At 48.0% G+C, this 70,818-nt stretch overlaps 3 protein-coding genes across 3 annotated transcripts in view; 2 read left to right on the top strand and 1 right to left on the bottom strand.

Moving 5' to 3' along the window:
* LOC104021768 (uncharacterized) overlaps positions 1-6,358 on the top strand; it is a 6,886-nt gene extending 528 nt beyond the window's left edge. The window contains exon 2 of the mRNA XM_087731312.1: positions 1,752-6,358. Coding sequence (XP_087587438.1) covers positions 2,088-3,965 — 1,878 coding nt within the window. The 5' untranslated portion in view covers positions 1,752-2,087 and the 3' untranslated portion in view covers positions 3,966-6,358. The remainder of the gene's footprint in view (positions 1-1,751) is intronic.
* A 9,300-nt stretch (positions 6,359-15,658) lies between these two features.
* Positions 15,659-21,040, top strand: LOC104021769 (uncharacterized). The gene is given in 3 exon segments (XM_087751697.1): positions 15,659-15,795; positions 18,033-19,116; positions 19,182-21,040. Coding segments are annotated over 2 exon segments (2,412 nt in total). The 5' UTR covers positions 15,659-15,795; positions 18,033-18,229; the 3' UTR covers positions 20,707-21,040.
* An 11,576-nt stretch (positions 21,041-32,616) lies between these two features.
* Positions 32,617-61,666, bottom strand: GARS1 (glycyl-tRNA synthetase 1). Its single transcript, XM_087731299.1, has 17 exons — positions 61,427-61,666; positions 57,725-57,826; positions 54,701-54,803; positions 53,437-53,578; positions 52,340-52,428; positions 50,837-50,913; positions 48,936-49,081; positions 47,723-47,872; positions 45,996-46,158; positions 44,899-45,063; positions 41,874-41,981; positions 41,192-41,337; positions 39,262-39,347; positions 36,954-37,063; positions 35,460-35,553; positions 34,357-34,547; positions 32,617-32,968 (listed from the first exon to the last, which is right to left on the bottom strand). Exons 1-17 carry the CDS (start codon positions 61,595-61,597, stop codon positions 32,843-32,845), a joined length of 2,169 nt encoding a protein of 722 aa, XP_087587425.1. The 5' UTR covers positions 61,598-61,666; the 3' UTR covers positions 32,617-32,842.
* Positions 61,667-70,818: the final 9,152 nt, after the last annotated feature.

Genomic DNA, 70,818 nt, shown 5'->3' with positions numbered 1-70,818 from the left:
GAATTCAGTGATTTGTTGTTTTTTGCCAAAACCCAGAGGCAATTGAAACGCTGCTGCCGGTGAGTTGTTTCCTCTAAGGGACTGGCACTAGCATCCATGGTGAGCAGAGAGACCGTGGACACCGCAGCGAGCCCGGCGCCCGCTCCACCTGCGGCTGCGGCTGAGCGCGTCCCCTCAGCATCAGCCAAACCTGACTGGAGGGTCCTTGGTGGTGGGAGGCTAAATCCACTATCGCTCAGGGGGTTGATGACCTTCCTCGGTAAAAATACACTTTTCTGAGTCCTCTTTCCAGCCTGGCTGCTGCTGAGGCTTTGTCTGCTGAATTAAACCCTGTTGTAGGTGTCACATAGCTGCTCCCACACCTAGGGAGGGGGCCTGGCCCCCCTTGGAGTCTCCACTCCACTAGCAAACACTAAACCCAGTTCTTGCTCCAAGTGGGTGTGTTTTGTCTCTCCCAGCTCAGTATAATTTTGCAGGTAGTTTTTTTTATTTTATTTTATTTTTGTTTTTGTTTTCCCCTGGTTCCTCTCTATCAGCATGGAGAATTCAGCTTGGACAGGAGCACCGTCTTGCTTCAGTAGTGGCTCTTACCAGCATCAGTGGGGATCCAGATGGGTTAGCTGAAGGGGAAACACAAGCGGCACGACTAAATCCGAAGTAACTTTCCCTGTTACAACTGCCGTCTGAAATCTGACATAGCTGCCCACTTCATTTGCCACTCTGACCTCGCTCCTCTGAGGAGCGCGTAGCTGCAAACTGTGCACCGCAGTTGTGCTTGGGTGTTTATACTCCACATCTCCCATCACTTGTCCCCTGATCCATGGCATCCCTCCTCCCCAGCCCCTACACCTTGGTGACAGACTCCCCAGGGACTCATCTTCTCAGCCACAGCCTTCCCAGCAACCCAGACCTCCAGGGACAGATTTCACTGACAACCCATGTCTTTGCTGGCAGCCTGCCCCATAACTAGTGATTTTGGCAGCAGCACCTTCAGCCATCAGTACCATCATAAAAGCCTGCCCAGCCACTTATACTCTTGTTGACAGTCATCTCCAGCACCGCTGTCTTCCTCCCCTCAGTCGTTTTGGCTCTTTTCCCTGCTGCAATTCAGAGTCTTGATAGGAGATGTTGCTCACATCTCTGCTGGCCCTGTTGTTTTTTTTTTTTCCTAATGGAAATACATAAGACCCAGACCCTGCTGTCAGTTGAACCCTCTTGAAGTTAAGGTTTCCATGTCTCACTTCTCCAGCTGCCCACTGAGGACACCGCTGACCTGTCTTCTCCTGTGCATGGAGGTCTGCCAGTACAAAGCAGCACATCCCAGTTTGCAAATGGTGCCTGGTTTGGTTTTCTTCTAGGTTTCGGGGATTTTGGTTGCTGCACAGTCACTCCTCAAAAATGGGACTAATTACAACAATTACCTCAAAGTGCATTAATTAATTAACTTATTTACTTATGAATCTTCTTGGTCAAAGTACAGAGGACTATTCTGAGAGTAAATCACTACTGCAGCAATAGTAGAGCCAAAACCTCGGTGTCATTGCAGCAGCGAGTGCATCACAGATCCCCCATCGCGAGGGGAAATTGGCCTGTTCCTGCTCTCTCTGCTGGAGTCCAGCTGAGCCTGTGGCTTCAAAGGTCTCAGGTTCAGTCTCCCATGGAGCAGCCAAGGTGCCACCCATTGTGTTTACACAGCGAACACGAGGTGGAGAAGAAATAATGCCTTAACGATTTTCCCTTTATTTTTTCAGTCCGGCAATCCGAGTCTCCAGGAATGCCAGGGAAACCTCTCCAGGAGATCAGAGGAGGCAGGAGATGGAGTTACAAACATTGCATCTGCAAGCTGAAGTGGAAGGAGGCTGAGAAATGACGAAGACCACACACTCCTTGTTGGCCTGGCATCCAGCAGCAGCACCCTTTCCCCTACGGGGAATAAAGTGCATCCATTAAAGCACACTTTGATGTGTGTGTCCTGATGGTTTTTGTATCCTCCCAGACAGTCCATCCCCATAACATTCTGGCTTTTTCGTACCTGCTGCCTGCTTGGCAGCCCCATCACACACCACTGGGTGCAGGGCGCTGCTGCCATGAAGGACTTGGTTAAGCGCATGGTGCTGAAGACACACCCGTGTCAGGAGTGCGGCAAATCCTTCAGCAAGAAGGGAAACCTGAAGAGACACCAGCGGATCCACACAGCAGAGGAGCTCTTCACTTGCGGGGAGTGTGGGAGGCGTTTCACCACCCGGGGCCACCTCACAACCCACCAGAGCATCCATACAGGGGAGAGACCCTTCTGCTGTGGGGAGTGCGGACGCTGCTTCCGCCTGGAGATATGTCTGGCTGCCCACCAGAAGACACATGCCAAGGGTGGTCCCTACCTCTGCGCCCGCTGCGGCAAGAGCCTGAGCACAAAGATCTACTTCAATATCCACATGCGAACACACACGGAGAAGAGGCCGTTCGCCTGCACTGAGTGTGGGAAGAGCTTTGTGAAGAAGGGGACCCTCACTGCCCACAAGGAGACCCACAAGAGGGAGAAGCCCTTCAAATGCCCTGACTGCAGTAGGTGCTTTGGGCAAAGTGCCACACTGCTGGCCCACCAGAAGATACACCTCCGTGGGGGGCCTTTCATTTGTACGGAGTGTGGGAAGAGCTTGAGCACCAAACGGTATTTTAATGTCCACCAGCGGAACCATGCAAAGCAAAAGCCACTGGAGGGACACATCAATAGTGTGTCTTTCCAGGTCACCCAGATTAAAGAGGAGCCTGATTTTGCCTTCAGGACAGAGGAGAATATGTTGGAGACTATGTCCCATGAAGGAGATGTAGCCCAGGGGTGTAGCATACCTAGAAACCCATCTAATCCAAAAAGCCCTCCTTGGAAAATCCAGATGAAGCAAGAACCAGACCCACTCACTGATGACACAGCAAACATTGCTGCAATAGCCTGTCAGAAACTTTACATCAAGGAAGAGCCACCAGAAAACCCAGACTATGGAAAGCTCTTTGATCCAAAGATCCCACTGCTGGCTTTACAGGGGAGACAGATTAAAAAGGACAAAGATGCTGATGGGCATCATGAATGGGAAGTCAGTAACCAGGTGCTCCATGTGAAGGAAGAACCACAGGAAAGCATTGAGTTTGGGATGTATTGTGGGCAGAAACCAAACCTCAGTGCTATCCAGAGAATCCAAATTAAAGAGGAACCTGGTGTGGAGGCCAACTGCCAGGAGAGCCAGAGCCCACAGAGGAAGCAGAAGAAATGCTATCAGTCCACCAAAGAGGAGATGCTGGAGAACCAGGAGAAATCCATGTCCAAGAAAGATCCCTCAGGAAAAGGAGCTCCCAAGGGTGAACGGATATTCCCTTGTCCTGAGTGCGGGAAGAGTTTCAATCAGAAATCAAACCTGACCAGACACAGGAAGATTCACACGAGCGAGGGGCCATACAAGTGCAGTGAGTGCGGGGAGAGCTTCCGCATGAACCGCAAGCTGATCCGCCACCTGCGAGTCCACATGAGCGAGCCCTTCAAATGCACCGAGTGCGGGAAGAGCTTCACCCAGCGGTCGAATCTGGTTCGACATCAGAGGATTCACACCAAGGAGGAGCCCTACCAGTGCCCTGAGTGTGAGAAGACCTTCAACCAGAAGGCCAACCTCTTCCGTCACCAAACAATCCATGTCCGCATGGGGCCTTGCAAGTGCACCAAGTGTGGGAAATGCTTCCCCCAGAAGCGCCACCTGATTAAACACCAGCTACTACACTCCCGAGGTGGGGCCTACAAGTGTGGGGTGTGTGGGAAGCGCTACCGGTTGAAGAAGTATCTGAGGAGGCACCAGAAAATCCACGCACGGGAAGGAACTGCTCCCTGTGCAAAACAGGGGGAGGCCAGAAGGACCGGCAGTGGACCCCAGCACACTGAACAGAGAGCACTGACCCCCGTGAAGAGCGAAGAGGAGAGCTGAGTGGGTCTGGTGTCCGCTCCTGGGACAAAGTTCTTTGGAAAAGGAGAGGGATGGAGACAAACTCTGCTCGCCTTATATGTGCAGTATCTGGGGATGGGGAGGTCATCCTGAGGGGACAGTGAGGTTGAGGGAGCAGAGCACTGTTGGAAATCAGTCCTCTGCAGCTTTTCTGAGGACAACCCTCAGGGTATCACAGGCTCACAGCTGTGGGATGGGGCTGGAGAGCCAAGCCTCCTCAGAGCACTTGGAGATGGAGAGATAAGAGCTTGGCATCCTTCTTAATGGTACGCTTGTGCCTCTAAAGGCTGCCAAAGTTGTGGATGCCAAAATTGTCTTGTGTGGGCAATACATAGCCAGGAGGACCAAGTAGGATTTATTTTTATTACATTACTGTGTTTCTGAGAAAACTGAAGGGAACCTCTCCCATCTAGGCAAGGATTTAAAGCAAAAGCCAACTGTATTCTTCCCTTTCATGTAGCTCTGATCCGCACCTTGATCCTCCTGGGCTGATGGACCCTAGTCAACTGGGTAGTACAGACTTGGGAGAAACTACTGCTAGCCAGACCAAGGTTTTAAGCCTTGAATCCTCCAAACCAGGCTCCTAGATTGGCTTAAGCCAGGTTCCTAAACGTAACTTATGCAAAATCAGTGACTGTTTTTCCAAAGCTAGCCCAGAGGTCAGCAGATTGTATTCTGGTTTGTGCCCCCACAACCCCACTGCGTGGACATAAATGACAATGGCTTTTCTTAGCATTGAGTTTTACATCTGATGAGCAGGTGGCTTTGCCACCACAAGTTCCAGAGGCATTGGTGACTTCATCAGCTTGAGCCAACACTGGTGCTGGTTCTCAGCCACCTGCTTCCCTACCTGTTACTGTGAAGCCCGTGGAAGCATATTGACTTTATTGGGCATGATTTAGGGAATTCAAACCAAACAGCAGGAATAGATGAAAAAGCCTTCAGACTTTGTGGACTACAGAACTGGAAATTATTTACCTGTTGGGATGTTTTCCCTTCCTCTCCCTGGTGTAAAGGGGACTGTGCAGCTACTCAAAAGCATGGACAGTTCAGCAGTCTTTATTGCTCACTGCTGATGTTTTTGTTTGAGTGTTCCCTGGTCAGATGGATCTTTGTGTCTTGAAAGTCCCTGGTGAAGCAGAGATATGGAGGGAATCCACAGTCCCGTGAGTCACTCCCCAGGTTTCTCTGCAGCACTGCTACATCGCCACCTGGGAACTACAAAGACACATATTAGGGTTCGTTGTGTTGCTGTAATACGTAGAGTTCAAGAGGCAAGTGGAAAAATGTTCCATGGTGAAATAGTAGCTCTACCTCTCTGGTTTTCTGCAGGAAAAGAAGCCCCCTCCCCGTCCCCAAGGCACACACCACTTCCTTCTCCCAGGACATGTTGCAGATGGCATAGTCTTGGAGCCATCTGAAAGTCATGCAGTGTGACTTTGGGCAACTACCTGTTGTGATGCTTCAGACCCAAGCTGCTGATTGTCTGCACTGCCTACTCTGGAGCAGATGTGCGTCCAGGCAGGGAAACCAAGGCATGGAGGGAAGGAAGGGAACAGAACAAATTGCATTTGAGCTTTGCCTTTACCAGCTACTTGGACACCATTGGGTTGAGGTGTTTTGATGTGGTGGCTCAAGCCCAACACTGAGTACAGCTGTCAAACCCCAAAAGCACAGAGTAGTTTTGGTGTTTAGACTCCCTCAGCCTATGATATAGTCAGGCCCAGGATGTGATTTCAAACAGCAAAGCAAGCTCTGACAGCCTCTGAAGGAGCCTGCCTCTGCCCTCTCACCTATAAACTGTAGCGAAATTGACTGATATGAAGCTTCCCCTCAAATCCCTCTAATCTAGTGAAGATTCATTTCTGGGGAAGACAAGGCAGACATATGGGGGAAAACAACAAGTTTAGGATGTTCTAGGGGAGTCTAAAGGACACTCTTAGAAAAATGGGTCGGGCCATATGGTAGGTAGATACCTCGCTGCAGGGCTAGGAAAATATGTTCCATGGGAAGAATATGGCTGAGCCAAACTAGCAAAGCAAAACAGCCTCTGTTAGGCTTGCTGAGGGGCAGAGGTACAGCAGAGTTCTTCAGGGGGGAGAAAGTAATCACCAGATGGCTGGCATTTATTTCCTTTTCATTAGCCTAGCATAGGGCCATAGAGATTTTTACCAGGAAGAGGAACTGATAAGAGAGGTTTACCAGTTGTATTACTGCGTCCCTGCACAGAGGAGGGCAGTGAGTCAATGTCAGCAGGTTTCCTGTACATCACTGGATCTTCCACCATTGACCATGGCCAGTGTGGGTGTCCCAGCTTCTGGGGAAAATCAGGGCGGATAGTTTGTAATATCTCCTCAATAAAGTAAGTGTTTAAAGGAAAAAGGAAACAAAGTGAGCCTCTTTTCTGTTTTATATTTTCATAAGCTATCAATCACTGAGAGAACAACGCTACGTTCTACCCACAATGCAGCAAGTGAGCAATGCCAGAGCAAGATGCATACCAGTGGTAACTCAATGGGTGTTGTTGGCGAAGAGCCCTCCAGGCTCTTCTGATTGCGTTAACCAGCTCTTCACCAACTATGCTGAGAGCTCAGACCTCCACATACTGACCCCAGGGCTCCAGTCAGTGACCCACACATAGGTACCGTGTGAAGTACCCTAAGGTGTCTGCATAGGGTTAGAAGGATGCAGGCCTTCATCCTTTTCTCCCTAAACCCATTAAAAGGGCTCCCAGATAATAATAAGATGCTTAAAATCTAAATTATTGCCCCATTCTCCACTGCATGGATTTTATGCAGAAAACCACATCTGTAAGCATTCACTGAGCAGTTTCAGTCACCAAGTGACAAGGATGCCCACAAGGTCTGATTTTTCCTTCAGATCTATGGAGTAAATTCAGCATGGTCAAGCCAATGGAGTTAAATCAAAGTAAAAGTTATGTTAACGAAGAGAGATCCAAGCTCTGATGACTTTTAAAAAGAAATCTTCAGGTCTTGCACAGTGGGTCAGGTAGGTCTTGTCTTGAGACACTTGCTGTGCTATTTCTAGCCATGCACATTATTTCTGTGGATTTCAGGAGGAATTTGGCTGTGATACTATTTTTATCACCTTGTTGACTCATTGACTATCTATCTGTATCATCTCAGCATCAGTTCTGTCTCCAGCATTCAGCATGGCCTGACTGGAAGAGATATGGAGACAGGCTGTGTTGGGGAGCACTTGCGCAAGAGTGCATATTTCGTGCTTTGATGGGATGTGTGGAGCTGATTGGTGCTCAGCATGCTCTGGTGTTGTGGGAATGAGAGGGTCTTTGGGGCCAGAGCAAACATCTTCTGTGACATAAGTGCCCTGGGATGTTTACTTGCCCTTTGAGAACATGATAGTTCCCATGAGAACTTCTTTGAGAATCCCAGGCTGCAGGGACCCTGGTGTCCCCACAGATGGGGAGGAGGAGAGGAAAAAGACCAGGGTGAAAACTGGGTGAGCAACAGGACACTCAGTATCACATACTTCTACACATGCTTTATCTGTTCACTTTCGACTAGCAGCCTCCATGGGGAATGAGTATTTATTTACCACCACCACCTTAGCTACCTCTCATCCCATCCAGAGCCAAAGTGATGCAACCAGGTAGCACCACACGGGACCAGGTTATCAAACTGAACTGCCTGTAGTCAAGGCCCACTTGGAGTCATTGCTTCCATCTCCTGACCCAAAGCACAGTCCCTCCCTTGAAAGTGATTTCTTGTGCTGGAACAAAGCAAAGGTGAGAGATCTCCATCAAAGGACCAAAGCTTCTGACTGGTCCCCACCTGCAGATTTTCTGAACAAGGTCATAGAAAAATCTGTGATCTCTTTTTCTAAGGTCAGTGTTAGCTCGAAAACAAGAGCAGACCCTGCGATGGGGTAGGTGAGGTAAGCAGTGCTGGCCTGTGGCTCTCTGCTAATTGCACAGGAGGTGATTACAGCCCACTGCTATCCTTTGTAAAAGGACTGCTGCCCCATGGGGGACATTGCAGAGCCCCACTGATCACTCTTTTTTTCCACCCCAAGCTGATTTCTGTGTCTTCTGCCTCTGTCTGGCCTCTTCCCTGGGGAGGTGCTGTTTCAAGGACACCAACCTCCTCCAAGTCTCTGCAAACTGAAGGCAGAAGTAGGAAGCAGAGATCTGGAGATCCTTCCCTACCAAGTCACAAGATATTCTCCTTTTTCATCATCTGAAAAACAGGATAAGATGCTTTGCAAGTAAAATACAGACTGTTCTCATTTCTACATGTGTGTTGGCCTCTGAGGAACAAAATGGACTGAACAGTGAGGGTCTGAACGTAAAGGACAACTTCTGCTAGGAAAGTAACAGGGTTTTGGAGTCATGCAAGAGTAAGCCATCATTATTCCTGTGCTGAAGTTCACTCGCCCTTAGACATGTCAGCAGAGCAGAAAAGCAGTCCCTGCAGGAGAGCTGGGAACAGCACTGACGTGAGCTCACTTTGAGGAGAAAAAATCTAGGAAACTAAATGTTGGTCTTGTGAACTACAAGATAAGCAGCCCTGAAAACTAGTTATTCCTAGTCCATACTGAAAGTGCTGGCCTAGGGCTGCAGGCAGAGATTACTAAGAGCCTTTTGCTGCACAGATGAGCTGCGGTGCATTGTGCATAGTCAAGGGCAGACGCTTATTCAGCCAGTATTCCAGGGCCCAAAACTTCCCCATCAGAGGGAACAGGCAAAGAAGCAGAAAAAACCCCTTGTGACAAAGAATGTGTTACTTGGATCAAGTGAATTTATAACAACTTTAACTAGCTTGGGGTAGGTTGAAGAGCAGAGAGGAGGGGGAGAATGTGAAGTATGGAAGAGGTGACTGTAAAGCCTCTGAGCAGATGGCAAAAATGAGCTGTGCATCAGATCTAACAACATGAAGGAGAGACACAGAGCCTGGGCAACACCATGAAAACCTGGGCTTCCCTGCAGGAAGGAGTTAGATCCGGATCAGATCTTACTTACAGCTTTGTCTGTTTGTATGAAGTTAATTTATTGTCAGCAGCTTCAGGCTACATTAAAGCCCCGTGTTGGGTGACGCAGCTGATGACTCCACTTGCTGCTCATGGAGGGGTGAAGGAGGAATGAGCTTGTGGGTGTTCCTGCACCTTCTTGGGTTCTTGCTCCTCTCTCCCAAGCATCACTTGCTGTTTTTTTCCTAGGCTGAGCATCAGGGTCCTGAGGGCACCAGTAAGCCTTAATGGCCCTGACCAACCCTAAATGGAGCTTCTGCAGCCCCTAAGAGACTGCACCCCATGGGCACTGCCTGCACAAGGTTCCCCATGGCTCCCCACCCCTCAGGGAGCAGCTAGCCCACATAGTCATTGTCACAAGCTGATCTTTAATTGCAAAACCCTCTAACCAGCCCCTTGCATGCCTGCCTCTGTCCCCAGCCAAGGGTCCAGGTGTGACCAGAAGCTGAGGAGCTTGTGATGAATTTCCTTGGACAGACCACCCAAAATCAGGTAGCTCACACACACACACACAGAAACCAGCCCTATGGATGTAACGGGAAAGATGGGAAAACAAGTCACAGATCAGCATCCCTTTGCTCACTCCGCAGGCATCAGCATCTTAAAGGCACAAGTGGGGCACGGCTGATGTCTCCGAGACCTTCCTCCTGTCCGTAAAGTGCTGTACGGTACAAATCACTCCAGACCCTATAGATGTTCCTTATTGCTTGTCTCTATTAAAGCCCAGGGAGACAGAGCATGGGGAGCTCCTGTCCCAAGCACGACCTGTAGAGGTTCATCCTTTGCTTTTCCAGCCCTCTGGCATGTCCCCATCTTACAGTCCCAGGGAAGAGGGATGCTCTCAGGGACCACAGATGCACCTAGCCCAGGTGGTCTGGGAGCCCTATTCCTGCAGCACTGCCTCCCTTTCAGCCCCTTTCTCTCCTTTTTTTCCTGGATAGTTTTTGCAAACCTTTGACACAAGTTTCCTGTGGCTCAGCACATCAGCCCCTGTGATTAGTTGTCTGTCAGAATGGGACTTCTTTTAACTCCGAAAGGCTTTCTTGTTAAATATAGGACAAAGTCTGTAGCAAAGAAAATAGCCGTCTACTTTCCATTTTAACATCTCCATGCAAGTAATAAGCCTGATCCATCTTTAGCTCAACATAAGGGGGCCCTTTTCTGCTCACCAAATTGCTTGCAGATGCTGGGGGCTCACAGCAGCTCAGCTGCTAATGCACAGCCTAACATTGCTTAAATCCACTCTGCTTGCTTTTCACAAATTAATTGCTAAGCACCCAGCGTGGAAAGTGGCACGGGGCTGTGAAAGTCTGTGCTAGTATTGCATGGCAGCATGGTCAGCCAGATGCTGAGTTAGAGGAGAAAAGGCATTCTGCTGCCCTCAGCAAGATAATTCCCAGGGTTTAGCCCCAGTCTGCAGGGGAATTTTGGACAGCGGGCATGTAATAGTATACAGTATACATCTGTGCAGTCTGAATATGCCCTCTATTCCCACACGTTTCAGTGTGTAGCTCTGCCAATGCGAATCCCTCATCCAGCAGTATAAAAGTGTTCAATTCTGGTAAACAAGCATTGCCACAAAGAGTGGGTCAGGCTTCACCGGAGATGCTGCGCAAGGTGGTACAGCCAAGGACTGCTGTCAAACTCAGGCTGGGCAGCCCAGCTCTGCGTGCCTTCCTGGAAACGGCTCCAGCTCCTCAGTTTAGACCATTAGGCCATTAGGTTAAGGCTTAGGCCACGGTGGGTTAAACTGGGGTTAAAGCACTTGTTCCCCTGTTATGGTCTCCTCTTTCCATGGGTATAATTTGGAGACACTTGAATTTAGGTGCTTAATTTAAGCATCCTAACTCTGAGCTGAATCCCAGCCAAGGAGTCAAAGGCCTGAACTCACCCTGGCTGACTCTTTGATGATAAGCTGAAAAGGGGCCAAGAAGCATTTTAATGCAAAGGAGGAAAGGACGTTTCTTCAGTTCTTCAAGCTGACAAAAAAGGGGAAAATTAGGACAACTAATTGTAAAGCCAGAAAAAAAATCTGAAATTTTTTCAATCATCTTCTCACTTCAAAAATAAATGCATGCTTTACATTTTGGTAGGTTGGAGATGCCCTTCTCTCTGTTAGAAGGAGTCAACCCTATCCTAAAAAAAAAGTTTCATTATGGGGTGAACATAAAAGATATTCAAAGGTTTGTTTGGATTTGTGTTTGTTTTCCAGGAAAAAAGTTTGAAAAAAATTTTTTTAAGTTTACCTGGAACAAATTCTTGGCTTGACAGCAGATCAGATATTACCACATATTCATCCAGGTCTACTTTAAATAAAGGACTCTTCAGATTTTCTAAGTGCTTAAATTAAAATGAGTGAATGAATAAGGGATATAAGTGCTTTTGATGGAAATAACAGCATGCATGTTTTTAAGAGTGCAACAGCGAGAAAGGGTAGTGGATGTGACCAAGCCTGCTGTATTCCCATGGTTGACTGCAACAAGAGTAGTGGTCAGGAATGAAGGAGGGAGGAAAACAAGCACTTTCCCTTCCAAATAAAGTAAATATCTAGGCAAAACTTGGAAATGAACTGAACCAGAGGCAGAGACAGACGGGATAAATCAATGCCGGTGCTCAGAGCTGAACACGGGAGTCCCAATATCAACCTCTGGTGCTTTCTACATCAAGCCCCAGTTCCTGCTCTTTACTTTAGCTAGGGCAATTCAAGCACTTACTCCATAAATGGCAGCTCTGGATGTGCTTTTTCTCCAGCTTTGGCACTGAGATGCAGTTTTATTTCATGTCTTGCCCAGCAGGTTTACAGCATGGTGGTTTGAGGAAAGTAGAAGCATCATGAAAGGGATGCCAAAAATAGGAACCAGACCAGGAATTGAAATAAGGAAGGAGAAGTGAGAGCTTCCCCCCCAAAAAATCTCAACAAAGCTGAATAAAGACAAGAATAAACATATGCTGTCTGGAAACACAGTAGCTGGAAACATTCATTCCTTGGCAGCAAAGCACCTGGCTCTGCACATCAGCCCACTCTTCTGGGGAAAGCTGGGAACCAAGACCATGTCCATGTGGCCTCCAGACCCTCCAGAAACCTACCCAGGTCTGTACATCCCCACATGGGAAAACCGGCAACGATGTATGAAGGACAATCCACCAGCAAAAACAGTGAGGGGAAAGCAAGAAGGAGAAGAAAAAAACCTGAGCATTGTGAGGAGGTACACTCTACCAAGCCCTGAAGACATACAAGTGTATCAGTGTCATACGTGTGAGAAGAGCTTCTTGAAGAAGAGAAATCCACCAGAGGAAGGTCCAAAGTTGTCCACAGGGTTGGAAGGAGATACACCGGGACCAAGCAGCATCTTTGCAAGGAGCAAGACAAGCAAGGCCAAGGAGGCACCATCCCCAGGGCAGGGAGATCCATGCCAAGGATAAGCCTTATGAGACCTTTGCTGTGGTGTACCAGGTGGTGCAGGTCCCCAGATAAGAGTGGGGATATAGTGGGCTAAAATACCCACCATAAAAGGTGGCCCAGGCTGCTCATCTCTGTAAGAGGCTGTGCTTTCTCCTCTCCATGGTCACGGTGTCTGGATGATAAGAGAGGGTTGGGGATGGCCAGGGTGAACGCAAATGTAAAGGTCACACAGGATCCCTGCTGGCAGCCACTGTCCTGGGGTGGTGAAAATTAGTGACACTGAAGGGACTTTGCTCCCCTTCAGACCTTGAACCATGCATCCAGATTTCTTCATGTCTCCCACCACCAACACCTGTCAAAACAGAGAGAAAAGATCTTTGAGAGGTGATTCAGGATACCTAATTTTTTTCCCCTGAATCACCTTCTGGAGAAACTTGTCCCTCTCCATGAACCAGAAGGGACCCAAGCTCTCAGCCTGTGCTCTGCAGCTTGAGCTGTCATCACCTCTCCTACTTCAGGGATGAGAGTAACAAAAAAATCCCACCCTTGTCCAGGACCCAGCAGAATCAGAATCAGGCCCATCTGTATTCTTACATTATATTTTGTTTTTTCTTGTGCTTGTAATAAAAACTAAGAGGACCTTGATCCATACCTTACCTTCAGTGATCCTGGCTGCAGTCTGGAATGAACCTCTTCCCAGATCAATGGCAGCTGCAGTGTCCCCAGCCCTTGCCCCTTGTATCTGTCTCCCCAGCTAGTTAGCTGTGTCCTTGCTGCCCAGTTTTGTGGAAGGTAGACTTTAACTCACCCTTTTCTCTTCCATCTCATTCCATGAGGTCTTTATATACCTCCATAACATTTGCAAAAGAAATGAGAGTAGACCTTAAGAGTCTGAGGTGGGAGAGATGGAAAAGAGGACTCAGCTGCCTGGAGCAGTGGAGAACTCTTAAAGGATTTTTCTTCTTTTTGTTTTTTTTCAGGGTGCTTTCCCAAGTCATCCAGCTAAATTGACTCACCCTGCACCCACAGTCCCATTCAAGGGAACGCACCACGGATGCTGGCAAGAAGCAGGACCCCCCTTTCAAAGGCTCTTGGCTGCTAAATGAGTGTAACAGAGACATGAAGTTGCTACTCCCCATCCACTTGCATTAGGGCAGATGATGCCTCCATACCTGGTCTTCACCATGACAATTTGTCAACTGAGTCACCACGTATCACGCCCTGCTGAGGACAAGAAAGGTATCTGGTGCAACAGCGTAAGGCCACAGATGTCAGAGGGCTTCTCCTTCAACTAGCCAAGTGTTTTAATCTGCCTGTGTCACCTCGCTTCCTTAACTAAAAAAAAAACACAACACCAAAAAACCAAAAAGAGAACATAAGAACATCCACTTTCTCCTGGTTTTTGTCCTTCTTTTCTATTTTGTAACTGTGAAAAGAGAACCAAAAAGAATGTCAGTGTCACTCCTTTTTGTGGTCACTTGGCAAGCTGCTTGTGGGCCAGGAGTGTGACATGGGGCAATCCAGAGGGTTCAGCTTCCTACCCAAAAGGTCCAGGAAAACTGGAGCTGTTTTTTCCAAGGTTTCAAAAATGGGATATAATAATATTTTTTTTCCTGAGGATACTAAATTCCTGTAAAAGACAGAAATAATAGTTAGAGTATTTCAGCTCAATTTTAGACATGGGGAAACTGAGGCAAAACTTTGGATCTACACAAAATCCCACAAGCAACCTGTGTCAGATGCACACCCTCATCCTTCTTTTCTGTTCCCCCATGTCACGCTTTGAAACAGTTCTGGACTCATTTCATCTGAATAATGATGTCAGGAGATATTGGGATGTTGGTTTGGATTCTAAGTGACACCAGCGAGCACATATCTGAAGTCGGAAAACACAAGGAGTACAAAACATGCAACCACCAACACAGGCTGAACTGCTTTTTCACAGTACAATTATTTTCATTTTTAAAAAACTACTATTTTTTTAAAAGGTCCTAATTCTGAGAGTGTGTCCCCCCAGCACTTTAACCTGTACTACCCAAGCTGCTGTCGGCAAGGTGCTAGTGCTAAACAGCCAGGCAAAGTGGCTGTGTCTGTATGGGCAATTCAGCTGAGCCGAGGACGCTTCTCCAGCCCTGACGGCACCAAGCTGGCTTGCATCCATGCAGCTAAACTCCATTCAGGATGGCATCATCCAGCTCTGCCCTGGGACTCATCCCTGGCTCCAGCTCTGACTCAGGCTAAAAGTTTCAGGTAAAGATGTGAGAGTTGAGAAAAATTGTGCTCTGGTGCCCAGGAACATCACCATTTGTTTCAGCGACATGACTTGGGTTTTCCATCACCCCAAATTAGCACATGTCAGCAGCCACCAAATGCTCCAGGACCTGCCGTGTGACCCAGACTGGCAGGACCACAGATTTACTGTGGATTTCTGTAGGCATCAGTGTTGCTGGTTATAACCACAGCCCAATCCAGGCAGCCTGCTGACTGCTTCAAAGCACCCAGGAACAGGCAGGCCAGCCTCCCCTGGGAGCTGGAGACTCACAAGGAGACTCACAGCCACATGGAGGGAACAATTTTCTTGGACTCATTAAGTGGAGACCCCCTCCACTGTCTCTAGCAGAGGATGCAGACCTGGGCTCTGCCACTGTCTTACCAAACATCCTCTTTCGAGTCACCTCACTGTGTTTTCCATTTGCAAAGTGTTTTGAGATCCACAGACAAAATGGTCATGGAAGAGGGGAAGAGGAGAAGAGGATGGTTTTTCTTGCTTGCACAACTTTAAGGGGGGTCAGCCACACAAACAGTGAGTGAAAGCATCCACAGTGAGGTCTCGGAGGTACGTAATGGGGAATTCTAATGCAAAGCAGTTCAGCCACCTAAAAACAGCAACTGAAAAAGAGAACTAATGTAAATCAAAAGCTATTTCCAGCCTGCTGCAGCGTGGGCACTGTGTTTCCCTAAAACAGCCCCCAGCCACCAAACATAGGCATCCTCCAAAGCGAAGGGGCGAGCAGCATCCCTGCCGAGAACTACAGCTCCCAGGAGCCTGCAGCCCAGGCAGCGCCTGTGCGGGGACCAGGCACTGGGCACAGGCAGGGGTACCAGCAGGGAGGCAGCGCTGGCTGGGGATCCCCCCACCCATGTCCAGGAGGTTTTAGGGCTGCTGTTTCCTACCCCCAAGCCCTTTCCCTCCCTGACCCAGCTCCTCTTTCTCTGTCTCTCCTCCCCCAGTAGTTTTTACATCACTGACACAGACTTCCTGTGAGTCAGCACCAGCAGACATGAACCAAGTAGCTAGAAGAAGAAGAAGAGGAGCTCAAAGTGGGTAGAAATAAGAAAATTTGGCCAATGGCACTTGGACACTTCCAGACCCGCCGTGCTGCCGAGGGAGATGGGAGACAGGTCAGTAAACGGCTGAGCTTGGATGTCTGTGGCCAGGATGGGATGCTCAGGGCTGAACCCCTCTGTGGTGTCTGCATGTGTCCCGCAGCATCCCAAGGCAGCAGCAGGACATCTCTGGAAGTTGGGGACGCCGCTGAGAAGCCGGAGTGTTTGTCAAGGTTGGCTGCGGTGGAGTGAACTGGGATAAATTGCCTTGCTTGTCTTTCTCAGGCTGAATCCTGCCTGAGAGATCCGGCTTGCTGCCCTGGCTGGAGGTAACTGGTGGAGTCAGAGGTACAGCTGGTCCTGCTCAGTGGGAGCAGGCAGCTTGGCTAAACTCAGGGAGCAGGAACAGTAGAACAATGCGGGAAGGGGCACCCGTCCTTTAAAATCTGCCTAAAAATGATGCTTTTGGGGCATCTGTGCGACAAGTGCTTGCAGGAGTGATGGAGGCACGGGTGGGAATGAGTTAATAGGTCCAGCCTCTGCCTTGCAAGGAGGAGCTGTGCCTGCTTGTGCCTATGCCTGTGTGTCTCTGTGTGTGTGCTGGTGGGGGGGTTATTCCCAGTGAAAGGAGCAGAGCAACAGCTGAGGAGCTGCTCACATTCATGTGTTTCACAAGCAAAATTCAGGCAGCTGTGCTGACATGCAGCCACCTCTGGGAAAAACAGCCCAGCGCATGGAACAGCCAGAGTGAAAAGTTTGCCTGGGGCAAACTCTGGGCTCTGAAAAGTTGGTCGCCACAGAGAGTAAAAGCAACATCCATTTCTCAGCCTGAAATATCCCCAGAGAACATCTCACCCAATGCCCATCCTTTCTCTTGGTAAGAAAGGAGCAGAGGTGCTGCAAATGCCCTGGGTGCCTGCTGGGATGGCTGGATCAGGGTTCCCTTTGCTCAGCTGAGAGGCTGGACAGGGGCTTCTCAGGACATCTCATCACTTTGACACACTTGGGAGTCAAGGAGCAGGGGAGAAGAGAGTTTTGGCTGGCTGGACCACCATCAGGGACACCTCCCCAGGAGCTGCCCCAGCTCTTGGGGCAGTTTGGTGCTGGTTCTCCCAAAAAGAAAGTTTATGGCAAATGGAGTTCTTCTTCAGGCTGGACTTTTCAAGCAGATGGGTCAATAATGCTGGTGGTGCTGTGGCGGTACCCTTCATGGATCAGGCATGACAACCTGCAGATTGAAGCTGGCACCAAGGCAAAACTGGACCTTCAGCAGTCCAACCACAGGGCAAGGGGACAGGGGAAGGAGTTGAGTCCCTGCTGTCCTCCTGGACACCAGAAGGACCTCTCTGCCCGTTCAGATGTCTTCCTGGCCGCCCACTCCAGCAGCCTTGCACAGGCTCTGGTGTCTGCCCTGGTGCTGCACAGGGAACTGAGGACATCGGTGCGAGTGTCACTTCTGCCTCCAGCCTGTCTGGCTGCAGCTGTGACCCAGATGTCCCTGTCCCCTCACCGAGTTGGACGTGACACAAAATTTCTAGAGAAATAAGTGGGCACCTGCCGAGGGACGGGAGCCCCATGGGGGTCGCGCAGCCAGGTGACCCTCAGGCAATGCTCGGGCAGTTCTGCTTCACAGATGTGAGATTTCAGTGCTGTCTGGAGGCCGGGGAGCACAATGTGATATGTCCCAGAGATGAGCAGCTGTTTGCTCATCCTCAACATTTCCCCTTGTGGTCCCAGAAGGTCCCTCTCTGCCAGTGCACTGAAGGAGGTACAGATGATCTCAGTGACCACTCTTCACATGGGACATGTCTGGCCCTGGCCCCAGCCCCTGGTCTGGTCATCCTGGCTCAGAGCAGGGATTGCACCACCCTAGGGATCCTCCAGAAATGGGTCTGCATGTACCCGTCACCAAGAACGATTTACTTCTAGAGGTGCTGATGACCGTCAGTTGGTCCCTGATGGTTATGACCAGCAGCCTTTACCACCCCTCTGAAGAAAAAGTGGTGTTGGTTCCTGCTCAGAGATCAGCACAGCAGGAGCCCCCCAAACCATCAGTTTCTTGTCATGAGTACGTGGAGATGTGGAGAAACTCCAGCTTGTGCCAGGCAGTTCCACCAACCCCCTTCAATCCCTTCCTAGATTTTACAGTCTCTTGGTCATCGGTTTTACTAGATTTAACTAAGCTTGGCTGGGCTTTCATTTATGATTTTCTTTTCCACTTGACAGCTTACCACACTTACTTAAAGTGGTTTGTTTGTTGTTGTTTTTTCCTGTTGGCCTTGACAATAACACCTACCTTGGTTTCTTCTCAGGTTGAGCCCTCATGAAGGAAAACATAGGCTTTCATCTAAAGAAGAGTAACTCAAACCAATGCTGGCATATCCCCATGGTCGCTATCTCCCAGCAGCCCTGGCAGGCAGGGAAAGCTGGTGGCAATGGCCAGGAGGACTCCCAGCAATGCCTCTCCTAGTGAACACCACCCAGACCCCCACCTCTGAAGAACTGGGTGATGGAGCAGCCTGCCATGATGACGCTGGAGCTCTTGGAGGTAGAGAATTTTCTCAGCCACACTCAGGAGAAGTCATACATTTGCATGATTTGTGGGGACAGTTTTAAGCACAAGGGCATCCTGGTGGCCCACCAGAAATCCCATAAGGAGGAGACAGAGGCTGAAGGCTGTGAGAAGGAGGGCAATGCTGACCAGGCTGGAGAGCTGCATGACCAAGAAGCCATCAGAGCTGGAGGGGAGGCCAGTGGGGAAAGCCATAGCAAGCACAGCACACAGAGTGATTCCGAGAGAAGGGAGAAGCCCCATGCCTGTACTGACTGTGGGAAGAGCTTCAGGATGAAGGTGGACCTCACCAAGCACCTCCAGACTCACACAGGTGAGAGACCATTCCCCTGCACCAACTGCGGCAAGAGGTTCATCACCAAATCACAACTCAAGGAACACCAGAGGATCCACACGGGTGAGTGGCCATACAAGTGCCTGGACTGTGGGAAGAACTTCACCCAGAAGTCACAGCTCATCATGCACCGATGGATCCACACCGGTGAGAAGCCCTACCAGTGCAGCAGCTGCCAGAAGAGCTTCGTGGACAAGTCACAGCTGGTGGCCCACCACCGGATCCACACAGATGACCGTCCCTTCAAGTGCGGGGTGTGCGGCCGTGGCTTCCGCCAGAAGATCACCCTTACCAAGCACCAGCGGGTCCACAGCACCCAGGGGGCCCAGCGGCATGCTGCTAGGGACATCGTGACCGAATCCACTCCAGCAGGGGAGAAGATCTTCTGCTGCGGCACCTGCGGGAAGGAGTTCAAGAAGAAGTCAGTGCTGGTAACCCACCAGAGGATTCACACCGGGTAGGAGCCCTACCCCTGCCCCATGTGCGGGCGGTGCTTCTGGCAGAAGATCCACCTTGCCCGGCATCAGCAGACCCATGAGAGGCCCAATGCCCACGTCTGCAGAGCCTGTGGGGACCACTTCAGCAGCAAGAGGGAGATGCTGTGGCACTACTGGGCCTGCCATTCCTGGCAGGCCCCCCACACCTGCATCACCCGTGGAAAGCGCTTCAGCCAGAAGGTTGGCCTCATGGCCCACTGCCGTGTCCATGCACGGGAGAAGGAGACTGCCAATGCCGCAGGGGTCAGCAGCTCCCCACCACCCTCAGTGGTACCCATGCCTGTGGGCAGTGTGGGAAGACATTCACCAAGAAGAGCAACCTGGTCAACCACCAGCAGGCTCATGCTGAGGGCCAGGGTCACCGCTGCAGGGCTTGTGGCAAGGGCTTCACCAAGCGGGGGGAGCTGACCAAGCATGAGCAGACCCACACCAGGGAGAAGCCCTGCGGGTGCAGGCAGTGTGACAAGCACTTCGCCCAGCGCACCCAGCTCGTCACCCACCAGCGCGTCCACACCGGTGAGCGGCCCTACCCCTGCAGTGACTGTGGCAAGCGTTTCGGTGACAAGTCACGACTCACCGTCCACCGGCGCATCCACACTGGTGACCGGCCCTTCCCCTGTACCACCTGTGGCAAGGGCTTCTGCCAGAAGATTGCCTTGGTTAAGCACCGCTGCATCCATGAGTGCAGCAGGGGCAAGGGAGGCGGCAAAGACAGTAGTACCAATGCCAATGCTGACGGCAATGCCAACGGCAATGCCAGTACCAACACCAATGCCAATGTCAAGACCAACGCCAGTGCCAATGCCGATGCCGATGCCAAGGCGGCTGGCAAAGATGAGGAAAGCCTGGCTGTTCCCTGTCGGCGGCTCCCCGTTGGTGAGCGGCCCTTCTCCTGCAGCGAGTGTGGGAAGGGCTTTGCCCAGAAGGCCCAGCTGGCAGTCCACCTCCTCATCCACACCGGGGAGCACCCCTTTCTCTGCACCGACTGCCCCAAAGCTTTCATTGACAAGTCCTGCCTCGCTGTCCACCGCCGCACCCATACTGGCGAGCGCCCCTTCCCCTGTGCTGCCTGTGGTCGAGCCTTCACCCAGAAGGTCGCCCTCGCCACCCACCAACGAGTCCACATGCGGGAACACCAGCCACTGCCAGCCCCAGTTCCCCTCGGACCCCAGGGTGAGGAGTGGCCCTTCACCTGTGCTGTCTGCGGGAGAGGTTTCCGCAAGGAGATTGCCCTCATCACCCACCAGAGGGTCCACACCAAGTATGACCCCAACCGCTGCAGCAAGTGTGGGCAGGTCTTCCCTGACAGGACCCAGCTCCGGCTCCACCAACCCTCCCATGCAGAGGACCGGCCATTCAAGCGTGCCACGTGTGGGAAGGACTTCAAGAGGAAGGAGATCTTGATTACCCACCAGAGGGTCCACACGGGAGAGGTGCCCTTCCAGTGCCTCCAGTGCAGCAAAAGCTTCTCACAGAAGGCCAACCTCATGAAGCACCAGCTCACTCACACCCGCCGGGGCCCATTTATCTGCTCTGACTGTGGGCAAAGCTACGCCACCATTGGACATTTCAAGAGGCACTAGAGGAACCACCTCAAGAAGCAAAGCCCTCCTAGTGAGGGAGAGGAGCCCCTTGAGCACTTGGCAACTGGCCATGTGCCACTGGAGCCAGTGGGTGGCCCCAGCAGCCCCATCATTGTGGTGAAGACAGAGGTTGATGCTGATGACTATGAGGTCCTACAGGTCCCATGATGGCAAGGATCACGCACTCAGGGAGGGAAGGGCTGATGCCTGCCCACTTGGGGATGGGGATGCTGCATCCACCACCAAGGTCCATGGTCCTGTGGGAGCTGCTCCCCTGGGAACATCTCACAGTATTTGGTGGAAGCCAGGAGTGGAAAACCTGGGATGATCTGGACTTCTGCACACAGCAATCCCTGAATCAAACTTCAGCCAAAACTGACTGACACAATGTGAAATCTGGGGGCAAGGGAGGGATATAAATACGTATTTTGGCTTGTTTTTTGTATCTTCTATAAGAGTCCTCATTTCAAGAGGGTGTTTTGATTTGTTTTGGGTTTTTTTTTGCTAACAGGAGGGCTGAGAAGCTCTTTTTTTTAAAGCAAGTAAATGAAATCTGTGATTTCGGATATATTCACATGACTCCAAGAGCTGGAGCTTTTTTAAAAAAAAGGACGAAAAATCTCACCGAACGTTATAAGGCTTGCCATCACCAACTTCCCGGCAGGAGTCAGAGCAGACCATCGTTGGTCCCTAGCCTTCCAGCTATTGACACCAGCACCAGCCATCCTGCAGACACATGGAGCAGCACAGAGTCTGCTACCATGGAAAAATTGCAGCCAGAAATAAGGAAGGATGTCACAGCCAAAGGACTCAGGGATGGGGACCCCGCGGGCTCCTGGGGAAGGGCCACTGAGATCAATAACTCTCCTCGTGGAGGGCAAACACCTACCCACACAGCCTAGTTTACAGAGCCAGAGTAAGAGCCCTGGCTGGGAACTAACGCAGGGTTTATATGAAGACATCATTTTTTCCTAGTTTAAAATAACCTCATGCATGGATTGATTGTGCAGGATAATCCCTGGGCGTATTTATTATGGAGTTGAGGGCATTCGTTGCACAGTCACAGTTTCAGAGCAGCATTTGGGAGCTTGCCAGACCTGTTTCTTGTACCACATGCTCAGTTGCAATGCCGAGATGTGGCTCCTAAACCTGAAGACCGGCTGTCTGTGCCGTGTACAGCTGCACTGCAGTAGGGAGAAACCCTCTGCAACTGTCCTCTGTGTCACACATTTGCAGTCGTGACCACAGTATGGCACCAGCAAAAGGTGTGTTTAATTGCTCTGCCAAGAAAAGGAGGCGTTAGGTTGCTCCCAGTGCCCCACCACTCTGGGTGGAATTGGGGGTTAGCAGAGGCTGTTCCCACCACGGCTGCGGATGAGCCTCCCCACAGCTGGCATGAAGACCCTGGCCCTACGGGCTATGCTGTCCCATAGGACCCCTCTGACCCAGCTTAGTGACACGGAGGCCACCTCCAAGGTGCACCTCCAAGGCCACCTGGCCAAGCAAACTTGCTGTTTTGAGTGGTTTTGAGGGAGAAGAAAGAAGGGCTTCGCTGGGCAATCAAAGCGCCACTTCAGACTTGCTGGGGGGGTTCAGTTGCTTTTGCATCCTGGACATTACTACCAGAGCTCGCTTCAGCGACAGCAAGAAGGGGGTTCACCACCCCCTCCCTGGAGCCGGGTGCTCCCCGTGCCCAGAGCAGCACGCTCCACCCTCCCACTCCCTCCTTAGCCGCCAGGTTTTGCCTTCGAGGTCGCACAAAGGCAGCGAGGCACACCACCATGTCCATGCAATGCTAACTTTCCATACCTGGGTGTGCCTTTGGAGCTCATGCAGTTCCCCCATTAAAATGACCCAGTGTGAAATGTCCCCCTTCCCTCCGTGTTTTTAGCAGCGCTCACCGTTGCCGGATTCGGCATGCGGCCTGCGCTCCATCCCCCAGTGCAGCCCCTGCTGCTCCACGTCCTGGCCATTAAGTTAATATTCTGCCATTAACTATGGCAAAGAGCTCCGATGCCATGAAGCGATGGCAGGAGCCAAAGGCAGGCTCAATACGCCACTATTAGCTTGCAAAAACTGGGCCAGCCTGTCTTCAAACTCTGCGTGGTCACTAGACGAGCCAAATGCATAGTTATACAAAATTAAGGACCGTTTTCATTTTGTTCTTTTTTCCCCCAGTAGATCTTTCCGATTTTAAAGATTTACTTCAGCATTTCTGTTGGTTTTATTGGCTGTTTTTTTCCCCGCATCTGTTTCACTGGCGGTAAATTCATCAGCCTTCAATAGGTACACTGATAACAGACCGTGATAATAGTACACTAAACTATTACATGGAAAGCAGGGAATTAAATTATTCACTGCAAAATAGGCCATGGTGGAAGAGTGCTGTTTCCTGAAAGCTTTGTGTCCTTTCAAGCTTGCTTTTTTTTTTGTGCAAGATGTTCTTGCTCCAGTAATCTTTGCACAGCTCTGCCCTATTTCTGCAAGCTAAAGGCAGCAAGCTGGTGTGTAGGCTCAGCCCTTGCTGACCAATGGCCCCCACCTTGTCCTTTGTTTGGGGATTTTCTCTCAGGAATTAAATGACAGCAAGGAATAAATTATCCAGCTCCTCTTTTCTAACTGATCCTGATTTCTTTAACTCATACTATGTCTTGCTAATAATCCCGCTGCACATAAACAAACGCTAGCTGGGGATGATCGGAAAGTGGCTACCTACATCGCGTAGCAAAGCTTCTGCCCCGATTAGGTGACCGCTTTTCCAACCAGGGGGATTACGAGTGATGAGCAACAGACCATGTTACTGGAGCATGAATAGAAGAAGAAAAGGCCTTGACTAAACATCTTTCAAATAAGACCCAGGAGGAAAAATAGTAGAGCGTGAGCATGGTTTGGTTGGACTCTCCTTTGGGGAACAGGACCAGCTCTGTGTTTATGAGCTGTGGCTGAGCAGTTTTCCATTGGCTTTCTAGAAAAGTTTGACCGCCGTGGGGTGAATGAAGATGAATTCTTAGTCTAACAAAGTCTCTCACCTGCAAATCATCCTAATGTCAAGTAAGAAAATAAAAGAGATTGGGAATATATCTATTTTTCCCTGTCTCAGTAGTTGCAGGTCCACCATGCTCTGGGGCAGGCTTCATTTCACCTGAATTCATGTCTCTACAGTACAGATGTAAACTTCTGAGCCAGTCATCCCCCATTTAAAATCAAAGGAGAGAAACAGAGAAATGGAGAAAGTGATTTTTCTGCCCTATTTAGATGTCCACTCTGGGATGAGACTCCAGGACGTCGTTGACTCTACTGGCTACATCTCCATGGGCTGCAAAGGGGAGCCGAGCTCGGAGGGACACATCCCCATCAGTTCATGGGGTTTTTAGCCTACAGCAGCCAATCTGTTCAGGAAAAGAGACGGGGCTTTAGTGACGCAGGCTGCAATGGCCAGCGGTTATTAGACATAATTGGAGCATGGAGTCAGCACTGCAGATGCCTCTGTCGCAAAAGCATCCCAGCCCTCAATTTGTTTGCTGCACTGCGCCGCGCTGACGAAGCTCTGCCTGCCAATGGTCCCAGCTGCATGTGGCTTCCCGAGGGAGCGAGCTGGTGTAGACAGGGGTGGGGTAAGGCCGGTATAATCCACACAGAGGAAGATGATTATTTCCCAGGTATATTTTTTCTGACTTTGTTTTTATTTATTGGTAGGCAGAAGGTAGCCATGCAGGAGAAGGAGGAACTAGTGGGAGCTGTGAACACCCACTGAAATATTAACATATGATCCAACGTTATTTGCTATTCTTCCCTATGTTTCTTTTTACAAAGCAAAACAAATTACATTTTGCAATTGTCCTTTTTAGTATCATGTCCCAGCATACTTTTGCTGTATAGGATCCTTCAACTATGAGATTCACCTCTTTCCCCTAGGTTTTTTCCTCTGATTTGCAGATAGTTTGCCTCTATTTTTCTAATAAAAAGCTGTACTAAAAAAAAAGCTGTGCTTCAGTGCTGTTGGATTCAAGTCATCTCGAATGGGATGGAGGTGGGGGAGGTAAGAGCTTGGGATGGAAGCATCCACCTCAGACCAGGACACCAGCATCCTCATCTCAATTCAACCCTTCATCCCATGGCAGGTCTGAAGGGGGGGGTTGTGTGAGACTGAGGTTTTGCTATAGGAATCACTGAGAAGGAACTTAACTTTCCAAGTCTCTCTACAAACGTTTGGAAAAGGACATGCAAGGTCCTCACTCATCTTGGTGTAAACCAGGCTGCAAAGATCAGTTATAAACAGGGGCAAAATAGAGGTGAGAAGTGACTGATGAGCAATCTTGTCTCCAAGCGTCCGGTGCATCCTGGTTGTCTCCTGCTCAGAGCGTTACTGTTTGCTGGTGATCACAGTTTTGCAAACAGGAGCTCATCAATGGGGAACGAGCAGCAGGGCAGAAAATGAGAATGAGACCTCTCTTGTTCACATTCACACCTGGCATCATGGGCATCCTAAACCCACTATTCTCTGTGCCAGCCCAGTGCCATGCTTCCTGGGACGCGAGAAGACCCTTTTTTTAAGAAGCGGGAATTAGACATGGTAGAAGAGATACAAACCACGTTTATTTAACGAATCCCCTGCTGGTGCGCTCAGCTAAGACGCTGGTCCCCAGGTGCTCCTGTTCCCTTCCCATGGTTTGCCCCAGACCTTAATTTTGCTTTGTGGTTTGTGATGGCACCTGGGCTACACGTCTGCGGACCTCTCTGAGCCAGACCTGTGTCACAGGCCACTCGGTGACACAACGGGAGGTTTCTTTCCGGTGCCCCTTAGTTATTTTCTGAGCCACTCTCACTGACCAGGTGAATTGCCCGATCCTCCAGCCTCCATCAATCCCCATTTTGTTTGCACCAAACAGCCGTTTGACTTGCTGCTCCCCTCCTACAGAGGGACATTTGTTATTCAGAACAAAATACTATGTTGCCGTGTTATTTAATCAAGTCAAAATTCATAGGCAGCATCTGTGCAGAAGATAAAATGTTTTGGGACAGTTTAGTCCTTTTCTCATCTGCGTGATTACGGTTATGTAAAGACTTTTCTTTCAAACACGGAGATGGAGTTTCATAAGCGAGGGACCAAAATAGTGCCAAGTAGCCAACCATCTCCCCTTGATCGCACTGGATTAGTACAATTAATCTGTAGGTATTAGTGACCCGCAGGGTTTTGCCTGGAGGATATAATATATATTTATTATTTCATATCTGATTTCCCCCAAGAGGCAGAAAATTCAATTGTGGGCTTTTCTTTTCCTCGTTGTATTTTTGCAAACGGGGTTGCGGGATTTGGAAAATTATCAAGAGGCTCCTCATCAGAGGGGGGACAGTTAGCAAAGGGAGGAATGAGACCTCTGCTCATTTTTTACGTCTTCTGAGAGTGATGTAATTGGGAATCGCCTGCTGGATGAGCGCCAACCGGCGTGGGACCTCAGCCAGGACCTGCTGGGGTTACTGGGAGGTAGCAAAGATCCACCAGTATAACCAGCCCCAAAGGCACTTGCCAGACACTACTGCTATTGCTGCCTAACGACGGAGGAGAGCAAAGCTCAGAAATATGGAATTATTTACCTGGGAGAGGATCAGGAATCCTTATTCTTGTGCTCCTGTTCTGTTGCTGTAACAGCACATCCCATATAAATAAACCTTTCACTAATGTGAAGCCTTTGAAGAAAGAGCAGAGCTTTGCTCTGTTCCCAAAATGAAAACCAAAAAGGAAAGTCTCTGATGAGCTTTGCTTTGGCTTTTTGGGAATAGGTGTTGAGGGTTTCTCGCTTTTCTTGCTGCAAAGCAGCTGCATTTCTCCTCAATTTATAAATGAAGACGTAGAGGCCTGGTCTGAAGCAGCGCCTGGTTAACCCAATTACAGATCAGTTGGCTTAACCGCTGCTCTTAGCACTATTTCAGTTAAAGGCTGGCATAGATGGATTTAGCTTGTGTGGGTTGACTGCTGGGAAAACAACTGGTTACGAGTGTGGTGCTTCCTATACCTCCCAGTCTCCACAAACCAGCCAAAAGCCACCAGAAGATGCAAAGAAAAGAGAGGAAGAACCACGCAAATACGCAGTGATCTTTCCTCCAAGTACCTATTTCAAAACCGTCACCTGCCAATTTTATCGATTATTCACCACTTCTTGTATTAGAAGAGAAAATAAACCTTTCTTTTCTACTGCCCTTCTTTGCACACTTCCTAAAAGTGGGGACGACCCTAAATGCTGTCTAAATCCAGAGCCAGCGTCCTGGCGATATAAGCCAAGATATTACTTAGAAAGGACCAAGGGGTTTTGCCAGTGTTTTTCATTTTTTGTAGCTTTATGAAATGAATGAGCCATGTTCTCCCATCCCCTTGCAGGGCAGATAGCTGCAGATTACAGCAGAAAGCAGAGCGTTACATGATCGGCTTGGATAGGAACATGGAAATGAGTGCGGCAGAGCGATGCGGAGTGAGATTGAGGTTCAGCAGCCCCCGCTTATAAATACTAAACTCTGCCTATCTGGCGCAGAAGGTGAATTGCAGGTCACAGCAAAGATAGGAATCAAAAAGGTTTAAGCTGAATTTCCAAAGTGCATCTGTTGGATCTGCCTTTGTTAGGACAAGCCTGTCACCTTCAGCTTTGTTTTTTACCAGGGGGATTTTTGCAGTGCGCAGGCGAGGCAGGGTTCGTCCCGCTGCCTTCAGGCGCTGGCTGTGCCCCCCTCCCCGGCATCCCCCTCCATCAGCAGAGCAAAACCAGCAGTTTCATGATGCCTGTTTGCACAGCCCACTTAAAACTGAGACAAACCCTGCCCCAGACTCCGCTGAGGACAAAGGCTGCCCGGGAGGCTACAACCATCCGTGCTGTAAATAATTACATTTAATCAGATGGATCCCCCCAACTCCATAAGCTCATGGCGAGGGGATCCAAACTTCACGCTTTCACCCCAGCTATGCACTCCCCTGAAGGTGAACTACTACGAACTACTTTTCTAAGACTTTCTTGGGATTGTTGTCTCCCTTGCATTAAAATCCAGGCTGCAACAGCATTTTTTGCCATTGAATTAACAACAGCGTTAGAGCAAGGCAGTGCTGGAGGTCCAGGGCTGCAGCGCAACTGAAACACCCAGAAGAGTTAAAAATAAAACATAGGGTTTCGGTGTCTAAATACCTTCCTTGCGCTTGCTATTCTCTGCCTGACAGCACCCTCTTCTGGGAAGTGGGTGCTGCTTGCTGGAGGGTGCACCCTGCTCAGCTCCTGAGTGCCCGAGCACCAGAAGGCAAAGGGCAGAGCCGTCCCGGGGTGAATTTAAGCGGAGTGGAACCAGGCAGTCTCTTCTGAGCTATATTTTGCAGTTCCCTTTGAAGGAGTTTGAAGATCGTTGCATGATCAAGTGTTGGTCAAAGTCACAGCACCCGGTTATTTGCTACCCACTGGCCGATGGGTGCAGCTCCCAGCAGCCAGGAATCAGCACAGGCACTGGGAAAGCAAATTGCTGCTTCGCATTGCTGGAGCAGCAGGTAAAATCTGCACCATCCTAATTTTTAATGAAGTATGTCCTCAGACACATCCCAGCTTTTTTATTTGTTTGCTTGAAACACAGGTGAGCAAGCACCTTCTTGCAAATCACATGCATATTAGGACAAGAACACGCGTGTTCAGCCGGCTACAGCTCACAGCGACAGGGGCTGGTAAGAAGGGGGTGAGCAGCTCAGCTGCCAGGGCCGCCGGGGCAGCCACCATCAGCACCCGTCTGGCTGGGCTCCAGATTGCACCTCCTCCAAAACCATCCTCATCCCTTGCCCTCTGCAACGAGATTTTTAGGCTAAACTAAAACCCTAACCCCAAAGAGCCACCCTTTTGTGGCTAGCGCGGGGCAGGTCTCCACCTGAACGGATTTAGCATAGTGCAGCTGGTTCCAGGCTTTGTTTGTATTTCAAATAACAAGGTTTTTAACTACAAACTACAGGCAGGGTTTACCTTTGTCCTGGGCTAACGCTCCCCTTTGAAGGCCAAGCAGCGAAGTTGAGACACAATTTGCTAATTAGTTCCCTCGTGATGGTTTCCCACTCACGGCTGCAAACTTCTATCTGTTCTTATATTAAGGAAATGGTACTGCTGTGTTTGCTGGCGGTGTGGAGGTGTTTAATGACCTTTTTCAAGCACAGAGAGCAGCAGGGAGATGGACAAAGAGGAGCTGACCTAAGTTTCCAGCCACTGCTCAAAAGGCAACGGTGGGCAGGGGGAGCGGCTGGGAGCGCCCGGGTCTGACACCTGCTTGGAGGCAGGCAGGCTCCTCGATGCTGCTCAAAACCCCCGCCATTTCAGGGTTCGGATCCTCTGAAACGGAGACACCCCAAAGCACTGATTGCTTTGGAAAGCCCTGCCTGCGCTTGCGTACTCCTCTCCCTGCCCGCAGGCTGCTGGCTGGGTTTGTGCAGCGCCTGGCACGCGGGCACCTTGGCTTGCCTGGTCCATGTTTCACTCAAATGAATAACCCGGCTTAATTTATTACATTAGCTCTGTGTGTCTTGGAGCATTTGCCAACGATGATGACCCTCGCTTGCCCCAGCACAGGGGAAACTGAGGCTCAGAAAGCCTCCTCGCAGGGATCCACAGGCACGCGTCTCCACGGCTCACACATTGCAGGTACTTGGAGCAGCCCCCGGTTGAAGAAAACTCCTGGTGCTTTCGCCCTGCTCCAGGTCAGGCACCTCTTTCCATTAGCCCCTTTCAGGCAAAAGGCAGACCCATAAACCTGCCAGTTTAACTCAAGGATGCAGTTTGAGGAGAAAAAGGACGATTGAAAGTGGTGACCGCATGCCTGCTGTCACCACCAGGATGAATTCATGCAACCAAGCCCAGCAAAGCAAAACAAAATCAGCAGCACAGTGATTTGTGGGCACGGTGAAACCACCACCCTCCCCGCCTGCGTCTGCCCCTCCCTCTCCAATGCCCCCGATCCATCTGCTTCCGCAGAAGTTTAGCTAAAACTAAAGGAAATTACTCAGAAACATTCACTAATTACTGTTTGCCTGCCAATCTGGAAAAGGTATCAGCCGCTAGCGCGGAGAAAGCAGCTTCCAGTCACACGAATCAGCTGAGGTTTTCAGGCATCCTATTCTGCATCCCTTTTTTTAAAGCCTTCCCTCTCTGAGCATCAGACCTGCTTATGCAAGGCTCTAACGCAGCTAAAGCTTCTTAGAAGAGGTTTATGCACCTTCAGCTGACAGAGGCAGAAGTGACAGATGTCTTATTTACGCCAGGGCTGAAGAAAAGTGGGGATCAGGCCTCAGATTTCGTTATCAGGGACAGACGGGCAAGGGCAGGCAGGTGAATTGCAACCTGCAGCTACTCTGCTCAGGTTCGAAACATCGAAACACTCAATTTTGCTTCTCCCCACTGGGAATTTTGGGAGTTTTTTAGGGCATCAGATCACAGACTCTCAAGAGCATCCCATTTATTTCATATCTAAGGCTCTGTGATTCAGAGGAATTTATTATTAGCTATTATTTTGGCTAAAGCTCTCAGGTCATCATTTGATTTCACTGCACAGCATCGTTTGCAGTCATGTTTTAAAGAGAGCTCTTGCAGATGTGCAGAAGACCCAGCCAGCACAACGATTTCCAGCTCGGCTTCCCCTGCAGAAATAGAAATTGAGCCCTGTGGGAGCCCCTCCTGGGAGCCAGCCGCCGGGGAGAGGTGACGGCCCACAGCCCTGCCTGCTGCCCGCGCTCCCCGCAGCTGCGCCGTGCCTGCTCTGCCACCGGGACATCACCTACCCTGGCAGATCTCCTGTCACCCACGTCCAGCACAGCGCTGGAGTTCATGTTTTCTAACTTGTCTTTAAATGAGTGTTCTAAACCCAAGCAACAGCTTGGAGGAGGATGCTTCCCTGCTCTCTGAAGCAGAGGTTTCTAGCCCAGGGATGGAAACACCTGTGATGGCCGTACCAGAGCCCTCTCCAAGGCCTAGAGGACATCTGAGCAGGCTGAGAGGAAATGACATGGAAGGAGACAAGACCTCTCTGCTTTTTAGTGGGATGAGAGCCTAAAACACAAGTAGTCTCTTAACTGGTCTGGGTCAGGCAGGGTTCAGTGCTCCCCAAACACTACGGTGCCATTCCCACCTCCCGCTGCAGTAAGGCACTGCCAGCGCAGGGGCTTGAATTTCTCCAGTGCCCAGGAAAGTCAAAGGGTACCTGGCTCTTTTCATAGAATCACAGAATGCTTTGGGATGGAAGGGACCTCTACAGGCCATCCAGTCCATCCCCCCTGCCATGGGCAGGGACATCTACAACCAGATCAGGTGGCTCAGAGCCCCATCCAGCCTGGCCTTGAACGTTTCCAAGGATGGGGCATCTACCACCTCTCTGGGCAACCTGTGCCAGTGTTTCACCACCCTCATTGTAAAAAATTTCTGCCTTATATCTAGTCTGAATCTCCCCTCTTTTAGTTTAAAACCATTCCCCCTTGTCCTATCGGTACAGGCCCTGCTAAAAACTCTGTCCCCATCTTTCTTGTAGGCCCCCTTTAAGTACTCAAAGGCTGCAATCCTAGAATCATAGAATCGTTAAGGTTGGAAAAGACCCTTAAGATCATTAAGTCCAACTGTTAACCCAGCACTGCCAAGCCCACCACTAAACCATGTCCCTAAGCACCACATCTACCCGGCTTTTAAATACCTCCAGGGATGGGGACTCAACCACTTCCCTGGGCAGCCTGTGCCAGTGCCTGACTGCCCTTTCCGTGAAGAAGTTTTTCCTAATATCCAACCTAAACCTGCCCTGGCGCAGCTTGAGGCCGTTTCCTCTCATCCCATCGCTTGTTACTGGGGAGAAGAGACCAACCCCCACCTCGCTACAGCCTCCTTTCAGGCAGTTGTAGAGAGCGATAAGGTCTCCCCTCAGCCTCCTCTTCTCCAGGCTGAACAACCCCAGCTCCCTCAGCCGCTCCTCATAAGCCTTGTGCTCCAGACCCTTCACCAGCTTCGTTGCCCTTCTCTGGCCACGCTCCAGCACCTCAATGTCCTTCTAGGAGTGAGGGGCCCAACACTGAACACAGCACTCGAGGTGCGGCCTCACCAGTGCAGAGTCTGTACTGTCACTGGGCACTGTCACCTCCCTGGTCCTGCTGGCCACACTATTCCTGATACAGGCCAGGATGCCATTGGCCCTCTTGGCCACCTGGGCACACTGCTGGCTCATATTTAGCCAGCTGTCAACCAACACCCCCAGGTCTTTTTCCACCAGGCAGCTCTCCAGCCACTCCTCCCCAAGCAATCAGGTCTCCCCGCAGCCTTCTCTTCTCCAGGCTGAACAACCCCAGCTCTCTCAGCCTTTCCTCACAGCAGAGGTGTTCCAGCCCTCTCATCATTTTCCCACCCGCTTAGGGCAATCTCCGGTTTCAGTCCTTGCTGCCAGAAGACACTTCATGAAAAAGTGACCCTGCCAGTGCTCCTGCTCTCCACACTCCTCACTCCCTCAGCCACGCAATCCAACCATGCCAAGCAAGAGCAAGAACTAGAACAGGATTTTCCATCCCCTCTCTGTTCTGCTGCATGCAAATGTTTCTAATTCTGCAGAAACAGGTATTAAACACCTGCAGCCAAAAGAAAGCACTGAACCCATCTCTTAAGGCAGTGGCTCAAAGCACTGTGCGATGGTGAAAGGAAGACTGACACCGTGATCATCCCTTCATAAACATGAGGCCAAGCAACTAGTACCATCTTGCACAAGAGTCCGAGGTGATCCGAACCCAGATGAAAGGGTGTACGGTCCCTAACATCATGAGGGACTGTAATAAACCTGTAATACCCACAGCCATAAGCAGGAGGGGGAAAAAAAAAAAAAAAGAAGAAAAAAAAAAAAGACATTTCTGAAGAAAGTACAAGGCTGCATGAACACAGAGAAGCAGGCATAGATAATGGCGTTTTTATTCATAACACCTTTAACTTGGACTGCAATTATTTCAGTTTTTAAAGTTAAATTCGGGCAGCAATTGAGGAAAAAAAAAAACCAAATAGTCCCTGTGTGCACAAACAATGCAGCTTTGAATAATACATGATAAGTTTATTTCATATTAACATGAACAGTAAAAAGTGGACATTTGACGGGATTTTCCTTCGGGTCCTTTTCTTTATTCCTCTATTGTGTCCTTTTTGCCAGTCTCTTGTCCCTCAAATTGTGGATATTTTGCCTCAACGTCAGCCCAAGTTAGATAACCGTTCGCCAGGTCACGAATGATGGCAGGAAGTTCAGAGATCTGCAGGCAAAGTCACAAAGACATATGAAACACGAAGCCCTCAGAACCAAGTTGCTCTGTTGGATACTTGGGGAACACAGGTAATTTTTACATCAGCAACAGCACAGGTGCAAGATATCTTCTTGCAAGATCATTTTTGGGGAGAAAAAACGATTAACTAGGAGGACATCTTAAATCACAGTCTGTGTCATCTCAGCAAATTGCTCAGTTATTCAGGGTGACCCACGCAGGAAATGCAATTGTCCCTGTGGTGGACCACAACGAGGTTCATCCCTGGTAGTGTTATGTTACCGTTTTGGAAGGGACAGAAAATACACACATCCAAAAGATGCTGTAAGCCAGGATTTAGCCAGGCCCTACTTACTGTAAGACCAGCATAAAAGAAGCTGCCAATTGCCTTTTCTTTGCTCCTCATAGCACACTGTCATGGTGCGAAGGGTCAGCTAGAGAAACTAGAAAATTTGCAGAAATTGAAGGGTAACAAAGTCTCATCTCTGCTGCTCAGCAGTGGGAGGTCATCCAGGTGATACAGAGACAGATGGGTGCCCTGAGGAGCTGGCGCTGCCTGTTATGCCAAACCAAACCCACAGCCAGCTCAGCAGCCCCAAGCAGGACAGATGCTTTTGCACAGAGCGGAGCTAGAACAACTCCGCCTCGCAGATCAGCACTAACTTCTCCTCCTACAGGAGCCCAGCTGTGTTCCTGGTGGGGGCCAGGGAGAGAAGGGCACGACAGAGGTGCTGAGACTGCGTGTCCGCAGCTCTGAGCGGGTTTTGCTCACAGGCAATGGGACCGCCACGGGGAGGTTTGCTGCTCCAGTCTCTGTATTACGGCTGTACTGGCAGAGCCTGCTTAGGGCAGGTGTGACTCTTGGGCAATGGCTCACCAGCTTCACTGGCGCTGCACAGGCAACACCGGCAAGAAGCAAGCTTTGAGGAGTCATGTCTGCGCTGTGCTCTGCCAGCCAGCCTGTAGTAGGCAAAGATCTCCTGCCTTTTGGTGCCTGTGGATTCAGAGGAGCCCTGCCTTTAGAAGCCAGACATGACCCAGCAAATGCATTTACTCAGCAGCCTTCACTTGGAAAGAGGCACTCTACAGAGCAGTGCAATCAGCACAAGGCATGGCTTTCGAGTAAGATCAACACCTCTGCATTCCAGGAAAACAAAAGCCTCTCCTCACTTCAGCAGCAGGACCGGCATCTTCTGTTTGACCAGTATCTCTTCCCTGGGGATTTCTCAGAATAGCTAAATTGCCTACGAGAGCTGGAGGCAGCTCCCACAGAGCCCAGAGTCATGGCTGGATCAGAAATAGCAGCTAACGCTCTCCCCTAGCCCATAAGAAACAGAGTTGGCTCTGTCAGCAGCCAAACCCATCTGCCTGCCCTTTACCTCGGCTCGAATCTGGCGCATCGAGTCGCGGTCTCTCAGGGTGGCAGTGTGAGGCGTCCGGTTAACGGTGTCGAAGTCGATCGTAATCCCGAAGGCCACGCCAATCTCGTCAGTCCTGGCGTAGCGCCGACCGATGGATCCAGAGGAATCATCCACCTTGTGAGAGATGCCGTTCCTGGTGAGTGCTTCAGCTGCAAGAAGCAGAGAAGGAGGGATCACCAGGACTCATTACATACGCAGCAGGCAACACCATCCTAGCAGTGGCCTCCCATACCCTCATGGCACTACCTGAAGCGAGGCACCATGCGTCTTGGTTTCAAGCAGCATCAGACCCCCTCATTTTTATTTTGGCAGAAGATGCAGTGTTCCAGTCCCTGCCAAGACTACAAGCTCAAACCCACCCCACAGCTCTCCACATTGCATCACTCAACTCTCACCCGAAGAGCAAAGTCACCAACTTCTTCAACCTGTCATTGCAGTCCCACAACTCCGCTTTAACTCAAAAACACGCCAGCCTTACACGTGTGCAGGGGCATGTCCAGCACGGGGAGGTGAGGTCTGGAGCAGAACCGATGCCGAGAGCAAAAGGCACTGTCTGACATGCAGCCTATGTGCCTATCCTTCACGTATTCACTTTTAGATGGTACCAGGGGGCATTTTGACAGAATGCTTGGAGGCTCAGCAGCTCTGGGACCGATTCAATAAATTAGCTGGCCAACAAGGGCGAAGAAAAGAACTTTATTCAAAAAAAAGAAACAAAACAAAACAAAGCCCACACAAAAACCCACTGCTCCTGACAGCTTCGCCTAAGCAGTGGGAAAGATTTCTTTTTGACACCGAAGGAAAAAAAGAAACGTCTTTTACACTGCAAACCAACATGGGGAAGGGCAGGGAGTTGGGTGTTTTGAGGCTAGACTGAAGAGTTTGATAGATACCCAAAGCTGACTGATACCAACGCACCCAGCTGTTCAGTTCAATGGCTCTGCCTTTGCACACGTGAGAGCCACACGATCCCAGTGCTATTTTCTCCCTGCAGTACTGAGGAAGAAACCTCTCCTCCAGGTGCACATGCCCACTGGAGCCACAGTGCTTAATACACTTACATAATTCCTTGACGAAAGGCATGAATTCCTGATTCTGGCTCAGAGGAAGAACGGAGCACTTGAACGGTGCTACAACAGCTGGGAAGCTGAAGAACTAAAGAAAAAAGAAAAAGCACAAATAAATACAAGTTTAATGGTTAGGCCAGATTCTTAGGAGGCGAGAATAAGCTCTGACTGAGGTTGGAAGCAGGGTGACTGTTCCAGGGGAGTAGCTGGCTTTCTGTAAGACATTAGCATTCAGGGCTCCAGCAGTTAACACCTCGCCCTGCTAAAGCAAGATTGATTTTCTGCAGCTGCCCTCTGCTCCCTCCTGACAGCTAATCGTTACCTCCCACCAAAAGATGTTTACCAGAGCCCTCCCTGAAGTAAGTGAACCTCATTTGAATTACAGAAAAATGAAGGGTAGAGGGGTCTTTCCAGGAGATTCAGTCTTATGCACAGTCTAAAGGGAAGGGTTCTCACAGTCGTCTCACTCCCTGTTTGATTCCCACAGAGACTCCACACACACACGAGACTCCACACACACAGAGCATAGGCAGCTCAAAGGTTTTCAGAGCCCTCCACAGACACCCTCAGAAAAGGAAAATGTGCCAAAAGGCGGCGGGGGGGGGGCAAGTCCTTCCTGGCAATCAGCAAGACCTGTAAGGGTACAGAAGTAATGCAATTCAGACGTACCACAATATAGAGCAGCCCAGGCTACACAGAAAGTAAATGGGTACTAGAAGGAAGATAAGTCCAGTATTTTAGACTTCATGAGCAGTTTGTGATTGAAAATCAACTGTGTCCTAATTCTGGGCTCCTGAATCCTGTTCCCCCCACTCATAATTGTATCACATCCTGTGACAACCAGACACTAAGGAGCGCTGTTATTTTTCTTTTTGTAAACACAGCCTAGCAGCCAGAAACAGGAGCCAGCATCAAGTTTACAGCCAGCTTCCCATGGGTCACCAGCAAGGGTGCAGAGCATCACCATTTGGGCACCGGCTGGAAGAGGCTGGCGGTCTGTATGTAACACACGCTTCCCTCTGGTCCCTGGCTAGAGCGAAGTTTCAGGCCAAGATTTTAGGGATGCCCAGAATCAGAGAAGGTTGAATTTCACGGGGGACTGAGGAAACAGTTAAGTCTATTGTCCATCTTGCTGCACAGAACTATGATTCCAGAAAAAGCAGCAAAGAGAGAGGAAATAAAAGACTGAAGAGATGCCTTTCTCTGAGTGACGGGACATTGCCAAGTGTGAATCCAGAAGGAGGAATTTCTCACCCCCTTGCCAGTAATACAGCATGAGCCTCATGCACACACAGCCCCAGACTGCTCTCAGTGCGCACGTATAAATGACACGTGTGCTGGCAAAAACAGCAATTCAACAGCCCACCTGGGTTTTCCCATCTCTACTGTGTATTGTGCAGACTTATTTTAGTCCTTCTCCTGGATGTTAGGGAAAGGCAAAGGCTTGCAGCTGGTTTTAAGCTGAGGCCCAGCCACAGGAAAGCTCACCGTTCTCTGCTCGTCTCCTTCCCGGATCTGGAATGTGTGTTCAAACACTGTGTACATGATCCTCCCAATACCAAATGAGGGTTCAATTACATTTGGGATGATTTCTTCCACTGGAATACAAAAGAACCCACAGCATCATTAAAGAAGAATTTATACACAAAAAAAAGATGTGTTTACTGAAGCTGCCTTTCTCCTCAGAAGTTCTGATTACATGTAGCATATGGAAATAAAAGGTTAAACATTTCTGATCTAAATACAAATACCTGAAGTAGACATTTGGACTTAGTCCACATATAGAATGTATTTCGGCTGTAAATAATAAGTCGGGGCCCCTTCTCTGGCCCTGAGAGCAAACAGCACAACTTGCATCCATGCAGATAAACCCTCTTCCACTTCACAACAGCGAAGCCTCATCCAAACTGTTCACTGGGAACAGTCCCTGCTCCACACCAAGCCACAAACCATGTCCAGGCATTGTCTGGGAGAGCGCTACTTGGCATAGACCAAAACTGTGCCAGGGAATATGCTAACAATTAAACAGCCTGGATGACGGCAGGGTAATGCTCAATCTCTGTCCCACTTTGGTTTAACGTACAGACACGGCCTCAGTACCCAGCAGTTTGAGCAGAGAAACATGGAGCTTCAGATCCCACTCAAATTCCAGCAAAGTCTCCCTCCATATTCTTCAGTCATTCAGCTGCCTGCTTCAGTGCTGCCACCCTCCCTATTCTCCATCCCCCTGCAACGTATCACAAGAGTGGGAAAGAACAAGGATCAACTCATCAGTGTTTGCGAAAATTCTGAGAAGACGTGACGTGCTACGTTATTATATACCCGTCATTCTCTCCAATCCTTGCCACACATCTGTCAAAGAGGCTTTTTCCTCGTCCTCCCCTCCGTGTATGAAAGGAGCTCAGTGGACAGCTGCCCTGCTCAGACAGTGCAGCTTTTTAGAAGAAGCCTGGATAGCAACTGGAGAAGAAACAACAATTACAGGCATCAGTTGCTTTTGAAAATCAAGGGCAGAATCCAGTTCTCCACCCTGACTTGCCTCCCACTCTATGTGCCTAGAGAGCCAATCCTCTTCAATTATGCACCTCACCCGGGGTGGGACTTTACCTTCCAAAAGGATGGTCTTGTTTTATTTGTGCATTGACCAACCAGTTTTCAAGACAAGAGAGAGGGAAACCATAAGCTTTGCCTCCTGCTTGTAGACAGCAGCCAAACTGCCAAATGCACAAATTTAAAGGAAAACCAGCAACCGGGGTTCTACCTGCTGGCCCCCAGCAATACTACAATCACCAACAGTTGCAACTCTGATTCCTTCTTTGAAGTTGTGACAAAGCAAAGCCTGGCACAGCAGCAGCATGTGCTGAGTGCAAGACACCTGGACATCTCGAAGGCTCAGCAGCTGCAAGAACAAAAATATTCTGCACATGCTACGAGCTGCTCTACTCCTTCCTAGGAGCATTTATCATGTTCCCAGCCTAGGGCAGGATGATCCACTAGTTACAGTATGAACTGGGGAAAAATCTACCTCAGTCTCCAGCTCTGTCAAAGACTTCCCAAACGACCTTGGGTGAGGCGCTTACAGAGCTGGCTGGAAAGACAAGGCTTCTTTGAGGAACTAAATCCGTGCATGTTGGAAAGTTACCTTCTAGCCCCATTTCCCACATCAGGACAAAAGCTCTGCGGAGATGCAGTCGCTGACCGAAGCTGATGTGATTATCGACTACCAGAGGAAATGACAGGACTTGTCAGCTTGAAGAGTCTGGTCAGCACGGCAGCCTGGCGAGCTGGTAGATGCTGGAAGACTTGACTCCAGGCAGCGGAGTGACAACAGGAGCTCTGAGCACAGAGATCTGCCTACAGCCCTACCAACAGACTGCTACAACCCATCTGCTGCACTGCAATGAAGATGAAAGCTCCCAAAGCTGGTGCACTTTCCCCAGCTCCTCCATCACTACAGCAGCTGGTTCTCAGCACCACGTGGGACCTTGCAAATCCTAGAATACGCAACTGAAGCAGCATGAATATAATATGCCACCCAAAGTCTATTAAAGGGGTTACTGAACAGACTAGGCGAGAAGCGGGCAGACAGGCCTGTGTCAATGGTCAATGAAATTCCACTGCTGTGTGAAAGCTTTCCAATTCTCTTAAATTGTTGGATTTCAAGGAAATAATGTTCGGTATTTTTCCTGTGCCACTGTACAATACTAACAGGACAACGCAACGAATAAAGTTGACATTCAAAGTGTATCCTGATGTGCCTCTTATTTTTGACGATCAAACAAAGACACAAATTTACCATGTAATGTTTTCTGAAATCTCTTCACAGTAACCATGTCCTTTGTTAATTTAAAAGTTTTCCCTTCAGTTTCAACAGTGAATTCCCTGCAAAGGAAAAAGAAGTCATTTAAATACTACAGCAATAAATAAACAAGTTATATTTCCTTAATTGCATTGGTTGGTTGGCTTTAAGAGCGGGATGATAGAAGCCAGGGCAAATCCCAGAGATCAAAGAAACATGTGGCATACCCATTAAAAGAAATTTATGTTAATAATAAAATTACTACATCTACATTAAAAGCAACCATCTTCATAATCACAGTGAACTTCGTTGTGGTTAACAGCCTGAAGCAAACTCAATTAGGAAATGGAAGAATCTCAGGATGAAGCATATACATCAAAAGAAAAAGAGGGAGGCACACAAAACAGGAGCTTGCTGCAAACTGTACAGCTGCTCCAGCGGACGGACTTCTCATGAAAACCGAGTTGTGTCAGAAGGTGCTGTGCATTTTCACAGATACCAAACAAAGGGGAGGATACAGCACAGTTATTTTATTGCTTAGTTCTAAAGCTTTTGATATTACGGTCTTCCAACTACTTTCTCTTGCTCCTTGCTGACTTGCAGCTAGCACACACTCCTTGCCGAGGAGACCTTAGGCTGCATTGACCTATCCTGCTTACGGAACCAAATGTCTTTATTATCGTACGTCCTAACAGAAAACTGCTACTGTAAACCTGAGGGCTTCACATCGTGGATTTATACAAACATAGTCATATAAAAGGCAGGTCTAACATACTGACTCTGTCAACATGTGCTCAGCAATGGCAGAAGCATTCAGATCGGTGTAATGCAAAACCCAACATGTTGAAGAAAAGCATGTGCTAATCACCTGCATTTGGACCCAATACCAAATGGGCTGAAGTTTATAAAGGCTTTGCTCTGAATGCAGCTACAACAAGATCCTGAGTTTAAACACAGCCATGATTTGCAGTCTACTATCAATTCAAACCCGGGATACGGCTTATAACTCATCTACTGAATCATTTCAGTGGGATTCTGGATCAACTAAGTTCACTTTCTTCTGGTTTTGATGTGTGTACACATCACCATATTCTGCAATAGTTTCTCTCCCCATTTTGAGTGCTACTGTTTTTTTCTACACTTTCACATTCATAGAAATGTAAAAGAAATAAATCTTAGCTCAGAGGAAAAAAAGAAGAAAAAAGAAAACAAAAGATGTAAATGTTACCAGTCTGGAATGTATTCAGTAATCCTACACCTTGTACCATTTCAAGCAGGAAATAAAGCTTGTTTTTTATTATTGCACCATTAGCCTTCTCATAACATACACAGTTGTTGGCCTGCTTCAACCCGATTCGACAACTGTAGAGATCTTACATTTTCAGTTGCTGCATGTGTTAGGAATGTAGGCAGACAGGTCGAGGAAAAATATGCAAATTGCTGCCCTAATAAGTCAAACGCTGTAACAGGTCCTAAAGCATATCACTAAACATCGGAGGATACTCACTCTCATTTAATTATTCTGTTCCATCGCTCACAGAATTATTTGATTAATTTTAAAATTAAGTTCAAAACCATCTGCCAGCCCTGGTCAACTCTCAAACCAGAGCAGGGAAGCTGGTAAACACTTCCCATTTCACTGAGGTGTCTCTCTTATGGGATGATCCTACTAAGCTCGTTCCCACGCAAATAAACAAATATTTGAATACCATGGTTACACATTTATGTGCGTATAATCAAGAGAGATATTGATGGATGACCAGCAATGACTTGGCAGAAGGGACAGCACTAAAACATTTCAGATGATCCACTCAGCCTACCCTCACAAGGAAGCTTGTTTCAGGTGGCTCAAATTAATGCAGCAGCACCTTGGGAACCCTCATCAGAGGTGTCAGAGAATGGTACCACGCACACACAGCCAGCTCACCCTTTCTCGTTGAGCAGCTGCTCCATCTCAGTGACATAACACTCGTCGCACATGGAAAGGTATTCCATCACCACCTTTGCATCCTTCTTATAAGCTTTGCCAATGGCTCCCTTATTTGCCTCAAACTGAACAATGTTGACTGTTCTGTACGAAGCAGTTAAGGAGTTTGAGATGACAGAAAGCAGGGCCTGGTTCTTTTGCTATGTCAAAGCTAATTGCTATGCAACACAAAGAAATCTCCTCTGCTACTGGATTAAGGAACTTCCCTCCAAGAGAGGAAAGGAACAACAAAAAATACTGAAGGGCAGAGGGTCACAAATTTTGAAAGAATACAACTTTTTTTACAAGTACAGCTAGCAGCAGAACCACGGAACGACATGGAGTAACCCAGGATCGTAATGCCACATTCACATTTAAACCACGCTTCACAGTCAAAACAGAGCTTAGCATTAAGCTAGAAAAAACAAGCACAATAGTAAAACCCCTTTGCGCACCTGAGTAAAGCCACCCACATGCTCAATTCTTTTCAGCTTACTTCCCAAAGTCATGCTGGTCTGTAGCTCTAGGTTTCCCTGTTGAATTCACAGATATAACTTAAAATAGAGCTGCACAGCTCTCCAAGACATCTCACTGTCAAATCGCTTTTCACTTCAAGAGAATCTGGTTTATTCTGAAAGGATATAGGTTCTTTGAGAGGCTTCTCAGCTATAAGAGGAACTTTGGTGGCGCGGGCATGGCAGGAGAGGTCATAGCAGGAACGATCAGCGCAGCCAACGATCTCAATCCAACCCTGAAAAAACAACAGTGGAAGTTTTCACCAACTCACTTTTTTGTCCACTTAACCATCAAATATGTTTATTCACCCTTAAGCCCTCCCTGCTCCCATGACTGTTTTTTCTACATAATTAGCTCTGTTACAATAAGCAGCCCTCACTCACTAGTTGCTCCTTCATTTGAATGATTCCATTTGTTTCCAGAGGAAACGATCAGTTATCTAACCAGTGCCTGTGTTCAGGGCCAGGTTTTCCACATGGCTTGGCAGAACACAGCACTGTGCCAATAGCTTGGGGCTGAGGCCAGAGCACGCAGTCCTACCACTCACATGCTATAGGCACACGAAGATATCATGCCTTCGGGGCTTTACTGCTCTGCCAGTATAGAATAGACAGCAGGCAACCAGCCACATCAGAACGGCTGAAAACCTGGCTTACAAGCTACTAAGACACAGATCATAGGCAAGGGAAGCACTTCTTTCAACATTTCAGCATGTATGGCAAGGAGGGATCTCACAACACCATTCACACACACGGAATTGATGAAGCCTTCCAACACTCGCAGCAAATACAACCACCACCTGGATTTTCTAAAAGACGATCCCATATGAGAAAAGGCACATCAACTGCTTTGCATTCACTCTGTCACATCAGCATGGACACATGGGCAGCTGGATGCTGCGTGGATTTCCAGTCTGCAGTGATATAGCAGGGTGTCAGGAAAGGTACGTGAAGAGAAGAAACCCCTGTGCTGGAAAAACTATGGTGGTCCAAAACATCTTGCGGAATTTTTACACAAATTAAACCGTTAGGGTACTACAGCTACTTCTCAGAAGGTTTAGGTAATAACTTTATAGAATGGATTTTAAACCATTCAGTGCAGTTAACTTCTCACAACTGCGTGCTGCAAGTTGGTATGCACATTTTTGGTCAGAGTTAAGTGACAAACCAAAGCATGAGTCTAGCTCACAAGGCGGTTTTGTCACGCCCCTGGGATTGCTGTCTTCACCTCTGGGTTAGGCTGTTGGATATACTGCTCTGTGAGTGTCATCCTGATCCATGACAAGGCTTGCAAAGTTTATTAATCTTATTTACGTGGGGTGACCCACACATGTCCAGCCTGTTTTGGGGTGGCTGGGAAAAGAAGCTGTGGACTTATGGAAGTCAGCTAGCTACATTCAGAGGAAGTCATTCCTTCAATCACTTCTACAGGTCTTTTCTATATGAAGACAAATCACTCATCCAAGCTGCAGGAATTTTTTTTTCCCCACCTTCAATTTGGTGGAATTTTACTGGCTGCTGTTGCTCTAACTAGCTGTAATGAAATATCACTAGTGATAAGCCTGTTTCAGCTCCTTAAAAGAGAGAAAAAAAACCAACCAACCAACACAAAACCAAAAAACCCACATGGACAAAACCTACCAACCACACACAATCTCCTCAGCCCTACGTTGCAGGAGGTTCTCCCTGCCCATAAATAAGGCTGTCTGAACCATCTGAAGCCTTGCCCCATTCCCTGTGTGGACACCTTTGGGCTGAGCACGCTACCAGTTTGGCTATCAAACTGGTCAGGACCATGGATGGGGTCTACTCATATGAGGGTCACTGCAATGTCACACACTAACCCCACAGACCTCAGCAAAATCCCTTCAATCTTTCGATCCTTTATTGGAACTAGACCACACAGAGTTCTCTAGATATTTTCAGGGATCTGCACATACCCCAGACTCCCTGGAAACTAACTGCTAACTAGGCAGAAGAGCATGTGCTTCATAATGAAATAACTTTTTTTTTTTTTTTAAACTCAGATTCCACCTAAAAAGTAGATTCTGTACCCTTATGGGGCGAATGACTTCATAATCAACACAGTCTAGTTACTATGCCTTCTCATAGATTTCTTTTGAAACCATCATTCCAGCTGACATACTGGACTGAGACTTAACTGAAGAGGCTGACAGCTCTGCAAGAGGATCTAAAATAAGTCTAAGAGCCTCACCCCTAACTATCTACTGCTGGTTCACCTGAAAGAAAGAAAAGACACATTTTTCAAAATCCAGGCAACAATCTAAGAGAAAAACAAAGCACCCAACAAGGCCTGAACTGAAAAGCTCTTAGTGACTCAGCAGGAAGATAAAAAGTCCTTGGGAAATTTTTCCCAGCACCAGCTGTCTGAACTGGCCGGAGTGAACTCTCATTTCTCATAGCTTGGAAGTGGGAAAGGAAGAGCAAGCATTCTAGCAGGAAGGAATCTGCCCTGGAATAACACCTCCAGCAAAGCAAATCTTAGTATGAGAGGAAATGGCCTCAAGCTGCGCCAGGGGAAGTTTAGGTTGGATATTAGGAAAAACTTCTTCATTGAGAGGGTAGTCAGGCACTGGCACAGGCTGCCCAGGGAAGGGGTTGAGTCCCCATCCCTGGAGGGATTTAAAAGAAGGGTAGACGTGGTGCTCGAGTACGTGGTTTAGTGGTGGACTTGGCAGTGATAGGTTAACAGTTGGACTCGATGATCTTAAGGGTCTTTTCCAACCTTAACGATTCTATGATTCTATAAATCTTTCCCCACTGCTGTCACAGGGGTTATAGTCTTTGGAAAGCACCAAGACCTTTCCTTTAATTCCAGATGAAATTCGACCAGCACAATGTCCACAGGCAACTTCAGGCTCCACCAAAGGAGTCTGAAGCATGGACCTACAAACAAGCATGAACAGTTCATAAACTTCGTGCAAGCCCACTGCAGGGAGCTGACCTGTCCCCTTAGTCCTGGATTCAGAATACTTCCACTGCAGTAAGCATGTTTACACCAACACGGGGCTGGACAGAAACATCAGACTCATAGCCCTAGTTTTAAAAACCAAGAAATAAAACAGAGCCCCTTCCCGCGCTATCAACAGATCTGATAAGGAGCGCCACTTGCTGTTTCACTTTGCCACTTACATACGATGTTTTGGACTCTGCGTCCCAGCAGTCACAGGCATAATGAGCCATCTCATTCTCCATATGCTGTCGGAAGCGCAGCTTCTCTGGGGATACACCGACCTTTGTAAGGAAGAGGTAGATTCTGCCAATGAAGTAACCGAGAACGGAGTTATTGATCACACCCTGGAAAGGGAAAAAGCAGGAAGAAAAAAAAACAGATAGACATTAATTCCTCAGGAAGCAAAGTCACGATCTGTTGCAGTTCTGCAGACAACCTGACATGTTACAGACAGAACTTCTTGCAGCTGCCTGTGATAAAGTACTATGTCTCCCCTGAAACTATTACATCTTTTCAAATTCACCTAGTGCCACTGGTAGTATCTCCATCTGAACAAAACAGTAAGTTACTATTACTCTAGGACTCATCACTAACTGTCTCTGAAGAATATGCCCTGAAAATACCCTGCTGTATCCAACAATGCGGTGACTGGTATTGCAACACCGCACGGGAATTGCAGTTATGGCTCAGGAGCCCCCAGCCGCTGTACCCTACAGTTCACAGCTGCAATACAACAGGGAGGTGGTGTTCTTTTTTTTTGCCTTTTTTTGTTTGTTTGCTTTTTGTTTTTTTTTTTGTTTGTTTGTTTGTTTTTTTGTTTGGGTTTTGGGGGGCAGTGTTTTGGTAGATTTTTATTTGGGGTTTTAGGGGTGGGGTGGAGGGGGTTGGTAAACCTACTCATTCATCATTTGCATGAATGGACCATCAGGTAGTGAAACCCCAACATGCAAGCCACATACTGATGGGGGCCAGCAGCTGAGCATTAGATTCCCAGTCACTGCTGAGCTTTTGGCAGATATTAGTATTCCTTACTCTTCCTCTCCCATTACCTAAGTGTGAAACTTAACCTCTAACCACTACACCAGCACCACCTGCAGCCTTTCATTACTGATAATAAGGGCCAGGCTTGGATCTCAGTCACACCGTTTCACTGATGAGAACTGACTCTTAAATCTGGGAGCAAACCCCAAATGGCACCGACACAACAGTTTGTAACTTAGCCTTGAGAGCAACATTGAAAAGAGCAAGCTCCATGTGCTTGCAAGAGGAACATTACCTGTTGGACAGCATCTCCCAGCCGCATTACGTGGGCGGACTGCCCGCTGACCTGGGCCTTGGAAGAGTACAGGAGGATGTTGAGATCTGCCACATTCTGAAATTTGGGGTGATTTTTTTCACTGGGATCCACAAAGTGCTCAATTTCTGCCATGGTGAACTCCCTAACGGGAACACAAACAACTGTGTGTATTAAATATTTCATGCATTAGCCACAGCCCTTCTAGTAAATGATCATGCTTTAGCCTCTCACAAGCAAGTCAGTAGTTTAAAAACACATGCAAGCCCAGAGCCAAGACAATGTATAGACTGGTACACGAACCAGTCTCGACACTGGATTTAATTTCATCTTCAAATTCCTAATAAAACTTTCTACAAATTCATCTAGAGATCTCCACGCCATGGTTATCACCACTGTGATTCAGAGCAGAGACTATCACCTTTGGAAATACTTCCAGAAGTCCTCTGGAGTTTTTCCAGACTGCTATGATGCTCATATTAGAAGTACACATTTCCTACAGGGTCAATAAAGACTAATCCACTGATTAACTAAGTAGCCTTAACTCATATTAGAGGTGTCCAAAATAGCCAGGCGAGGTGATAATTTTTTGAAGATACTCATAATGCTACATTCAGCAATGGTGTACATCCTGTTTTAAGAACTTGTCTTTAATACATCTATACTCATACATTGATCCTTAGCCGCCTTGCTCGAAATCACTTTACACCGAATTAACTTATTATCAAGAACCTTTAAAAAAGCTCTAGGTAATCATTAACCTTAAGTCACAGGCATCAGGATGTAATTTGCTATGATAGCCTAATAACACAGTCTCCAATAAATGTGCCACAAGCGTATAATTTATATTTGACTGAAAATGCATTTCAATGAGAAAAGTTCATGTTTCCAGATGTGCAAGAGAGAACAGGAGGACACCCCTAGTGCTAACGATCCCACTGCCTCTCAGTGACATTTATGGCACCATATTAATCAATTACCACGTTTACAACACATACTGCCTGTGTGTACGACAGAACCACGCTGGCTGTACATGGGAGCTCTTGTTCCAAATTAGATGGAAGAGACTTCTGTTCAGAATAGTTCAGTTAAAATACAGTTATCCTTAATGAAATGAAATGCAATAATCACTTTTATCCTGAGACAGAAAGCTCTGAAAGTAATTCTCAATAACCCTGAGCTTTCCTGCTTGACTGATCTTGGGACACAAACACATGTCCCGAATCAACTTCTTCTCTGTAGTAAGCTGCAGAACTGCAGAATCTGCAGAACTGAGACAAGGAGATACTGCTGCAAGGTGAATTGTGTTTTGATTCCAGATTTCAGTTTTAAAGTAAATCGCATGAACATAATTAAACAAGCAAAGCTGCATGTCCCATAGAGAACACAGCTATCTTCAATATGATTTGTTTAGATTATGATGGAAGCCAAATTTTGTTAGTAAAAGTGAGTTTAATCTAGGTGTTTCCAATACAACAGCTATTTCAGAGATCCTACTTCTCACCAGCCAGGCTTAGACAGAATTCTATAGTTAAAACCTTAACTAAATGAGTTCTTTGCCCGTGAACCCTGAGACTCACCAGGCACATTATCAGGAGCCCTCTGGAAGAAAGCACTAATGTGAAACAATCACGTACAAACACTGAAACAAAAGGAAGGTGCTACCTGCTCCCAGGTACCCTTCTGTTCAAAGAGGAAATTTGCAGTACCTCACTCTGATAAGGCCGGAGCGGGGTGAGATTTCATTTCTGAAGGAGTTTCCAATCTGGGCAGCAGCAAAAGGCAGTTTGCCTTGGTTAAACTCCAGAAGACGTTTGAAGTTGAGGAATATTCCCTGTGCAGTTTCTGGCCTCAGATAGCTGAAAGAAGACGGGTGAAGAGGAAAATTCAGGAAGATAAAAGGGTGGGGAAAGCAGTGAGAAAAGAAAAACATGGTTACTACAAAACCTGAAGGTGGTACTTTTTCTCTTAAGTCTTTTAACTCTGAACACAAAACAATGAAGCAATAGACTGAGGGGAAAAACACAAACAAACATCAGCTGCAGCCAAAATACAGCGCTCCATAGTTATTCCCAAAAGTAAACTGGATGACTTGGCTGCTTTTGAGATGCAAGCATGGAAAAAGAGATGTTTGAATGAAATGCAGTGGCCAGTTACATCACGGAGGTCAGAGGGAATGTACCCTCCTTGCCTTTCCTATGTAGGCCTGAGCTATACCAGGCTGCTTACAAACGAGGATTTTGCAGGCAAACTGTGACTACATCTCTGCTGTTACACGAACTGTGAAGTGGCTTTACTGTAAGGCTCCTACAACCCCTACGGTGATTTGAGACTTCCACAGAGAATACAACCTACACAGCCTATTTCATGTACTACACTGGAGAACACATAGGACACGTATCTCTGGTCCCATCCCAGAACATACGCAAGAATCATTCTTCACTCTTCAATAGCAGTTTTAGTTTTGGAGACCCCAACTCAAGAAGTAGCCTCCACGTTCTCACACACTAACTACAAACACCTGGTAAATGATGCTACCACTGGATCACCCTGCTAATTAACTTCATCCCGAAACAGGTACACTGAAGCAGGCTGTCTATAGCCATGAAGCTGCTGACAATTGGGGACCCAACGTTAACTGGCTTTATGGAAATAACTCCAACCAGCAAGGGCATAGCTATGATCCACACAGTCTGCTGCTTCAAGTATTTTTGTGGTTCTGCAACAGCTCCTTGTTTCTCCTACCTTTCAGAAAGACTACAAGGAATGCTAAGCTGCCAGAGAAGACTGGGACTGAAAGGTAGGAGAAGGCTACTCAAGAAGAAATTGTATATTTCAATCCTTTTTCAGACTTCATTTTTATTCCAAGTGATGCAGAATATAAAGAAAGGAGAGCGTAAGCACAATGAGATTAGTACCTACCCAGGCATGTTTCCTCCAGGCCCAATGGAGGTCTTGAACATCAGATTGAAAGAAACAGGAGGGGACAGGTCATTCCCCGTGATAGGTGATTTCACGTTGTAGTTCACAAAGAGGTCTGCAAGTTCTTGCTGGCCATAGTTGTCCAACTAATATCAAAACACAGGAGAATTACTGTAATTACTAGACAAGATAACAGGAATGAATTCCGTCTTTTTCATCTTTTACTGAGCATGATCCACAGCTCTGAATCACCCGGCCAAAATGTTTCCTTTTAACCTAAATTTTCAAACAAGCTAAAGTTTGAACTGGTGATAGAATACACTGCACATCTGCAAACCCATTTTAGTAATATAGGTCCACGACTCAGTCATACCACAGAAAGTCTAAAGTCTATATAGAAACGCAAGCACTGAGCATAAGAGTGGGTGTAAAGCAGCAGAAAAGTCATTGGGACTGCATCACCACCCACCAGTAGCTTCTTTTGAACAGTTTCAGCTAAAATATGGGGAGCAGCGTGTTGGGAAGGAAAAAAATACAGCGATGAGAGAGAAGAGAGCTAAAATTTCAGCAGTGCTTTGTCTGCCTTCATTTCTCTTTCCTCTGTTGCATGAAACACAATATTCAAGCTATGCATTAGATGCTCTCTTTTAGAGCTGTTCTGCATTTTTGTTAAATAGAGCAAATCTGCAGCACAGGGATTCTTGGTGCAAGATTTTCCATTTGCTCTGAAAAACATTTGGTAATGACTGGACACTTTCACAAGTGGGATAATGTCAGCCCCTTCCAGAACCTTACCTTCCCCTTCCTCTGGAAGATGGGAATCAAGCAGTAGTAGAACCACAGATCTAACTGCAACCTAACCACACAAAAGTTGCCATTTCTGGCATTATTTTGTGCATTTATGTACTAGCCTTTTGCAAATGTACATTTAACTGTAGTTTCTAGACTTAAGTACCACAAAGGATCCCTAACTGAACAGTACACCAATGATTTAACACTCGTTTAAAATCAAATGAGCTGCTTCTAGCATTAATTGTCATCGTCCTTCATATATTAGCGAAAACTCAAGACAGGAGATAAAAAGAGTTTATTAATAGAGGGATTCCCCTAAAGGATGGTCAAAGTTCAGCATTGTAGTGTGGAAAACCTAATGACAGCTGCTCAGTGATGCCATACACTGGGAAAAAAAAAAGTTGCTCTTTCTGGAAGGAAATATTCATTCTATGCATGGCTCTGGAAGCATTTATCCTAGAAGTCATGAGAAAAAAGCAAAGTAAGAAAAAACCAATTAAAATAAAGGCAAATGTCTGCACAGCTGCTCAGGAATGTCAGCCTGGAGCACCAACTACTCTCACAGTAAACAAAGGAAAAATCTGTGCAGGGTGCTAGAGACAGAGGAAGAAATGTCAAGTGCTTGAAAGCTGAGACAACTTTAAAACATACCAATTCAGTGCTAAGGTGATTCAGAAAAACCCCGACAAAACTTCTCATCATCTCTGTTCCTTTGTATCATAATCCCACAGTGAGGAATTTACAAAGGTAAAGGAGGGATTGAGAAGAAACACGCTTTTTGCCAGGGTGTGAAGTGGCACAGAGCAGACAAGCTCCAAGAACAGAGCTTCAGCCCTACCAGCCCAACATTCGAGAGACTAATTGATAGCAATAACTCTCCAAAACAGCAGAAGGAGGGAGATGCAATTAACCAGCAAGTTCACAGTATTTGTTAACCAGTAAGTTTTCAGTATTTAGGAGCATGTACAGCCCAACAAGTATCTCTCAGGTAAAGACTTTTGAGCATTTTCCGAGACACAGAAGGGATATCGCCTCTGGACTCAGCGCACCCCACATCCTCTGTTACACACACATACCTGAAGCATTCACCTCTCTATGCAGGCACCTACCTGTGTCAGAACATTTTCCATTTCTGCCTTTTTCTCTGCTGTGCACTTCTTGTCAGACATAAGCTTTTGCAGGTGAGCTGTAAGCAAGAAAAGTATGTAGCAAGTTTATACTGCAACCCCATCACTTGACCCCAATGTAAAGCTAGACAGATCAGAGGGATCCTCCAGGATAAGTGTACGTCCACCAGTTGTCTTGCTGTTGTCTATCAGGGTAATTCCACTCATGTCATCAGGGCAATGCTGATCTACAGCAGAGAAGCTGCACCAGTTCGCTGTACTGGTGTGCCACAGGGAAAACAACAGGTCCTTATCTAGTTTCTTTCCAATACTCATTCCTCTAACCCCAAGCAATGGCTTTGTAGTCCCTTTCTCCTTATTTTCTTTCTGTACAGACTGGAAATTAAAAGCAATGTCTGATCCCGAGCCAGCAAGGCTAATTTTACCCAAATGCACTCAGAGGCACGTAGTGACTTGGTACAGTAGGGTTAGACTGCATTCCACTGTAAAGCACAGCATCCTCCATGAGTTACAAAGGCAGACAGTGATGCCAAGACTTCCCACTCTCATTTGAAAAAAGCAATCTGACTTTTTAGTGGCAGTAACAGCAGGTGGCTGTGATGGGCTGCAGAAGAGACAGGGACACTTGTTTATGATGCTGTTCAGGCGCAAAGTGGGCAGAGGTTAGATGGGCTTCTTTGGTTTTTTTTTTAATAAAACAAAAATTCTAACTGAATATTACGAAAACAGCTTTAATGCCAATATAGATTGTTCTACATACTTAACTTCCAAGGAAAAGGCTAGAAAACTAGGGAGCACAACTCACTTCAACCTAGAGCGCAACAATCCTTCCTTTCACAACGGAGCTGTAGATTAAAAAGTTTTCAAATAGGTTTCTTATTTCTAAGATGCCTTCATGTGATATTTTTTTTTTTTTTAACAAATTTTAATCAATAACCAGAAAGAAGTGTGAAGACTTTGCAAACCTAAGAAATGCCTGAAGTCTATTTAGGATTCCCAAAAGCCAGCTGAGTTCTAAGGTATACGGAAGTCAGCAGCTGCTGTGTAATTGACCTTTGCATAGGGAAAGCATGCTCTGTCCCCTTATATTGTCATTAAATCATTTCTCAGTTCTGAACAAAAAGCAACTGAAACTCAAGAAAACTAAGACCAGAACACAGTAGAGAACAGGAACCTTGTTATATAGGGAGTCCTCAGCTTAGACAACACGGTAACCTTTTATGGCCTGATGACACAGGGTTTTATAAGAAGTGACCCAACTATGGTTTCACTAGAGATCCTGTTCCTCGTTAAGACACTAACACAACATTTGTGTGGAACTGAGAACTTACAGGATCTTTGGTATGGTATGATTAATGAACTACAAACACAAGTATGAAAGACTGGCTACACCAACTGGCCTTCCTTGAGAAAGATACTCTTTTCCCATGTTTGTACCACTGCAAGAAATCCCCAAGCCCACTTAGCCTTGGAACAAAACCAAACCTTTTAAGAGATGATCAGCACGAAAACATTCCCCATTTTTCACATCTTTCACCATGAAGTCAGCAAACTTGTCTACATGGCCAGAAGTCCTAGAAAAGATGATACAAAGAAGGAACATGAAAGCTGCCACCGGACAGCCCCGGGTACTGCGTGATCCCCGTGGACAGACCATTATCAGAGAGAAGTCCTTCAAACTATGTGCCCAAACTGCAGGCTCACTCTTGCTTCAGATTATAGATTGACATTGAACAGTACCATCCCACAGAAAATCAGATCTGTGAGAAAGTATCAATCCATCTAAATCTTAAAATGTGTCACACTTAGTGCCTTTAGGAACTGCATTGTGATCGAAGCAAGACATAGATGCAGTTGTGAGGAGTAACCAGTAGTTTAGTGGACAGATTCCCACTATTTCATACCCGTGACCCATGAAAGCTTCTGCCCATTATGCTGTGACCCATACAAAGTAACGCAGTTGACTCAGCTCAGACTCTCATTCTAAAAGCTCCTGCAATATTTAGCAAACCTGTGGGTAGTCTTAGTGGAGATACGTGGAGGTGAAAGGGTCCAGACTCTGAACCATGCTCTCACCCTGGAAGACGGTCCCTCTACCTGGTCTGCGGATAAAAAGAGGGCTTCAATCCCCAGGGCTACAGAAGCATCATTTGCATTCAGAGCTCAATTAACACATTGCATATTGCCAGCCCTCCACAGAGAAGGGAAAAACAGCCAAGCAACCTGGCCACTGCCCTAGACTATGACCCAGGTGTCCCAGATTTAGGCAAGTCATCTAATCCTTTTTCTTGTCTTCTTGATCTTTTAGAAAAAGGGATAATGGCAATTTCTCACCTAATGGGACTGCTAGGAGACATCAAGACATTAGACTCTCAGACACAAGTCCCACTGCTCTCCCTGATTTATGGAAGAACAGCTTCTCACACTGACCTGTGCACTGATATCTAATTATTTTGCACTGCAATGGGGTATGAAATTGGGTGACCCAGTCTCAAGATCCCTGTGGGTAATTTTACAGAAGACTGTAAAAAGCAACTATGACCAGAAATTACATGCTGCAGAAAAAAAAGACCCATATTTACTTCAGAACCGGCTCTGGTGTGAGCATGGTACAGTCAATCTCCAGGATTTGCTCTTCCTGAATAAAGTGCTGTCTCCACGCCTGGATGATGTTGTTCTTCAAAGCACACCCAACAGGCCCAAAGTCATACAGACCACTGACTCCTGCAAAGAAAAAAAGGTAAAAAAAAAAACATGGTAGGTGTGAGATTGTATGAACCTGCATTGTTTGGAGGAAAAGTCCTCCCTTCTCAGTGTTTCCATCAGTTGATTTAAGCATGAGGTAATTTTCTGAGAATGAAGCATCAGCTTCTTTGCGCTAAGCAGAATATGGAATGTGTCTCACTGTAGTACTTTTTTACATGAAGACCCATGACATAAAGGCTGAAACTAAACTCCATGAAGCACCTAGACAGACACTGTCCTACACACTAACCAATACAGTTCAGTCGCAGAGCACACTGGGGCGTCAGGTAGTGGTAGAAGCTGAAACTGACAAATACCTGCAACCAACAACTGTAAAAGCCACCCTCCCTCCACCAATACACTATGTTTCGTGAAGAGTTTTTGTGGGAGCAACCTATCTGAAAGAGGAATCTGAATACAGAGGTGATAATGCATGTGCCAAAGCAATTCGTTATTGTCAGCAATAAAGCATATCTGCCAATCACTAGTTCAGGCACAAAGATAAAAAAAAGAAAAAGAAAAAGCCAATAAAACAACCTAGAGTATTTATTTTAGTATTTTAGGTGAAAGAGCAGTAATGACACAAGCACCGTGCTGCCCCCCTGAGCTGCTCAAATCAGCCACCTGAAGAGATTCAACAGACACATTCGTTCACGTGTTCAATAAAGTTCATTGACAAAGTTCATTAAGGTAACAGGTTCTAAAGTTCACAGTAGTTTTGAGCATAATCTTGCTCAGATAGGGATGAATCGTTATGAGGAAATAAGCTGATCACTTCCTTAAATGCCAAAACACCCTACTCCTCTGAAAAGAAATCATCTTCTACAATGTAATGCTCAGAACCTGCATCCTAAAGTCCACTCATTTACATTCAGAAAGTGAAAGGCAAATTTTGAACCCTCTCCCCACCCAAAGACTTTAGGAAGGAGGAAACTTTTGAAAGGCTTACAGATTCAAGCAGGACAGTTTAAAGCCAACTTTAAAAAAAAATTATTTTACATTGCATTAATATAACATCGCGAGAGTACAGCATTTCACACAGCTAGAAGACCAGAACATTAGCCTAAAGGGATTAAAATGTATGTTTCTTCAAGTCTGTACCTCCATAAATAGAAAAGGCTTGATCATAGAAAAACCTCCTTTTCAGGGTGTCTTCCATTTTAACTCTGTCCACAATGTCATCTTTGGGCTGTAAGGCCAGCTCCTGTAATTCAAGCAAACCGAAAACAGTTAATAGCTCCAGTTTCTGGCAGAAGGACAAATCCTCTCCATTCACCACTATGAGTCAAAAGTCTGTAAAGACCATTTTGAAGCAAAGGTATCCTGCCAACATGTTCATTTTCCAAAGAGGAATTGTCACACTGAGATTCAAGTGCTCACTTACGAACATGATTGTCTGAATGCAGCATTTTTAGACACTCGAGGTGGACTCACCTGCCCTAACTTTCAGACAACTACGTCTGAGCTAGTTATCCTCAGCTTTCTTTACAATCAATGGAGAGAAATGGCAATTTCTAAAGCAATTCTTCTGACCTATTTCCCCCTTCCGACTACAAAAAAAAGCTTAAAGTGACTAGCTCAGACTACAAACATCTAACTCTCAGTATATATGAAGCCTTCAATAAAGCGTACCTCACATGGAAGCATTTTTACCACAAAGGTTACGAACATCATCATCCTTGTGCTCTGCCAAAGGCGCGTATTTAGCTACTTGTACAAAGCGTATCTATTTGCAAAATGTAGGCTTTCACAAATATGGCCCCCCGCACTCAGAAAATTTAGTTACAGAATGCCTAAATGCCCTGACTAGATTCTGTGAAAATGTTTTACAGCAGACTCACTATTTTATCTGAAAACCTATGATTTTTGCAACCAAATCCCTTAGTGAAGTCAACAGACTTGAAAGATTTTCTTCAACAACAGATGTTTTGATAATTAAAGCAGAGTTAAGCCAAGAAGTTCAATAAATTAATTCAGATCCTCGTAAGTGGCTAACGCTACCATTTTGAACAGCCTTTTGGTAACAAAGAGTATTGTATGACCAAGAATTTCAAAGTTTTCTTTTCTGAGCATCTATAAAGACAAATAAACGTGGTCTAATTTTAAAAGCACTGTACCTCTGCTGCTCCCATGAATTAGCATAAGCCAAGGAGTAACTTTGCACGAGAGACAGAAAGAGTCAAAGACAGGCAGAGGGCACAGAGACAGGCAAGCACGAGAACAGTACTTTTAAAGCATGGAAAGGGAATCCATTTGGCACTCTCTGCGTAAAAACATAGAATCACATTTCACAATGACCAGGGTTTCTTAACAGAAAGGATGGCTTTTGCCTAGAGATGGACTGGAGAAGAGCAACAGTGACACAGCCCAATTCTGAACTGGCAGGGAGAAATGGCCAGCAGCACAGGAGTAATTGGAGTAGGTATAGAATTCTGCAGAGCTCCTCTTCTACCACCTAAGAAGTCAAAGAAACAGTCTCTTCTATCTGGCATACATTCATAAACATAAATATATTCATAAATAGAAGGCAGAAAAGCACCCGTGTTAGCCTCCATGGGCAAGAAAGACCCTGTACAGGAGCAGAATCATCTATTGACTTAAGATATGGGTTGAGGACATAAAGCCAACGAATTTTAAACACTCAAGTGCTCTGCCGTGTTCAAAGCTCCAAATTCAGAACCACTCTGCTATCTTTAAGTCGGAATCACAGGGCTTGAAAACTCTACCAGCAGCTGCTAAAGCTAACGAGCATTCGCACTGCTGCCTTCTGCAAAAGTTGCAAGTGCTGTGATGCATTGCTGGAAACACTGTCAAGAGAGAAAGACTATATCAGAGTGCTGCACTCACAAGGGCAGACGCTGCGTTTGCAAGGTCATTCTTGCACTGACAGGGATACAGCCCACAGAAATTGTGTAACTGGCAAGCACGCCTCTACGCTGCATCCTACAGGCACTCTTCCAACAGAAAGGTGGGGCTCACAGGGATACCAGGACTCCTAACCTGCCTTGCTATGTCTCTCTACGTCAAGCTTCCGAGGGCTGGGAAACAGAATTGGGAAAGCATTTAGAAACTATTTATTCCAGGATGACCTAGCTATCAATACAGGTTTAATGCAATGGTTTCAAAGCACATTTCTATGTTGAATACTAAGTAAAAATGACATCTTTTTACTTGGGTTAAATGTATGCAGACAGGTAGCCATAACGCCAGACCTGACAGAGGGCACTAACTGTTCGCCTCGCATGACTCTGTAGGACAAATAGGGTCAAGTGGTTTCAACTCGGGTATACTCACATTCTCACAGTAAGTTCGTTGCAAGCAGCGGTGTATTTATTTATTTATTCATTTATTTTTAAGAGTACCGCCAAAGCACAACTACATTTTTATATGTAATACAAATTAGAAAGAAGCTTGCAGTTTCCTGGGTGAATCTACACACCTGACTGTTGTTACGCTTCAGGAGTTTCTTTTTGTTGTTTCAGTCTGAGAAGGGAAGGGAAGCACGCAGGAAGTGTATTTTTACTTGTTTATTGATCTAGAGATAAAACAAACTTGAAGGTCCACCATTTCATGTACAGAAAGACTTTTCAGAGCACAATCACATTTAAAAAAGGGGGCATAATTTCAGTACACCCCTCTCTTTAAGGCTGAGGAAAACCATAGGCTATTTGAAACGCCTCCAAAAACTTTGTTTAAACTGTAGCAAAGAAAATGGTTTCTAAAGAAACATGTTCTATGCCAGTCTGGGAATTTAAATGCTGCACAAAGAATGTGAAGATGAAACTCACTACGGTGAACAGCACGTCCTCTCACTGTGCACAAGAGATCTATACAGTAAAAGAAGATTAGCGACATATACACTGAATTTCAGCTTTGACTATGAACAACCTGAACTCATATTTATTTGTTCGCACACTGTGGTTTAATGCTAACAGACATTAGCGTAACAGATAAAGAACAAAATTGCCACTAGTTGGAAACTTGCAAACTATTTCAGAAGTGATTCAAACGGTCTGCCCTGCTATGACTGTTTAGCCCAAATCAATACTGTAAAAAAGGATTAAGTAGAGATTTTAAGGCTTTTCATACAAAACTGTGGAACTCAAATTTAATTTCCAGACTCACCTTGGCTTCTAGGACCCTCTTCCGAGCTTTGAGCTCTGCTACAGCTTTGTCTATATCCACCTGAGGAGCTTTCTCTTCCTTCAGCTTCCTTACCAGTTCTCCCTAGAAGAAGGAGACAAAACACAAGATATAGGTTCTTTCTTTGAATGCCATAGACGAGAACTCTCTTTCTTTCAGCTCCCCTGGCAATCCAAAAGGAGGGTTTTGTCCTGCCTCCCCGCTCTCCACGCAGGTCTCAAGAGGCTGCTTCAATTGGTAGAAGTGAGAAACACTTATGCATTGAGAGTTAGCAGAACTAGACATTATTACAGAAATTCAACCCTACACACACTGTTGTTAAATCCCAGAGCTGTTATTAAATCTCAGTGTGCAAATATACTCCTTTATGCACCACTTCACGGCAGATTTCCACAAACCCTAGCTTTCTGTCTTTGAGGATGAACTAAGTGGATTCTCAGACAGTTAATACAGGCTTTGTGCCCTCTTTCTCGGTAACAAGGCTTCTCTTTCTTCTACCCCTTCCCTTGCCTTCAAAATTTATGACCATTTTAGACTTCTTTTCCTCTGTCAAATCTGTTCAAAACTGACCAATAAGCACACAAAATTTTAGGAGGAGGTCTCAGAAGACAGACATTTTTAGCCTGAAGTCTAAGCAAAGAAGGCATTGCATTATCTGTAAAAACACGTATTGTTTTTAAAACCTGTCCAGTAACTTTGGGAAAGAATGGAGTGGAAGAAAAAAACCATCAAAAAAACCACAAAAAAAACCCCCAATGCCTAAATATTTCAGAGCTGCAAAACCCTGCAGTGGGCTTACACCAAGGTCTTGACCCGAGTCAAACCAACATCACCTTGTTATGGTTCCACAAAGGTCTCTCTACCCCGTGGGGGCGATTCTCCCCTTTCATCCCAGGGAAGTGCTCAACCCCTAAACACCCAGCACCATGCTTTTCTGAACGTGATCCTCAGCAGTCATGCCCAGCTTGCACTTGGAGATAAATTAATTGAAAGTCTTCCTTTCAGTCCACTCTTCTTCAGCCAAAACCGAGGTCTATCTTGAATTACTGAGAAGGACAAAGGAGCTGACCCAGGAATAAAAAGCAGAGAAAAGTCAATGCCTTCTCAAGTGGGGTGTTCTAAGAATGGGAAGCTCCAAGTTCAGCATTTTTCTTGCATCTTGCACATCTCCGTTACACAAAAAGAAAAAAAAAAAAGAAAAAAAGATCCAAAGAGATGACAACATTTCCACACTACCAGCTTTTTCATAAATTCTGAGCTTTTCTGACAATATTACAGGCAACTGCGAAATCAAAGATAAGAGAATACACAGATTGCCATTCAGTAATCAGATCAGAAAAGCTAAAAGTGCTTCGGAGACTAAGGAGTTCAAAGGCTAATTTTATTAATAAACAGAGGAAGACTCAGAAGACTGCATTAAAACAAACACACACACACACACAGAAAGAAAGAGAAATAAGAATCCTGGTAGGCTCCCTAACCCCATCGCCTACAAGAACAGAACAAATCTGCTGTTTCCTTCCTGTTAACTAGTTATACCAAAACGTGAAACTTTCACACTAGGGCTGAGGACTTCAACTGCCATTCCTGGGTAACGTGGCAGAGGGAGGGATCGGATCTGTTTTTTTTTTTTTTCTTTTAAAGTAGTAAGTCCAAATTGCCTTTGTTGAGCTAGGGGGTCGGCAGTGGGAAAGCATCAAGGTAGCAGCAAAGCAGCGACTGCTGACTCAACGCAGCGAGCACCCTGCTCATGGCTGAGCATCTAAAAACAGCATACAGCAACTCTTTGTCCTGATCTATAAGTAAAAGAGTACTGAGACATACGTAAGGAGAAGAAAAAAAAAAAAAAACACAACTGAAGCAAATAATTATGTTTGCTGACAGGACTCAATCTAATTAAAGCTACGAGCTCGAGCCCAACCCAGAGGAGGAGTGCACAGCAGCACTCGATGTGGCAAATTTTGCTGCAGCTTTGTCCCATAGACCAGTAAAGCAGAGAGGGATCCACCCCTGGATCACGGCAGCTTATTGCATCAGGCACTGCTGCAGGAAGATATGCTGCTCACTTTCCTCTCCATAGGTTAAGAGTCCCTTAGGTTTAATTAAACCGCTTCTCCACGAGCTGATAGAGAAAGTCCTCTGCATCGTAAGGTATCAACTGCCCCTATCTTTGTTACTCCTTCCCTTTCCTCTTGTGCAAAGACCTCACTGAATTACTACTGTCAGCTGTACAACACAATATCTGTGGTCCCAGCTATACGAATTTACCCACAAACCTTTCTTTGGCACCCTACACTCCCGTCCCAATCCCACAGGCAGAAAGAAGGGGTTCATTGATACTTTAAAGGCAAATGACAGCATCCAAGATATAGGATTTTAAAATAAATAAATTGCCTGGTTCTAGAAATCATCATTTTGTTTACAAGAAGCTCTCTTGCCAAGGCATTATGCTGTACAATGATTCATAATAAAAACTCATTGAAGTGCCGGTGCTGGTATAATTAGAGGGCCATAAATCCACTCATTTAATGGGAAAACACAGGCACAAATGTACAAATACCTGGGACACACACGTAGCTCTGTGTGCAGCTAAGCAGACTACGGATTCAGCCACTTAAAGGAGGCGTGCGGGGAACCCACAGGCATAGGTCTTGCTGCTAAAGAGGGAAGAAGGATAGCTTCCACGAGCTGCGAGCAGGCTCCGCTGCCAGTAACGCAGACAGCAAGGGAACCAAGATCAAGATTCACTTAGGAAATAAAAAGACAACCAAATCCTTCTCAGGTAAGAAGGAAGCGAAAGATAATAGCTTCATCTGCGAAGGAGGTGGAAAGAGAATGTGATGCAGTCCCAGCTAACAGGGGACAGCTAGAGAAGTAAGAATGATGAAATGGAAAATGTGCAAAGGAATTAATACCCCTTCCTGTAGCAGGCAAATACACAACTCTAAAGAATGCCATTTACCTCCACCACCCAACACAAACTCAGCTCTAAGGGGAAGTCATCGCGTGACCCTGCTGGATGAGGGAACCTATGCAGGCTGTTTTATAAAGAAAACGTGAAGCGGCGGGGCCCTAAAAGCATGACAGAGTCAGCCCCAGCTTGGGCACAGAAGTCCCATCAGGCCCAGGGGAGGGAAGCCAGGTAGACTGACGCACAGATCCAGTCCTGCAAGGCAGCCCTAACGCCCACCATCACTGAGGCAAGGGGAGAGGGCAGGCCCCCAGCCTGCCAGCCCGCTTCTGCGGGTCCGAGGGGAGACACCTGCGGACCCCGCACCCGGCCCGAAGCCCCGGGCAAACCCACAGGGCCCCTGGGCTGCGGGCTCCCGGCTGGAGCACCGCAGTGCCCCGGAGCGCGGCACCGGAGGCTCGCAAGCCCTGCGGGGCTGAGGGGAGGCACTGCCTTCGCTCCGCAGGGCAGACCCCCCCCCCCCCCGGAGCACACCCCAGGCACGCCGGCAGGGCTCCGGGGGACACGGGGGGCACGACGCCTCCCCACAGAGCCGAGGCAGCGGCCGGCCGCCGCGGGCCCGGAGCTCCGGGCGGCTCTGTCACACACCCGACCCCCTCAGCGAGACCCCCGTCCCCCAGCCGGGACCCCCCACCTCAGGCGGCTCCTCCCCGGCGGGTGTCCCCCCCCTCAGGCGGGGCTCCCCGCTCCTCAGCCGGGCCGAGGCGGGTTACCTGATGCCGCACCGCCTGCCTGAGGGGCGCAAGCAGCGCCTCGGCTTGCGGACCGTCCATGGGGGTCGCGGCCGGGGCGGGCCGGGAGCGGAGCGGGGCGGCGGGCGGGCAGGCGAGGCGGCGCAGGCGGCGCAGGAGGGCGGGCAGGGCGCTACGGGGCGGCAGCGGCATGGAGAGGCGCGGCGCGCCGCCCTGCCCCCCCACGCATGATGAAATCCCGCCCGGCGTAAAACCGGCCCGCGTCCCGCCGCCGCACTTTCCGCACGGGCGGCGGCAGCAGGAGCAGCAGCAGCGGCGGCCGCCGCCGGCCCCGCCGCAGATTCGGCACGGCGCGGTGCAGCGGCGCGCCGCTAGGGGGCGCGCAAGAAGAGGGCCGTTCCCCCGCCCACAGAGCCCGCCGCGGGCCGGGGAAGCGCTGAGGGCCTCGGCGCGGGGGGGGGTGGGGTGGGGTGCGTGTGTTATTTTTTCAATCAGCTGCAGCATTTGAGCTCCAAAAGCTTTGTAATTTTTGGGCTTGGCGGTGTTTTGGTTTTCGCTGATCCACGGTCTTCCCTCCGCTGCCCGGGGAGTGCGGCGGGACGGGGCGGCGGGCCCCTCGGGCCGGGTTTAGGGCAGCGGGCAGGAGGCCAAATCCTGCTGCTTCTTCTGCAGAGCGTGGTGGGAGGAAGGACAACCCCGTGTCAGACCGAGGAGCCGTGACCGGTGCCACAAGGCAACCACCCGTCCTCGGGAATTAAACCCCTCCATGCAGGAGAATCCAAATACCAGTTACACAACACAACATTGAAGACCAATTTAAAACAAACAAACAAAAAAATACACTTCCCACACACCCTTTCCCCGTTGCCCCCATCCTCCTCCTCCTCCTCATCTCCCACCGCCTGGGGCCGGGAGCATGGGCGCTGATGTGATGTTGGCGTAATTGGAGTATTCAGGCTGCTATTTTGTACCTGTCTGTTTATTTGAGAGACAGCCTCAACCTCGTAATGAACGCATCTGAATATTTGTCTGCTTGTTCTGAAGGGTATATTTGTATTTCAAATGCTTAATTGTTATTTTTATTTAGCTGCAAATTGCTGTTTTTATTTCGCTGGCGTACCTACTCGGAAACCGCTCTAGCGCAAGGTTATCGCTGAGCTTTTCTCTGTTTCTGATTAGCTTTTTAATTAATCCAATGCTGATAAGAGCGTAAGGACTCTGCAGCCCTATTCTAGCTTGTCACGGCCATCTAAGATGTGAAGACAGTGGAATCAGCCCCAGGAAAAAAATGGATCGTGTGGAGGAATTGGGAGAGGGCAAACCAGCTGGGACCACGGAGGAAACGTGGGCAGGACCCAGGGAGATGGGAAACCCCAGCGACCAGGTCAGCTCGGTTCTCCTGTGCTGAATCTGAAGGATCAGGTAGCAGCGCTTCTCCAAATGCCTTTTTTTTCCCCCTTCCTAGATGATTTCCTCCCTTTCCTTGCAGCAGAGCAGGCTTGGTCCCCAGGGCAGCACCGTGGAGCTGCAGCCGAGGATGGAGACAGGCCAGGCTGGTGCCTTGAGCCTTTTTCCCTCTATAAAATCCTTCCTCGCACACGCTGCTGACCCCAGCAACGTCTCTCCTTGCAGATGAAACATGCCTGGGACCGGTTCCCAGCGCCGTGACTGGCCGGTATGGGAAAACATCAACACAAGGGCCAAAAAGACCTTCTCCCTGCCCATTCCCATCTAGCTGGGGAGGCAGCTTTTCTCCCAAAGGACTTTAAAAAGCATCTGGCTGAGAGCACCTATGGAGCAAGACCGAGCTGTAAGACCTGGCCTTGTGAATAAATCCTTCACGACACACGCGATTGCCCATGCTCTGGGCTCGCACGAGGATTGGGCTGTACAGTCAACTTGAACTTTTAGAGTTGTGTTGGTTTTTTAGATAAAGGAACGAGGCCATAAAAGAAGAAAAAAGGGAATAAAAAGGAGGGTGGACACTTTTCCTGAGCAAGGTTAGAGGAGGGTGGGTAGGGAGCACACAAGGAAACCCCGACTGCCCCTGTTGCAATGGTAACTGCTGAAGACTGACAGTGTGATTGAGGGTCCTCAGACCCAAGGCACATTGCTGGATCCTTGCTAGGTTGTGCAGGAAGGGAGTAAAATTAGGCAGCGTTGTTCACCAAACCATAGCTGCAAACGAGAGACCGTGAGCAAACTGGACCCCCCGGAGCTGGGTCACACCCGGGGTCGGCTGGACCCCAGCTCAAGCCGATTTCAGTGGGAAGGGCTACATGCTTCTGGGAATTATCAAGAAGCTAATACCAGAGCTAAAAATAAAGCTTTATATCAGTGCAGAGCTGCATGGAAGGGCTTCATGCACCCACTGCCAATGGAGGGTCTGTAGACCAGGGCACAGACCCAGTATGTGCCCGTCCCATCTCCCCCATCCCCTTGGGTCCCAAGGTGCTGCCAAACTGCTCAGACCCCCACCACAGCAGAGGATCTCTGTTGACCTGATGCTGCAGAGAGCCCCGTGCCTCGTGCCGGTTTGCTAAGAGGACCCAGCGCTGGCTTCATTTTTGGCACCTCTGTGGATGGGTGAACCACCAGTGCTCTTGGGCAAACCATTGCCACTGGTTAACATCTCATGACTGTCCAGAGCCCAGCTTTTCCCCTCCTTTTAAACCTGATCCCAGCTCTGTGCCTCTTTGCATTCAATAAGCGCCTTGGGAGGGCAGTTTGAGGATGCACGTGTTGGGTCTTTGCTCTGCAGCACCCCCAAAAAGGACCCCGCGGGGCTGTGGGGCAGGACGGGATCATAGGGAGAGCGTTACTCCATCCTCTTCTGGGGTGGCCTTTGAAAAGCCATCTCCCTTTCCTTCCCTGGGTATGAGGCTATGCTGTGGGGATAAAATGGGACATGTCACCCCCGTGACACCGGGGAGCCCCCAGCACAGCGGGGAGAGGGATTTATTGCATGAGGGAATTTACGGGAAGAGGCAAAGGAAAAGAGGGTTCAGGCATCCCCCCCCCCGCCTTCAGTCTGCAAACTTTTGGGTGCAGAAACAGAGAGGTATCGGCACCCCCTGAAGGGTCTGGGGGTGATAAGGAGATATGGGGTCACCGAAGGGAGAACAGAGACATGGCTGTGTCCCCCCCTGCTCCTCCGCTCTGGGTCCCCATCGGGGCTGGCAGCAGGGTGAGAGCAGCGAGGCCACAAAATGGGAGGCAGGAGGGAGACTGCAGGAGATGGGGAGGGATGGAGAGGAGGGGAGAGCCCTGCTCCAGCCACGGGGGATTTCTTTTAAGGGAGGGAAAGGAGGAAAAAAATCCTCTGCAGGGGCACAAGGAAGGGGAAAGGAGCCGTGCAGGAGGGAAGGAAAAAAAATACACACAGGCAGGAGTACATGACTCCTTGGTTCAGCCTGGCTCGTGTTTGCAAATACATTTATGCTCCACTGCACTTACGTCTCGGTGCATTTTCCTGGCAGCTGCACAAGACCCCGCTGGCAGAAACCCCCCCGAAACTCCCCGAACCAGACACCGATCCCACTGCTTGCAGAGGGATGGGGCGGGGGGGGGGGGGGAAGAAAAAAGGTGTCGGAGGGGTTTGGGCTTTGCTTTGGGGTGTTTTTCTGGGCCGGAGGGCGGGCACCCCGGGCCCGGGGCCGCTAGATGGCAGGCGGCCCCTCGCCGGCCGCCCGCTCCGCTCCCCGCAGCCCGGCCTCTCTTCCCGGCCCCGTAGCGGGGCCTCCCGGTTTTCCAGCATTCCCGCTGGGTTCTTGGGAGGTGCAGCGTCGGCCAGAGTTTCCGTGCCGGGATGCTTTGCAAAACCGAGGGGCACCCGAATCCAAAGCAAAAGGGTCTTTCGCAATGCGGGGAGACGGCCGGGACGGTCCTCCGAGGCTCCGACGCCTCCGGGCTGCCTTTCCCCGAGACAAAATCCTCCCTTTTCCCTCCCTCCCGCCCCCGGTTTTGTTTCTTTCTGGTTTTCTTTTCTGTTTTTGGGGTTTTTTTTTTTTTCCCTTCTCCCTTTCCAAAAGGCCGCCTGCTTTTCCCTAGCTCATTTCAAGCATCAAGGTAGTAAAAAAAGACAGATGCATCCCTCCGAACACAAGCTGAGCTGCAGCAATGTGCATACAAGGTTCAAGATGATTTCCCAGCACCGGGGGATTTTTAGGCTGGCAGTAAACTAAGCAGGGCCTGAGGCATGCACGTAAATGGCTTAACCTAGCTTTCCTCTATAGGGCTGCATTTTTTTAGCCTCCAAAACAGGGTGGCTGCATCCAGCCTGCTTCTAGGCTTCCCCCAAGCCGTGTTTGGGGGCTGTCTGGGGAGAGAAATAGCTGGCCCCATCCAAACCCATGGCAGAGAGCATGCAAATAACCACGGGATAGATCTGTCCCCAGGCCCTGTTTTCATCTCTGGGTGAGCTGCAACAACGATCTCTGCTCCTTTCGGTGCATCCCTCCTCCTATGAACCTTTCAAGGCGTGATGCTGCCCTGCCCCTGGGCCCCAGGATGCTGACTGCAGGGAAGGATGCTCTGAGGGTGCATCTGCATTGTGGGGCTTCCACGTGCTTTATTTTCGTCACCCCCATTCTGGATACAAAGAATTGGGCTATCTGGTGGGGCAACAGACATGCTGGATGTTAGTGAAACTCACCACCTCCTGAGACAGGGCTTTTTTAAGGCTGAAATAGGAAACACAAACCTCACCCTGAGCTTCCTCTAGGGTTTGGTTCTTCCTAGAAGTTTCTCCTTGCCGGAAATTTCTGCACCCCTGGCCCTGATCCAGCCAAATGCTTAAGCACACGCTTAACTTCAAACTGCCTAGCCCCCTGCACTCCCGCAAGTGCCTTCTTGGACGGGTCCCCTTGTCCTTTCTCGCCTTGGGAAAGCTCGCGCCCCTCCGTGCTCCTGCTGTGAGCTGATGAATCTCCCCCTCTTGCTGCCGGCAGCAGCAGGCAGGAGTATCAGCTTGCTTTGCTGCTCACCAGCCACAAAACTAGCCCCATACCTATGCAGGGAGAGAGTTACCAAATCTACGGTGTATGCCGTGAGGGCACGTGAATGCTGCACGTGAAGATCTGGGGTCCCCGAGCTTGAGCACCCACAGCCCTGAGAGCTAAGGGCTGTGGCTCAGCCCATCGTCATCCTCTCTGCTTTTATCGCCAGGAGATGGTCAGGTAATGCTTAAATTGCCAATAGCACCCGTGAATATTTGATACTGGGTGAGGTGGCCAAGCAAAATCCCAGTTGCCGTCACCTTTAGGGACTCCAAGACTTGCCCCCATGTCAATGATGTGCCCCAACACCCGTTCTCCAGGGACTGGGACCACCAGTTCATTTTGGCACAGGCCACTAAAAAAGTCTGATCCATTTGGTCATGCCCACCCGACAGCTTGGACCCAGGCGATCTCCCAGGTTTGGCTGTGCAAGAGCTCTGGTGATAGCAATTCAGGTTGGTTTCCCAATGCTTCTTCTGCTGTGAATTTAAATTCTGCAAACCCTAATGCAGGGAATTGAAATGCATATTGATTAAGGGCCTTTTATGGATACCTTGCAGAGCATATTAAAAATAATTTAAAACTTGCATTCCAGTATTAATGACTTTTGTCTCCGGCACTTTGCAGTGATTCTGTCTTGACTTTTAATTGAAACACTTTAGTCAAGACAAATTCCTTCAGCCAAAGAAGATGAAGTGCCCCTTTAGGTATGTGCTGCGGAGGGGCTTTTGACCTCAAGGTTCCCAAACTGCAAAGCGGCTGGGACACTCCTGGAGAGGAGCCTCTGTCCTTCAAGTGGGTGCATGTGGGTTGTCCTCCGAGGAGCCATTTCTTTGGACTTCCCCTCCGGGTGCCGCCGATTTGAGCGTGGGGGGCTGCAGAACAAGTGTTTCGCTGCTCCGGAGCTCAAGGCAATCACTGGAAAGGATTAATAACCTCTCTCAGCAGCCAGTAACTTCACCCACGTGCAGCACGCAGAAAACAGTGGCACCTCAGCACTGGTGATGCTCTTACGTCCCACTTCTAACAACACCGGTACATGTACATGAGCTGAACAAATCTAAACAAATTGCTGTCGCCAGGTTGAACACCTCATGCCTCCTTAGTCATGTTTTCTTCTGCCTCTACATCTGATCCCAGGTGGCTTGTTCCTAGCCTTGAAGCTCAAGTCTGAAGGGGCACCTTGGCTTGAAAACATCCCCCAGAGAGGATGTGGCATTTTGTAGAAGGAGCAGCAAGAGATGTCACCTTGGGGCTGCCAGGATGAATTCAGCCCAGCTTGGTGCAGACAGCAGCTTATTTAATATTTGCTGGCTCCATGGTGGCCAACATAGGAGACAGGGGTCTGCCTTGTGGTTTGGTGTAGAAGACCAAGATCTTGCTTGTTATGGAGACTTATTTCAGTGTTATCCTCCTGCTCCATGACTGGGGCCTTCAACATGGCATGGGAGGGGGCTTGTCTTTGTATTCCCTTTGCTTCCAAGGAGAGACAAGCCCGCAATAATTCCAAGGCCCCAGATGAGTGGTGTGATGTTGGATCCAGTGCTCGGCCCACCCGGGGCCAATGCCTACATGGACTGAAGTCCCAGCAGCCCTCACTCCCACTTTTGTGAACAGGGAGACAACTGCATTTGTGAATCCACCGCCTCTCCTCAGCTCTTAAAGGAAATCAATATTTTCCATCCAGTCTCTGGTGGGACAGGACATTGACCAGCAATCGGTGCCTTCACCCCCATGTGTGGGTCCAGAGCCTGGGGGGGAACTACAAGACCACAGGGATTTCCAGGCCACGTGGTGTCGGCGCCCGATAAGAGAGTCCCCCCCGGGCATCAGAGGGGACCTCTGACCATGACAGCTAGAGGTTAGTAACTGGCCACGACCTATTATGGTTCTGGCTTAAAAAAAACCTTACTCCATCCGCTGATGGCATGCTAAGTGATCGTTTGATTTTTTACGACTACACGTAAAACATGAACCAGCTGGGATGCAAAGTGCTTCTCTCCACCACAAGTGGCTTTCCTGTAGGTCTCATCAAAGCCACCAGTCACCGGACACTTCCCCAGGGACTGAGTTGTCCGTCCAGGCCATCACACGTGCAGTACAGCAGCACTTCTTATGTACATCCTGAGAGGAGTCACAACCACCAGCGCAATTCAGGTGGTGAATAACTATTACCCCATAGAGGGATATAAAGAGAAAATATTTTGCCAGATGCTGCAATTTTTTTTCCTTAAATATTCATTTTGTTCCTTCTCTGTTTTTAGCTTCTTGGTGGCTTCCTTGTCCCACCCATCACAAAGAATGCCCCTCATCTTGTCAACCCAATAATCAATTTCTTGACAACAGCTGGGGTGAGCCCCTGCCTTCCCTGTCCTGCTCCTCACAGGGACTCTCCTGAGGCAATGCAAACCCTTTGCTCCCTGAATGGACCCAACCTGATCTAGCGAGAAGCTCCTGTGGGGCAGAAGGGAACCCCTAAATTTGAAGATAAGCTCCAAATCTATTTAGGCTGAATCTGCTAGAAATAAGCACGCATTTAATTTCATATCCAAAGAAGGTCCATGGCTCCTTTCCTCACAGGTGGTAAAAATACTGCTCCATATCTGATTGTGCCATTGTGGCATTTTATGGAGCAATTGAGTCAGGCTGCATTTCCAAGGCTTTTTGTTGTTGTTGTTGTTGATTTTACGTTGTGAGTCACAGCAATGGGCTTGACTCTCTGGGTCAAATGCTTGGCTGGAAACCATGGAGTTCATCAGACAGCAAAGCGTTTGCCCATGTGATGTCAAGGAGTTAAAAATTGTGAGCTAAATCTCCAAACCCCAAGCTGAGGCATCCTCCAGACACAATGTCCTCATATTTGCATAATTCTCTCAAATTTTTAACCAACAGTAAGAGCTATAAACTCCAAGGGTAGGCAAGAGTGCATTCACATATGTTTTGACTATCTTAAGGAGCGTGCGTGGTGCTGTAGTTTCGGTGTACAAAGAGGACCTTGCCAAAGACCGCCCAGACTTTCCAAATTGTGGTGCTTTCTGCACATGGGTAGATCTGAACGTAGCCCTCATGAAAGAAGCCATCAAATAACTAAACACATCCTACCCTCATCTCCTCCCCAGGTTCCAGTGCTTGCAGATGACAACAGCATTACTGCAGGGCCTCCAGCAGGCAGTAAGTTATGATTAGATTAAAAAAGGTGGTTATTTATAATAAATGGAGCATTCAGATGGAAAAGTCTGAGTTACTCCTCTAATCGTGCCCTAAGGTGGCTGTGTGCTTGGGGACACCCTCCCCATCACTGTTGTACCACAGCACTGTACATCATCTTCTGAAGTGATTTTGAAATAAAGTGACTCGAGTTTGCTTTTGCTTTGGAGTCAAGGAAATTTGTTGTTCCAGGAGAAAGCAAGACTCTGGCCTTTTTTCTTTCTTTCTTTCTTTCTTTCTTTCTTTCTTTCTTTCTTTCTTTCTTTCTTTCTTTCTTTCTTTCTTTCTTTCTTTCTTTCTTTCTTTCTTTCTTTCTTTCTTTCTTTCTTTCTTTCTTTCTTTCTTTCTTTCTTTCTTTCTTTCTTTCTTTCTTTCTTTCTTTCTTTCTTTCTTTCTTTCTTTCTTTCTTTCTTTCTTTCTTTCTTTCTTTCTTTCTTTCTCTTTTTTTTTTTTTTCCTGATTGAAGGTAACATTTGGAGTACTGAAGCAAATGAGAGTGTTGGTGGTAACCTTTGCAGAGCCGGTACACGTTATGTCCTGGCAGGCAGTGCCCTCATGCTTTTCCCATCTCAGAAACACACACCCACAGGCCAGGATGCTGCTTTCCTTCTCCCTCAGGTGCTCAGCAGCAGAAGGTGGTAGGTGGGATGGAAATGTCCTGCAGGTGAAGGAGCAGTTGGAGGATGCCATGCCTAAAGCTGAAGAACAGCCATGCAACGACACATATTTTCATCCTAGTGATTCTGAGATTTTTTTCTTAAAGTCTGGTGAAAGTTTCCTGAGTGGAGATACAGCTGCATTGCTATAATCCTTGGCTTCTTCAAAACTAAGACCTACATGCAGTTCCATGTTTGCTGAAGGATCTCACCTTCCTAATGACCCATGTGAAAGTACTCAACCCAGACACTCCTCACTAGAAGCCAGAAGTGAAGTGTTGTAGCTTGGACTCATCTTTAATTATCTTGAGTTTGTTCACACTAAAATCAGTCAATCACAGTGAAATGTCCTACCAGCATAGCCCATAATTCATGACTGTGTTGATTTCTCTCCTAGGCTACAGTGACATCAGTAAATAACAAAAGACTGGATCCTGTCAAAGAAATAAGGAGGAGATATCAGAGGTATTGGGCAAATGCTCTCCAAGGGACGTGAAAACTATAACAGCCTGCCATCACCCTGCAGGAAAAATAGAGTGAAAGCACATGAGAT

The sequence above is a fragment of the Nipponia nippon genome, unplaced genomic scaffold (genome assembly GCF_047370975.1).
Source record: "Nipponia nippon isolate SJK-2023a ecotype South Korea unplaced genomic scaffold, ASM4737097v1 scaffold_1, whole genome shotgun sequence".
NCBI lineage: Eukaryota > Metazoa > Chordata > Aves > Pelecaniformes > Threskiornithidae > Nipponia > Nipponia nippon.
This window is presented reverse-complemented; position numbering and strand designations above follow the sequence as displayed.

What these genes read in the sequence shown, in the direction of transcription:
- GARS1 (XM_087731299.1), bottom strand. Translation starts at nt 61,597, where the DNA reads ATGCCGCTGCCGCCCCGTAGCGCCCTGCCCGCCCTCCTGCGCCGCCTG. An exon ending in AGAGGGTCCTAGAAGCCAAG is followed by an intron (nt 54,804 to 57,724) that starts GTGAGTCTGGAA and finishes CTTGAATTACAG; the next exon opens with GAGCTGGCCTTACAGCCCAA. An exon ending in GCCTTTCGTCAAGGAATTAT is followed by an intron (nt 34,548 to 35,459) that starts GTAAGTGTATTA and finishes TGCTTCTTGCAG; the next exon opens with CTGAAGCACTCACCAGGAAC.